Source organism: Musa acuminata, chromosome BXJ2-1 (assembly GCF_036884655.1).
Source record: "Musa acuminata AAA Group cultivar baxijiao chromosome BXJ2-1, Cavendish_Baxijiao_AAA, whole genome shotgun sequence".
NCBI lineage: Eukaryota > Viridiplantae > Streptophyta > Magnoliopsida > Zingiberales > Musaceae > Musa > Musa acuminata.
In genome coordinates this window covers 34545714-34611487 of record NC_088338.1, presented here as the reverse complement: position 1 = coordinate 34611487, position 65774 = coordinate 34545714, and the positions used below count along the sequence as shown (strand labels likewise).

At 37.8% G+C, this 65774-nt stretch overlaps 2 protein-coding genes across 3 annotated transcripts; one reads left to right on the top strand and one right to left on the bottom strand.

Moving 5' to 3' along the window:
* The first annotated feature begins 13695 nt into the window (after positions 1–13695).
* LOC135599122 (uncharacterized) lies at positions 13696–34111 on the top strand. 2 transcript variants are annotated; one of them, XM_065093875.1, is made up of 12 exons: positions 13696–14011; positions 14092–14220; positions 15753–15947; positions 16676–16726; positions 16808–16936; positions 18315–18439; positions 22517–22627; positions 29487–29595; positions 29748–29866; positions 30235–30388; positions 33490–33634; positions 33776–34111. In XM_065093875.1, the coding sequence occupies exons 1-12, from the start codon at positions 13898–13900 to the stop codon at positions 33829–33831; spliced, it is 1437 nt and encodes a 478-aa protein (XP_064949947.1). In that variant the 5' UTR covers positions 13696–13897; the 3' UTR covers positions 33832–34111. The 2 variants fall into 2 exon arrangements, with proteins under 2 accessions (XP_064949947.1, XP_064949948.1); XM_065093876.1 differs by having other exon boundaries at positions 13698–14011; positions 16679–16726.
* A 391-nt stretch (positions 34112–34502) lies between these two features.
* On the bottom strand, positions 34503–42375 carry LOC103973985 (nucleoside diphosphate kinase 2, chloroplastic). The gene is made up of 7 exons (XM_009388694.3): positions 42077–42375; positions 41873–41929; positions 41682–41768; positions 36640–36720; positions 36436–36548; positions 36285–36334; positions 34503–34783 (listed from the first exon to the last, which is right to left on the bottom strand). The coding sequence occupies exons 1-7, from the start codon at positions 42323–42325 to the stop codon at positions 34716–34718; spliced, it is 705 nt and encodes a 234-aa protein (XP_009386969.1). The 5' UTR covers positions 42326–42375; the 3' UTR covers positions 34503–34715.
* Between the last annotated feature and the right edge of the window lie 23399 nt (positions 42376–65774).

The following is a 65774-nucleotide window of genomic DNA, read 5'->3' as shown; positions in this document are numbered from 1 at the left end:
AGCCTCAATCTTTTGTTTTTAGGAAAGATAGCCTAACTTAGGGTTGAGGTTAAGAGGTACCCTTTCCCCAAATCATACCTATTTCACAAGAACACGATAGGAATGCCGCTACAAAATATTGTATTAATGGAAGTCTGACCATGACCAAACCGCTAATATTTGGACTTTGACTTTGGGCATACAATATACAAGGAAATCCGGAAATCAGAAACCCGAAATTCTTAAATCTACAGGAAATAAGGCAGGCTTTCTACCAAAAAACTCATACTGGAATCGCGATAAATGCTCTACAAGTGGATGAGGCCGCGAACAGCTGCTTATCTGAAAAACCACCAGTCTAGCCAGTAGAGGGCACGGAGAACCTATAAACTGGGACAGCCATAACAGTCCTAGCCTGAGCTATCACCCTCTGCCTTGTTCTTAATGCACTAGCCCTTCCAATGATGGCACTGGATAGAGATGAAACACAAAGTAATGACGAATGAACCGGACGTACCCGGTAACCAATTCACTGTTAAAACAGAAGAAAAGGCTCGAAAAGTGAGGCCATCGGACAGTATACCATCCCGGCGCGGACAGTGAAAGCGCCAGAAATGAAAACACAAAGGTTGAGTTTCCCTTTAGCAGTTGAAGATGCCGATAAAGAGCTCTTTTCATAGTATACCATGCGCATAGTATTCTTCCTATATCTTTAGATAAGAAAGCACTTTATTGTGCTCGTAGAAGGGGTCGAATATGGTTCTAATCCCATATTCTGTGGCTCAGCTGTCATGCCCCTATAAATAGTCTGGTGGGGCTTTGTTTCATTTCATAGTATTCCATGGAATGACAGTCTCTTTTGCACGAAGTAGAGGTTAACTTCAAAGGAGTTTTCTTTTCTTGTCTACTTTAGCTGCTTTTTCTATCCGAGCTATAAGAATCAATAGCATAGCTGTTCACACACGGAGCGGGGAGAAGATTATGTGGAAGCCCGGCGTTTCACAATTGCTAAAAAAGTGCCTTTCAATCAATGAGATACCTATAGGAGCGAGTATAAATAGTTAGCAGGCTAAGGGAATAGACCGCTTTCTTGCGAGATGCTTTGAATCACGAAAAAGCATACCAGGCCAACTACATGCTACGATGCCAGTGAAGGAAGCCGGTTCAATCGTTGAGGAGTTCCATAACTTTTAATAATCGTCTGCTGCTATTTGAATCAGCCGTATAAGGCCTAAGTGCTGCTAATGTCGATCTTGGCTTGGTCTTATGTTTACCCAGAGATCGGATAATGTAAACAGCTTTCACTACTGCGCTTCTAAAGATAATAAGAATAAATAGACCTTAGTGTCTTCCCTTCCCGAAAGCAACGAAGGAATAAGTAAGAAAGAGCAAACAGTAGCAGTAGATAAAAGAGGTAAAGAGCTATAGGATCAAAGTTACTTAAACCGTTTTAAAGTCTTACCTGATGTCTGAGAAGACGTAGTTTGAGTTTAGCTTAGCAGTAGGAGTAGGACGGAGATTCCTTCGTCACTCACCATCTCCCCGAATAGAAAGAATTATTATTGCCCTAAGCTGCTTCCTTGGTGCAGTATCTCATTCCACAAAAGTACTCTAACCTCGTGTCCACCTTTAGAGAAATAAAAGGAGTCTCCCTTACAGGACTACAAAAAGTGGAAGGATCATCGGCAGAAGATTAAACTATATCTGGATCAAAACTAAGTGATAATTGAGGTCGGGTATCCAACAACATATTTCGGTTCAGCAAGTGTAGTTGATATGAAGTGGAAGTTTCAGTGTCCTGTGCATAGGTTTTGAAGCGGAAGCAAAGCTGTTTGTTCACTTGTTTCTTCTATTCTAGTGGTTTAGTTCATTCTATGTTGTTGTGCACCATCTTCAACAAGCAATGGCTTATACCTTTAAGCTAGCTCTAATACAATAGAAAAACCACCAAAGTACTCTCGTGAGCTCGGTCGGGCAAAGGGCTGTACCATATTTACCAGTTTGTTGACGAGAATGGCTTGTGTAGTTCAGGGAAAGAACATAGTACTGGTTCTTTTGCTTGTGTCTAAAAAGCGGTAGATCCAAATCGGCCAGTTCCATTCCTTTTCTTTACCTTGCTGGTTCCCTTGCTAGCTCCACTAATCCCGTTGCATGTTTATCTGCGAGAGAGGTTCGATTGTCAGCTGCAAGTTCGATTACTGGTTTACTGGTTTCCTTGACTCGGAGCGAGGAAGATTAGAGATTTCATTCCTTGTTGACTCGGCTAAAGGATCCGAAGCATAAGCATAAGAAAGATCTGAAGCTGGAGAAAGGAAATACGCTGCCCTAGGTGGTTCTGTAGACGAGAGAGGTGATTCTTAAGTGCTAAGTAAAGAAGAAGTAAGTAATCAAACAAGGAGATAAAAGAACCAAATCTTTGTTAGCTGCCCGCGGGAAAGATGTAGCTCAAAGTCGTGGAGTTTCCTGTGTTAGGGATGAAGGAGCAAGGAAAAAACAGAATACTATGATACGAGTAAAAAGAATCCTTTCGACTCAAGAAAATTGATGTAGTATTTAAAAACAGGAGGATTAATAAGAACACTTACAAGATACCAAATGTACACTCTCTATCTACCTAGTGACAACCACCCTATAACTACTAGATTGAGGTAGTTATTAAAATCACCCTATAACTATTAGATCATGATATAGTTTCTAACTAAACGGATTGTCCCTTGTGGAGTTCCCCGAATCGAATCTATCTTTTCTCATTGAATCTAGACTACTGAGGTTTAGTCTCAACGAACCGTATAAAGAGTCTAGTATAGTATATAGAAATATGGGTAAAGCAGAAGATTTATCATCAGCAGTAAATGGAAGCCTCTTATTTGCCCTAACTTCTGAAGCGCTAAGCGTATACGAGTATGGTTTTGTTTCATCGCCCCGCTGCTACTTGTTCCCTTATCCTTTGTTCCTGTTATAGCTTACCTACACCAAAGCTTGTTTCTTGCGCAGATAGAGTATATATAAGAGAGAGGAATCTTGCCCATTATTTCTATACCTTATGGATGCTTACTTTTGCACCGATCCCGCTCATTCAACTCCCTTCCCATTCGGGCAATTCGAATTCATATGGACTCTATCTCTTCTCTTGCACCGAGTAAAACATTAATTTAATCTCTCGAGCACAGCACAGCGCAGCACCTTAACCTCTTTTTCTCCGTCCCGTGGGCATGACTAGATGGGCATTTATTAAGAAAGAGATTATCTTTTTGTTACCCTTTCTCTTTTTGTTTGAATCTTCATATAGAATTAAGGAACAACCCTTCCTTCCTCCCTGAATTCATCGAGTTGGAGGAAAGGAATACACTTGAGGCCCGTCCGTTATGCATTGCATGAAAGAACTGCAACTCACATCGGTGAGGGCTGACTGTCCTTATCCTGGTAGTACTGCTTTAGCAAAGCGAACGGTAGGTCGGATCATCCTTCTGGAGCTAACCTTGCCTTTACATAGCGGTGCCCTTTCGTTGTAGGCAAGACCCTACTTGTCCATCATCCAATCCAATAACAAATCGGGTTAAAGCCTTACTACTCAACACTAGATTGAAAACTACCATTACGTCGAATCGGAAAAGGTTTGGAATAGGGTTGAAGGCCAGTTCGGTGGTAAGATCAGAAGGGTAGATTAACGGGTTACTTCGGAGGGTGGGGAAGGAAAAGCTGGTGCTAAGCCGCCCTCACGCAATACGAGCAACTATTTTATTTAGTAAACCAGGGTCTAGGATTTTCTCTGGAAAAGGTAAGAGGTCAACTTAGAGCAAAGTAAGCGAGCTTGCGAAGCAACCGAGGCAAGAACGTGAAGCAGCTTTTCCCAGTTCTCTTGAAACAAAAGATCTTTATTCCTCAGCATCAGGCGATGTTTCAGTATCATCTGCATCCAAACCAGAATGGGACTCCTCAGAAAGAAGGAAAATGCACTTTTCCATAATAACCCGACAAGTCGAATGCATATCAGAAGAATCGAGTCCTATGCCTCTTTGCCCTACTATGAAGAACTAGGATCAGAAAAGGTTGGCTCATAATCGAAACTATGCATATCATAAGCTTCTGAGGAATAGGTTGCTTTCAGCAACAGGAAGTTATGAAGTGCGTTCGGACTAACTTTACACAAAAAAGGCAGCACTAGTTCGAAATATTAAACTAGTTTGTTTGCAACAGGAGAGTCGGCGAAGAGATCAACTGTCTTCCTTCAGCAAAAGCCTATCCAAGGTCAGGTGTGGTGTCTTCGCCCACCTTTACACATGCGATTCTTCGCTCGCAGCCTTACGAACTATCAAAAAGCTATAAATCGAACTCACTTTAGGAATTCCCAAGCGTTAGCGAAGAAAGAAGCCTACTTGAAGAAGGCTGCCAAGAGGAGTCGAGCAAGTGGTTAAGTATATGGTATACCGTGCCATTCTAGACTCGTGACGGTTGGTTAACTGGAAGATTCTTTACATCCGGCTTAAAACTGTTATTGGATCAGGGGGGTCCTACACTTCTACACGAGTCTTCATAGCAGCCTAAGGAAATCTAAGCAAAGGATCAATGCTTGAGGCTGAGGCACGTTTCTGAGGAAGGAGGGAGACATATTCTCGTATGCCTATTTTGTGGATTACGATGCAGAGAGATCGATCGCACTTCTTCTAATTCGAAGATTCTTTATTAGGAATTGGTTAACAAATCATTTCCTTTCGCTGCGGTTCGGTGGTTCATAGGTACCAGGGAAGAGAAATGGATGAATTGGAGTAAGCTGGATGGCATTCACCTACCGTAGAGTACGAGGGACTAGAAGAGAGAGACCTAGGTTTGGGAGACGAAGAGAGGGAGTGCTTTTCACTTCCAAAAGATTGATTGGCTCGGACAGAGAAGATGGATATTGGATCACTCGTTCCCTCCCTTTGGCAGCTATCGGCTTAGTAGGTGGAGCCGGGATTGCTTTTGGTCTGCGTTTTGAGTGACACAGGAAGCTTCGATCAAGGAGAGATAATTAAAGCAAGAAGAATCATGTTGGGCTGGAATAAGATATGTCAGAAGATTAGACGTCGAGCCGAAGGATCGGTCGATGTATCGGCAGAAGGCTTCGGGCCATGAGTTTGGGCATCGGGCCAAGAAGAGCAGAAATTATGCCAAAGAAATCGGAGTTATGGAGGTCAACTGATCGATTAGGCAATAGGCTGCAAGAGAGGACGATGCGCCGAATAATCGAACGAAGCGCTGATGAACCAATGACATGTCGGACAACATTTAATTTAAGCCTTGTAATAATTGTCTAGATTGAAGTAGGTTTTAAGTGTGTAGGATTAACTATGATAGTGATCAAGGCATAAAGTAAAATGAAGTCCCGGAGTCAAGAACGAGATTTCTTTAGGAGTTCGAGAGTTCGTTGGAAGTCCAAATATTTATCAGAAGTTCTGTCAGAATTGACCGAGAAGTCCATGAGCTTACCAAAGAAGCTCGTCGGAACTCTCCAAGAAGATCATCGTGAAGTCCAGGAGCTTGTAGGGAGTCCATTGGAACATTGTCGAGAGATCGTCGAAAGTTCATTAGAATATCGCCGAAAGCTCGCTAGAAGAAACATAGACTAACTGGACTTGATTTGCTTAGTATATGCCTTAAAATTTATAGTTAGCACATATTTAGGTTGGAATTGGGTCAACTCAATTAGGGGCCAATTGGGCCCAAGTTTCAACTATGTTGGGCCAAGTAAAAAGACCCAAATAGTGACCCAACAAGTGAAATCGTAGTGGCACAGTCTTCGAGATTGTGTCAGGCGATGGTACCGCCTAGACACAGTATCCAAGAGACTGTCAGGTAGTGGTACCGCTAGACTGGGCGGTGGTACCGCCCAGTGGTAGAGTGCCAAGCGATGGTGCTGCCATATTGGACGATGGTACCACCCAGTGTCAGTGTTGTAGGCAATGGTACCACCCAGCACAGGCGGTGGTACCGCCAAGACCCGGGAAACCCGGGATGAGACACTTTTAGTATCCAAATTTGAATCCACTTGAAGTTTATAAATACCCATCTTATCCTTGGTTAACACACACAAGAATTGAGAGCAAAAAGGAACAAAAACACTATTGTAACCTTGTAAGAACTCCTCTTAAGCTCTAAGTGTTAGTCTTGTTTAAGAGAGGAGTAAAGGGGGTTGTAAAGGTTCTCTTCTGAACCTGTCAAAAGGAGAATCGAGTTGTAAGAGTAGTTGATTATCACCCATTGAAAGAAGATTGGTAGTGGAAGCCGATGGCCTCGACGGAGGAGGAATCGGAAGTGGATGTAGGTCACAGCGATCGAACCACTATAAATTAGTTTATATTTCTTTTTTAGCAATTTATCTTTACTACAAGCTGCTTTACCTTATTATTGCTTTCACTACACTCCCATATGCTTTCACGTTAATATCTTTTCAAAATGGATTTAATCGAAATGAGATTTTTAAACCGATGTGATTTTTATCCGCTATACTAATTCACCCCCCTAGTGCCTACTCATTCCTAATAGTTGGTATCAGAGCTATGTCTTTCTCATTTGGTTTAACACCTAAGAGAAATGACTATTTTCGGCTTTCAAGAGGGCTTTTTTATCGTTCGTCCTCCCATGTTCAATGGGACGAACTACATTTATTGGAAAACTCAGATGGGAGTTTTCTTGTTTTCCTTGGACTTTGATTTATGGAATATTATTGAACTCGGTTTTCAAACCCCCTCTAAACCAATGAATGAATGGAATGACTATGAGAAAAAATCATTTTCTTTAAATGCGAAAGCCATGAATGCTTTATTTTACGCTTTGAATAAAAATGAGCTTAATCATATTTCTACTTGTGAAATGACTTTTGACATTTAGCACACACTCGAAATCACACACTAAGGCACTAGAAAAGTTAAAAACTCTAAAATAAATATTTTAAGGTATGATTTTGAATTATTTTGTATGGAACCAAGCGAGACTATTGGAGACATGTACACCCATTTTACGGATGTCGTCAATAGTCTAAAAGCTCTTGGTAAAAGTTTTTCAAATTTTGAACTTGTGAATAAAGTTTTACGATCACTTTCTAAAAATTGGGATTCGAAAGTAACGACAATATAAGAATAAAAGAACTTGAACCATTTTCCGATTGAAGAACTTATTGTGTCTTTGATGACCTATGAAATGATGTGCAATACACATGAAGAACTCAAGAACAACCTTCGAAAGGACAGGAAGGATTTGACACTTAGAACTCAAGATGACCACTCGAGCAAAAGCTTAAATGATGATGACTTTAAACTTCTCATAATAAAACTTAAAAAATACTTAAAACAAGAATCAAAAAGTAAAAATAAACCTAAAATGAAGAAGCTACAAAAGAAGAAAACACTCAAGGTGGCTTAGGACGAATCGAGTTCATCTGAAGATGAAGAAAATATTGAATCTCGGATTTTGATGATGAAACCAATTGATAGTGCTTATTTGATCTGCGTTTTGAGTGATGCAGGAAGCTTCGATCAGGGAGAGACAATTAAGGCAAGAAGAATCATGTTGGGCTGGAATAGAATATGTCAGAAGATTGGACGTCGAGCGGAAGGATCGGTCGATGTATCGACAAAAGGCTTCGGGCTATGGGTTTGGGCATCGGGCCAAGAAGAGCAGAAATTATGCTAAGGAAATCAGAGTTGTGGAGGTCAACTAATCGATTAGGCAATAGGCCGCAAGAGAGGACGATGCACCGAAGAATCGAACGAAGCGTCGATGAACCAATGACATGTCGGACAACATTTAATTTAAGCCTTGTAATAATTGTCTAGATTGAAGTAGCTTTTAAGTGTGCAGGATTAACTATGATAGTAAGACATAAAGTAAAATAAAGTCCTGGAGTCACGAACAAGATTTCGTTGGGAGTTTGAGAGTTCATCGGAAGTCCGGACGTTCATCGGAAGTTCTGTCGGAATTGACTAAGAAGTCTAGGAGCTTGCTAGAGAAGCTCATCGAAACTCGCCAAGAAGATCGTCGTGAAGTCTACGAGCTTGCCGGGAGTCTGCTGGAACGTTATCTAGAGATCGTCGGAAGTTTGCCGGAAGCTCGCCAAACGAAACCTAGACTTACCGGACTTATTTAGCTTAGTATATGCCTTAAATTTCATAGTTAGCACATAATTGGGTTAGAATTAGGCCAACTCAATTAGGGGCCAATTGGGCCTAAGTTTGGACTATGTTGGGCCAAGTAAAATGCCCAATAGTGACCTAACAGATGGAACCATCATGGCACAGTCTTCGAGACTATCAGGCGGTGGTACCACCAGACTGGGCGGTTGTACCGCCTAGTATTAGTGCTACAAGCGGTGGTATCGCCCAACACAAGCGGTGGTACTGCCAAGAACCGGGAAACCCGGGATGAGATACTTTTAGGCTTCAAGTTTGAATCCACTTGAAACCTATAAATACCCCTCTTATCCCTGATTAACTTACACATAACTGAGAGCAAAAAGAAAAGAAAATGCTATTGTAATCTTATGTGAACTCCTCTCAAACTTTAAGTGTTAGGCTTGTTTAAGAGAGGAATGAAGGGGGGGTTGTAAAGGTTCTCTCCTAAACCTGTCAAAAGGAGAATCGAATTGTAAGGGTAGTTAATCTTCACCCATTAAAGAAAGATCGCTAGTGGATGTCGATAGCCTCAATGAAAGAGGAATCGGCGGAGTGGATGTAGGTCACGACGACCAAACCACTATAAAACTTGGTTTGCATTTCTATTCTTGCAATTTATCTTTACTGCAAACTGTTTTACCAGCTTACTGCTTTCACTATGCTTACGAACAAGATTTGAAGTTATCTTTCCGAAATTGGTTTTATCGAATGAAGAATTTTTCAAACCGATGATTTTATCTGCTGCACTAATTCACTGCCACACCCCCCACCCTCTTAGTGCCGACTAGTTCCTAACAGAAAAACCAACAAAGGTGAGGCGGCAAACTACGCCTTAACGACTTTCGACAACGAGATAACCAAAACCCCTTTGCTTCATTTTGAAATTATTTGACGCATTTCATGAGTTATTTTTAAATTAGTTTAGAAAAATTGTATGTAAATTGGTAATAAAAAAAAATTGGGATCATGCTAGCAATTTTGAAAATGATAATGACAATTGCATGTTTTATGAAAATATAACAAAATGTTAGATATAAATCTAATGCTTGTACACCTAATAAGATTAATCTTATGTATGTTTTTAAGAAACAATAGTGTGTATCATGTTGATTTCTGGATTGCTTTTCGATTTTGATTGAAGATGCCTTATGTTCAATGAAACTATGTTTTAAGAAAAATGTTAAGAGGTTTGATATCATGCTTAATAAGTTTATAGTTTGAAATTGTGCATGTTAACTTGAAACTATGTTTTGGTATCATGCCCAAAATAATGATGCATAATGATCATGCTTAATGAGTTTATATTTCAAAATTATGTATGATGATTCTTATAATTTATGGCTTATCGATCTTTGCCATAATGAATGTTGTTTTTTCGGTTTTAAACATAATGCATGTTTTGATTTGGCATAAATAACAAAGGCATGCTTGTATGGAATAAAAATGAAATACATTTTTCTTGAAAACTTCTCAATCCCTATATTATTGAGTTTTCAAAAAGAGATTGATGAATCTATTTGTATGAATCTCTTTGACTATGAAAATGATTTTGATGATTGAAGATTTTATATGCATGAATTAAGATCTTGTTCTCCTACGATTCTTTTTTTTATTCACTAAAAAAAGGAGACTTATTCTAATAAACCATGATATGCTACTTCATCTTGATCATTTATAACTTGAGTTTTGTTATATAATATTCCCCTCTTCTTCTTTCTTATTTACGATGAGAAAGGGGAGAAAGAAAATTACTAATATTTCAAGAGATTGATAAATCTCTTCATTTCATTTTGAATCTCTTGAAAGGAATTTTGATGATTTGAATTTGAATGAGTTTATCCGAATCATGATCTTGAATTCTTAGAATTATAACTTGAGTCTTCTTTTTGAATCAAGATCGTTTCCTATCATGCTTTCTATTTACAAAAGAAGAAATTTGTCAAAAATAATATATGGTCTTTTGACATTCATGACTTAATTCTTCATCTTTGTTATTTATCCTTATCATGATTTGAAGATTGAAGTAAAGGGAAATGAATTGCACTATTGTGTTGTTATTCCCCTTTTTTTGCCACTGACAAAGGGGGAGAAAGAATTGCTAGCATGCATATTATGAAAAGAGGCAAACTTGCTAGCTTGCTCATCTTAAAAGAGAAGCAAGAAGTCCTATCTTGCAAATCTCAATAGAAGTAATGTTTGCTAAGTTACACATTTCAAGAAGATGCAAAAATTGTCTATCTTGCTTGTCTCAAAAGATGCAAAAATTTTGCCAACTTTCATATGTGAAAAACTTGCTGGCTTGTATGTTCTAAACTAGCTATCTCGCTTTCTTTTTCAAAAACTTGCTAGTTTGAGCATCGTAAAGAAAAGCAAACATGCTAACTTACACATCTAGCAAAATTTACAAACTTACAAAACTTAAAATTGTTGCTAGTTTGCATATTGTCAAATGATGTAAAATTTCACTAGCTTGTGCTTTGCAAAGGAAGCAAAAATTGCTAACTTAAACATTACAAAGGAAGTAAAAAATTACTAGCTTGCACTTCTCAAAAGAGATGAAAGAACTTACTAGCTTACATGTTCTAAAGTTATAAAAAAATTTGCTAAATTGTTAAGCTTTCTTATATATAAAACTTGATAGATACACTTCTTCTTGTTGTTGATGACAGAGGGGGAGAAGGTATGATGATGATCATACATGGTATGATGTATTTATGAATGATGATTTGGAATCATGCACGTAATGATGATTTTATATTTTGAAAATATACATGATGATTTGGTATTATGCATGCAATACTTCAACTTATGATAATAATGCATGCAATAATGAAATATTCATCATGAAATATTGCTTTGACTTGAATTCAACTTGAATTCAAGGTTCTATCAATATGACATATTGATAGAGAGAGTTAAGGTTAACTCCATCATCAATTGGTTGTCATCATAAAAAAGGGGAGATTATTAAATCTCAAATTTTGATGATGAAACCAATTGATGGTGTTCATGATTTGATCTATGTTTTAAGTGACGTAGGAAGTTTCGATCAAGGCGAGACAATTAAAAGCAAGAAGAATCATGTTGGGCCGGAGTGGAACTTGCAGAAGATTAGACATCGAGCTGGAGGACCGGTCGACATATCGGTAAAAGGCTTCGGGCCATGGGTTCGAGCATCGAGCCAAGAAGAGCAAAAATTGCACCAAGAAAATTGGAGTTATGGAGGTCAACTGGCCAATTGGACAATAGGCCGCAAGAGAGAACGATGTGCCGAAGAATCGGACAAAGTGTCGATGAACCAATGACATACCGGACAACATTTGATTCAAGCTTTGTAATAATTGTCTAGATCGAAGTAGGTTTTAAGTGTGCAGGATTAACTATGATAGCGATCAAGGCATAGAGCAAAATGAAATCCCAGATTCAAGAATGAGATTTCGTTAGGAGTTCAAGAGTTCATCAAAAGTCCGGACGTTCGTCGGAAGTTCAGTCGGAATTGACCGAGAAGTCCAGGAGCTTGCCAAAGAAGCTCATCAGAACTCACTAAGAAGATCATCGTGAAGTCCAGGAGCTTGTTGGGAGTCCGCTGGAACATTACCGAGAGATCGTCGGTGATGGGGATATAAACAGGAATAACCTTTGTATAGGAACAAATACTAGAAGACCAAAATACGCAGCGGAATAAAATGGAAACACAATCAAACAGAACACCAAGATATACGTGGAAAACCCCTTCAATGTGAAGGGTAAAAACCACGGGGCAAACTAGAGATAATCCACTATGAGAATAATGAATGTACAAATCTTAATCTCTTGCCCAAAACCCTAGCAATAACCACAAGAGAATAACTGGGATACAAGGATCACGTCACTGCCCACAATATCTAAAACCTCCCAAGTAATCACAGCAAGAGCCTACTGTAGATTTGATCTAACCTGAGATGAGAACACTGCTAGATGATTGAGAACAGTCTCTCTGCGTTGTCCTTGTCTTCTTCCCTTTCTTTCTCTTCCTTTTCTGCCTTGTTCTCCTTCTTCTCTTTGGAATCTCGTGGCTCTAAAGATATGCCTCGTTGCTGCCTTTTTATAGCCTTAATCTGTCTCTAAAACGCAGCCACCACACCCCCCTAATCTTAATTAGGGTTAGGTTAAGAGGGGGTGTGGGCTGTGGGCTGATAAAGCCCACATGGGCTGAATATGGGCCATCAGCCCAACAGTCGGAAGTTCGCCGGAAGCTCGCCGAAAGAAACCTAGACTAACCGGACTTGATTTGCTCAATGTATGCCTTAAAATTCATAGTTAGCGTATAATTGAGTTAGAATTGAGCTAACTCAATTAGGGGCTAATTAGGCCCAAGTTTGGGCTATGTTGGGCCAAGTGAAAAGGCCCAAACAGTGACCTAACAAGTAGAATCGTTGTGGCACAGTCTCCGAGACTATGTCAGGCGATGATACCGCCCAATGTTAGTGCTATAGGCAGTGGTACTGTTAGGACCCGAGAAACCCGGGATGAGACACTTTTAGGTTCCAAGTTTTAATCCACTTGAAACTTATAAATACCTCTTTCATCTCTGGTTAACATACACAAGAATTGAGAGGAAAAAGAAATAAAAATGATGTTGTAACCTTGTGAGAACTCCTCTCAAGCTCTAGGTGTTAGTTTTATTTAAGAGAGGAATGAACGGAGTTGTAAAGGTTCTCTCCTGAACCTGTCAAAAGGAGAATCGAGTTGTAAGGGTAGTTGATCTTCGCCCATTGAAGGAAGATCGGTAGCGGAAGCCAGTGGCCTTGATGGAGGAGGAATCAAAAGTAGATATAGGTCACAGCGACCAAACCACTATAAATTGGTTTATATTTCTTTTTGAGCAATTTACCTTTATTGCAAACTGCTTAACCTTCTTATTGCTTTCACTACGTTGTCATACGCTTTCAAATTAATATCTTTCCAAAACGGGTTTAATCGAAATGAGATCTTTGAGCCGACGTGATTTTTATCGGCTGCACTAATTCACCCTCCCCTCTTAGTGCCGACTCGTTCTTAACAAAATCGAGAGTGGACGTAGGTTGGGATGACCAAACCATCATAAATCAGTTTGCATCATTTTCTTATTTTCCTTCATCATTACTTATTGATTTAAACTATCGTTACTTACATTTTTAGTTAAACATATTTTCGGTACAGGTTTTATCAATTAAAATTTTTAAATCGAAACTTTATTTCAATAATATTAATTCACCCTCCTCCTCTTAATGCTTTTACGATTCTAACAAGAGCACAATATTGTCATCTCGGGAGTATAGTATTTATACCTAGAGATATTTCAGTCAACACACATATATATCAATCATATTTTTCCCTCATATATATATATATATATATGTTTTGGAGAGATATAAATATATCTTAAACATAAATTTGAGGAATAAATATGAGAACAACGTATAAGCTTGTAGCAAACGTAGTCATTTTGATAACTATCATCCACGTGAACCCTAATAAATTATCAATAAATTCTTTTAATTTTCTTTTATTTTTAGTCGCTCAAATAGATCACGCACCATCTTATGCACATCAAGTAACGCTTCCCTTCTCGTGGACATCGATCGTACCCTGGACGAGCCATTGCAAGTACCTCCAAGGATTAACGCAGGTCTGTTGCCCCCACGCGATGAATTCCCATCTAATCTGCTACATCTCTCTCCTCTACCTCTCGTTCCCGATTCCGATTCGTTACCTAGAAACCCCCGTCCTCGCTCGAAGCGCCATTTGAAATGCCTACCCTCGGGCTTCGAGAGTTCCGGGAGAAGTTCGCCGCCCAGCTTGCCCCCTGCCACCGCTCGCTCCAGTTCTGGGTTCGAGCCGTCGACGTGTACACGACCTACAAGGTCTCCCCTTTCTCGCTCTTCCTGTCCCATAGTCTCGATCTTAATGGGCTTCTTGGATTTGCTGTTTTGGGTGTGACCAGGTGTGCCAGTTCCGAGCGGGTCTCGTCAAGGATGCGGAGAAGCGGGAGGCGATGTGGGAGAGGCAGCACGAGATCGCGGCCGTTAAGATGTACTCCCTCTGCTCTGAGCTTGGTGGGCTCTTCCTAAAGGTACCGGATTGGTCTTCTTCGTGCTTGCGGATGTCTTTTTAAATGGATGGTCTCTCTGTTGTGGGCGAAATGAGGCTTTCTTGAAAATGATCTCATTAGGAGCAATGAATTGCTTGATTTCCCAGAATGATGTCTTTGAGTTGATACTCTCAACGTTATTTCCTTAGCAAGAAGAATTTTTTAGTTCACAACCTGTGTTCTTTCTTTCCTAGCGTTTATAATGATCTAAAAATTCATTTCAAACACTCTTCTGGCTACCTCGCATATAATCATTACCTACCTCTGTATACTTTAATATGAAAAACATGCATTATCAAATAAATTTCTTCCAAGCTTTTATCTATCCTTCACTTTTCTGCGGCATTAATGAGAGTTTCCCTCTTTAATGTGCTGTGATGCCTGGGGATTGGTTGACACATACTATGCCTTATGTTGAGGATATCAAACCTTTATTAAAATGGATTTTTCATATTCATAATCTGGAACAGCTGAAAACAAGTAGTTATCCATGAAGAGTCTTCCCCTAGAAGCAAAAATATTTTTATAACATATGACATCATATGCACCTTAAACATTGGTTTGATTGTGGTGTATCCCATAGCCACAGGTTAGGGTCCCAATTTCTCTTCAGACAAATTTTTGAAGGAGCTGGATAGCTTAGCTAGTAAAGAAACGGTGCAAGGTCTTGAGATTCAATCCCGCCCTGCCTTTACGGCTTACCATTTGTCAAAGAAAAAAGGAAACATATGACACGATAAGGATATGGGGATACATAAAAACTTGAAAAATAAGATGTATATATATATATATATATATATATATATATATATATATATATATATATATATATATATATATATCTATCTATCTATCTATCTATGTGTTGGAAAAGCTAGATGTTGACTAGCTATTTTTAGCCACACGTGATGAAAAAGTCTTTTGCTTTTGGTAATATAGTATGTCACAAACTCAGAAGATAGCAAGAACCCATTGGTAATATGCTCATTTTATTAATTTCATTCATCTTTTCTGCTTAACACAAATAACATGTAATAATCTATTGAATCATTCTGCCTATATAATCAAAGAATCAGTATCCAAGTAAAACAAAGTTTCATCAAGAAAATTTGCCTAAGCATCATAAAACCTAAAATATCATATGATTTTTTTAATGATTATAAAAAATTCAGATGGTTCCTCAAAGAATCAAACATGTGCTCTAGAAGTATCATACAAGCATCATAGATCGTACCTACGCATATCTTATATAGTTATTCCATGCTTCATTATTCTTCCCCAGTCAAATAATTTGGAACCCTGAATGAAGAGTCCTTGCATTATAGTTGCTATTTCTTTATTCTTATAGGCTTTGAGATATTCTACCTCTATCACTCAAACTACATAAACTCTTCCCGCACATTATCCTCTCATGATTTTTCTGGAAAGAAAATCCTGTATGCTTCTTAGTTCTTTCTGCTAAACTAAATCGTTTTGGACAAATTTGATTCTTAGTGGTATCAGGATTTTATCAGGCTGCACAGATTCTTGGAAAACCTGATTTAGCTCCAGCAGCATGGGTAAAACGACTGGTCACTTTATGTGATAAGGCTCCTGCTACCCCAATTTCAGTAATCCAGAAAATATTGGAGGAGGAGTTGGGACAAAATTTCAGTGATATTTTTGAGCAATTTGATGCTGAACCTCTTGGATCTGCTTCAATTGCACAGGTTCTGTTCAGAGTTCAAATATATGTGCATGTTCAATAATGATGATCAAATGCATTTACTAAGCGCTGAACTCATGCCTGTATTTTTTCATCGAAGTCTTAATTATTTGACTTTATATTGTTTTAAGTAGTTAATGGGTTGGTTTTCTTTTTTTTTTTTTATATCACAAAACAATTTCTTTTTAAAAGATACATTAAACATAAAGAATATCTCTTATCAAGCATAAGACCAAACGTCCATCAAGAATAGCTCTTATAAAGTTTACTAATTAGATGTTAAGGACTAGTGCATCAAGTGTTAATATATCTGCCTTTTTATGTAGTTTCTGTTTAATAGGGTAGGAGTAACACTGATTACTGGAACTTCATCAGGGCTTTCCTTTATTTGTGCAAGAATATGTTTCTATGTTTTGGAAGCATCCAAATGATAAAATGTAATATACCATCGGCGATGCTAACATTTTGTTGTCAAAACCCACAAGTTAATAAAGTTATATTATGTTAGTATAGTAAAATCTTCATAAGCAAAGAAATTAGTAAAGTTCTAGTTTAGTCCATCGTAAATGTTGTCCAAGGTCGATCTTAGTTAATCATTGGTACTCACTAGCTTGTTGCCGGACTACATTCAAATTTTGTCTCCTTTCAGTGGTTTCGTTACAAGCCCCTTTTTCTGAATACAATCTCACCACTCATTCTGAAACCTTGTTTATCTTTCTTGATGAATTCTAGCAGGTTCATCGAGCAAAACTCAGAGGTCTAAAGACTGATGTCGCAATCAAGGTTAGAAACATTATACTTAGTACATGTGCTGTTTAATATTTTTGATTTACCATAATTATTAATTTCAGTGAAAATCTCTAGGTTCAACATCCTGGGGTTCAACATTTGATGATGATAGATATTCACAACTTGCAAGCATTTGCCTTGTTTTTACAAAAGACAGATATCAATTTTGATTTGTTCTCACTCACCAAAGAAGTTGAGAAACAGGTATTTCTATATGCTATAGTGTATTTTCTGTTTTCTTTTTAATTCGTCATACCTATTTTTAAAAATATACTTCATGGTTACATAGTAGATGAAAAGTTGCAATAAGAAACCTTTGTTTTATTTTTTTATAAATGATAAAAATACTGCATATAAATGAGATTGTAAAAGAGAATGTTTAGGAAAAAGATGAAAAGAAACAAGAGGTAGAATATCATAATTATGATTTAGAGAAAAGAGACTTAGCCACCAACAGCACCATTTTGTAGTTAGGGTTACAGGACCATGGGTGGCCATCAGATTTAGGATTGGATTAGCCATATCAGCTCAAATAAATCATGGAATCTCTTTTTTAGCTGACAGGAATACTGCTAAGATCTTGTAGGCAATTGGACTAATCGAATTTGGTTATACCTCTATAATCTTATGTGCTATCTTCTGTCTAGCAAGTTGTATGTTAAATTTTTAATCATATGGGTATCTCAGACTAACCTCTGTTATATAATAGCTACAGGATCTATTTGGAATGTTCATAATCATAGGTTTGTCCTTTGGTCCTTCACTGGAGTTAAATTTTATATTTTAGCTTTGAGATTCCAAGGTTCTTGAGGACTTACCATGCTTGAACTTTTCAATAACAACTATAAATTCATCATGTAGGTTCTACTATCAGACCATATTTTGGATGATAACTTTTACAAGCCAATATATTTTACTTAAGAAGTTGCCACTAGCTGAAGTTTATGGTTTACAACCATAAACTCCTCAATTGGGTTCCACCTAAGACTTCATAGCATGGGAGTATACTTCTCTATTTTGGTGACAGTTTCCCATGCATTGGGTATGTTAAGTCTTTTGGTGATGTAAAATTTCCAGGCTTTTTCTTCTTTTTATTAAAAAAATTATGCTTCTAATATATTGTTTCTTATTTGGCTGTGCTGTCTGCTTATTTCATGTTAACAGGTCAAGGTTAAGTATTCATATTAATCATACATAACATATACTAGAATGGTCACAATTGGATCAGACAGTAAACAGAATGATTTGTCAGAAAGTATTTCAAGTCAATGGCATTATTAAAGCATCTTAGGACTTTTATTATCACCATTCATTTTGGTAGTCTGATTGCCTACAATGGTGTAGACTTCTATCGAATATCTTTTATATGACATTTACACAATTAATATCTAATCATATTTTAAGTTTACACATGACAGTGTTGATCATTTTATAATTCACCTTATATTTCCTATGTTGATATGTTGTAATATCTTCTTATCCTTAATTCTGGTTTAGAAGATTCATTCTAGAACTGATCATGTTCAATTCGCTTGCGGTTATTTACTTCTAACTATTTTTTTCCTTTCGCCTGCTTCTAAAGGTTGCTTATGAATTTGATTTCCTGAGAGAAGCTGCAGCCATGGAAAAAATTAATAAGTTTTTTCATGATAACAACAAGAAGGTTCCTGTTTTGGTACCACGTGTCATTCCAGGCATGGTGACCAGGTAAAATTATAGAATAGAGAAAATTTATAGTTAGTCTTTATCATGACATTTGATAAAAAAGTCTAGGATATATGTATACAACTTTATTTACTTTATATTTCATGTGCGGAATCTTGTCCATCATTGAGACTAGGGAGAAAAAACTTTGGCATCTTAAGCATTTATGAACTTACTTCGCAGATTAAAAAGCCTCTGTGATGCTGGATCTTCTTTTGAACAATGGTTTACTCATGATTATTAGATGTTGCTTGCTGAATTTCTTAGCAACACTACTGACTGCTGTATATACAAATACTAGCTAAGAAGCAAGTTTTGAGTTGTTTCATTTGACATATTGTTCCAGTATCATATAGGTTGGCTGCTAGCATTGAAAAAAAATATATATATTTGTTTCATTTGACCCAGACAGCAAATTACTGAACAATCTCTTTATACATAATTTAGAGATGATGTCATGTCAGCTGCTCACATGTCTAAATTCCTGTACACTAGTTTCTGGTGGCAAATGTTCTCAAACATGCTGAACAGCTGATTAACTCTATTGCATATTTAAAGTATGGAGATTCCATATTTGACACACAGACTATAATTATCATTCTTATTTTCTCTTCCTATCATAGGGTAAACATAAGTACAAGCTGTTAAATGCAGAAAAAGATGTCAGCTTGTCTCCAAAGCAAGGTTCGCCGTACCACGGCATACCGCTCGATACGGGCAGTATGTAACGGTCCAACAGGGGACCGCTACGGGGTGGTACATTGGTATGCCCTCATATATCATGTGTCGGTATGCTCGATATGGCATGGTATATATCGTACTGGTAGCTGGTCAATACATCGGTATGAATTAGTAATGCGAACCATGCTCCAAAGGACCTTATTGTCTAAGAGCAAGAAACAAGAAATTGGTAGAAGAATAAGAATGAAAAGCCAGATAACCTAGGATATCTTTTGGTCAATACTAATCAGTGATTTCAATAGGCGCTCAGGCGCTCGCCTAGGCGCTCGGGCAAGGCGAGGCGAGGCCCGAGCGCCTCGCTTCATGTCCAGGCGCCTCACTTCAAAGAGGCGCCGCCTAGGCGCTCGCCCGAGCCCAGGCGTTGGGCGCTTCGGGCGAGCGCCTAGGTTAAACCAGGCGACCGAACCAGATTTTTAAGTCTGGTTGGTCTCCGGTGCCTTTGTTGGTTCAATCGAACCAACTAAATCACCGATATCATGCTCTCTTTCGTGATTTCCCCGACTTCCCCAACCCTAACACTCGCGATTTTACCGTCGAGATTTCTTCTCCGCTATCGTTGCTCTCTGCTGCCGCTGCAACTGTTGCTGCTCGCCGCTACTGTCGCTACTCACCGCTGCCACAATCGCTGCTCGCCGACTGCTCGTCGTTGCCACAATCGCTGCTCGTCGCTGCTGTCGTCGCTCGCCACTGTTGTTGCCGCTCACAACTCCCGCTCCTGCTGTCGCCGCCGCTCCCGCTCCCGCTCCAGCTATGGCTGTCGCTTGCTACCGTTGTCGTTGCCTCAGCAGCCTCGGTCTTCTCACACTCTTCTCACTATACTGTCGACAGTATATTAACAATATACTGCTAATTGTATACTAATAATAGTATTTTTATTTATTAGATTACTAATATATTATTGTTATTTTAATACTATTAATTAATTAATTATTTAATAATATTTTTTATTTAAAAATAAAAATATACTATTATGATTTATTTATATATTGTGATTTTGTACCTAATTTTCTTAATTTAATAGCATATTTTTATTTAAATAATTATATTTATTAATTATATTATATATTTTTATATTTTAGCGCCTCGCTTCGCTCGGGCGAGCGCTTGGGCGAGCGCCTAGCGCCTCGGGCGTTTTTGGACCTTAGCACCTTTTGACGCCTAGCGCTTTTGAAATCACTGATACTAATGTTCACCAAACAAGTTCATGAGAAAGTAATTGCTTATATCAAGAATGATGTTACTGTAATATTGATAAGATAGCTAACCTTTGGGATAATTTTTTGACTTGGCTCTAGCTATTACAAAAAGTAAAACCAGCTAAGCTATGCTAATTTATTGAAACCCCTAATGTACAATTGTCAGACCTCAAGTTGATTATATCATTCATAAAAATGTATCTAGGAAAAAATGTGACAAAATTTGGAGACTGAAGGAGCTTACAGAGTTTATTCTAGCTCTTCCATTACCAGCTGTTGAGTTGGTATATGACATGATGCTCCATTCTGTTTGATGCCTCAATTTGCTATTGCAGGTCAACTATTGGACTATAATTAAATACTTAATAATGTTTCTAATATTTGACGGACAAAATAGGCAGTATGGAGTGCAATTTTGTGTCTAGAAACAGAAGTTGTCTGCTCTTACATTATGCAGCCTTGTTTATTCAGAAAGATCTATGCTATTTTATGTCAAGTAGATCAATTTGTTGTAAGTTTCTTATTACAGTGATTTAAAAAGCGCTAGGCGCCAAGGTCCACAAACGCCCGAGGCGCTAGGCGCTCGCCCGAGCGAAGCGAGGCGCTAAATTATAAAAATATATAATATAATTATAAAAATATATAATATAATTATAAAAATATATAATATAATTATTTAAAATTATCTAAATTATAAAAATATATAATATAATTATAACAATAATTTCAAATAAATAAAAATTAACAACATTAAAATCAAAATAATATATTATTAATCTATTAATAGAAAATTAATCATTTCAAAATTCAAATAAACTTAATATTAAGAGTATACTGAGCCTGATGGAGAAATGAGGAAGCAGCGGCGAGCGGCGGCGACAGCAGCGGCGAGCGGCGGCAGCGGGAAAGGTAAAGGGAGCGGAAGGCGCGAGCAGCCGGAGGCCTCGAGGGAGGCGTGTGCAGCAGGAAGGCTCGCGGGAGGGCTCGCAGGAGGCGAGAGGGCTCGCGGGAGGCGTGAGCAGCGGGAGGGCTCGCGGGAGGCGTGAGCAGCAGGAGGGCTCGAGGGAGGCGCGAGCAGCGGGAAGGCTCGCGGGAGGGCTCGCAGGAGATGCGAGCAGCGAGAGGGCTCGTGGGAGGGCTCGCAGGAGGCGCGAGCAGCGAGAGGGCTCGCGGGAGGCGCGAGCAGCGACAGCGGCGAGCAGCGGCATCGAGCGACGAGATCGCGATCGGGATCGGGATCGGGATCGGGATCGGGATCGAGAGCGGCAGCGGCAGCAGGTTAGTGTTGGGTTAGGGTTAGGGTTAGGGTTGGGGTTATATCGATTTAGTTGGTTCGATTGAACCAACTAACAACCGAACCAGGACCGAACCAGACCTAAAATTCTGGTTCGGTTGCCTTGGTTTACCCAGGCGCTCGCCCGAAGCGCCCAGCGCCTGGGCTCGGGCGAGCGCCCAAGCGGCGCCTGTTTGAAGCGCGTCGCCTGGGACATTAGCGAGGCGCTCGGGCCTCGCCTCGCCTCGCCCGAGCGCCTAGGCGAGCGCCCGAGCGCCTTTTGCAATCACTGCCTTATTATCAGTATGATTATGCAAAATAAGGTCCAAATAAACACTAGCAAAGAAACTAACACCATATCATCTCCTTTATCTCTTTTACCATTTCTTATTTTCTCTTTGTGAACATTCAGTTTCTCCAGATCTGCATAACAATTGCAGTACGGGTAAATGTTAATACATCAGGATTATCCTGGCATCCCCATAAATCCCTACATGTGTCTCTCGTGCTTTCTTGTTCACTATTTTTATGGTCATGAGACATTAAATACGTATAGTACGAAACCGTTTGCCTTATGAAAACATTTGATTCAGTTGTTGCAACCTTATCAAGTTTTGAGAATCCATTCCTTGTGGCTAAATCATGTCAGTTGGTCATAGTTCCTGCCATATGCTTGCCGTATGCTGTGCCTAAGGATGCAGATATATGGCATATTGTTTTCTTGCTGTACAAGATATTAAGAGCCAAAAGTCATATTGTAAATTTGTTTCTCATGCTTACATTTGTTGTTGTCAAATATTAAAAGCATTATTTCCACAATTTCTTGCTCTTGAAAGAATATAGTATCTTAACATTTTTCCAATTGATTAGGAAGGTCTTTGCAATGGAATTTATTGATGGTATTCCGATAATGAATCTTGGTGATGAAATGGCAAAAAGGGGCATTGATCCTGGTGGTAAATTTGCGGCACTTGCAAAGCAGTAAGCTCCTGTATCATCCGAGTTTGTTGTGTTTATACATATATATGTGTATATATAAACATATAGAAACAAATGCTTAATATATGTACATATATATAAGCATAATCACATTCACATATACACACAAATGTATACACATTCGCATATGCATAGACACATATGAACACATCCATATATACATATGCATGTGTATGCATATACATAGCTGAATAATAAATGCTGTTCCATACCAATTGTTGCTTATACTGTTATATGATAGCTATATCTGATTAAACTTGTATGTATCTGTTTTAACCTTGAGTGAGTCAAGATTCCTTTTTGATAACAAAGCAGCTGATTTATCATATGTAGATATTTTGTTACATCCCAATCCTAGGGCAAGAACATATATTTTATGTCCAGAAAGACATCTTACAAATATACAAATAACACAACCATAATCTGAAACAGAAAACACTTAACAAGTCATTAAACTTACAGACCAAACAAATTCTATGCATAGAATGAAAACATTGCTAGTCCACTATATAGTTAACCAAGGTTCTAAATACCAAAGTTGGACTGAAAAGAGAAAAAAAAACTAAAATCCAGATAATTTTGATCAATGGGGTAGATAATAACAACCATTGTGTCAAATACAAGTCTGTCTAACCATATTGTTTGGTACTGGTAGGTATTTAATTCTTTAATTCCTTTAGCTGATACTGGGTAATATATGCACACTGATATCATACCCCTTGTAGATTATGAACCAATATTTGTCTGAGAGTTAAAACCTTGCTAAAAGAATTAACTAAGGTTCTAAACATGTCTAACCATTGAAGAATCCAAAAAAGAAAAAAGGGTAAAAAAAGAATTTCTAGCCATTTATACCTCTAGAGAATTCTCTAAATTGAAGTTCACAAAAACTTGCATCCTGAATATCTTGCAAAAAGGATTGGGCTCACTATTTATAAACAGTTAAAGGGTAATATAATGAGGATAAAACTAATTAGTGATTGTACCATGGAATGATGTTTTGTTTGGATCGGTACAAAATGGGTGGTGCATCGGTTTGAGTGTTAATCGAGATGTAGATGATCCTTGTTTCGAGTAGCCTTGTCTGACCCATTAAAAAAAAAGGTTTACCCATCAATTAGGGCTCGCAAACGCAAGTCGAGGCCTCTTCTATGAACACAAGAAGTGTGGAATGCCATCCACTGCGGCCTACCTTCGTCACCCACTATGTGCTGTTGACTGCAGGTATGCTTCCTCTTCTCTTCGTCTCCTCCTCTTCCTCCTGCTCCATCGCTTCCTCTTCCTCTACCTCCACCGCCTCCTCTTCTTTCTTCACCTTCTTCCTTTTTCCTCCTCCTCCATAGCTATCTTTCTTTCTAGACATTTGTTCCTTCCTCTTTAGTGATTTAAAAAGCGCTAGGTGCCAAAAGGCGCCAAGGTTCCAAAATGCCCAAGGCGCTCAGGCACTCGCTCGAGCGAAGCAACGCACTTTAAAATATTAAAATATTAAAATATATAATATTATTAAACTAATAAATAAAGATTATTTTGTATAGTTAATAAGGCCATTTAGTCCCACATTGGTTGAGGAGTATGGGAACCAAGGGCTCATAAGTCCGCCAAGTCTCCCTTACCCTCAAAGGCGCCTTTTGGAGCTCACATGCTTCGAAAGGACAAAACTGTACGGGTACACCCATCGCCTAAAGCGGATAATTCCTCGTGAACTTACGGGCCGCACCAATGGCCGACCGACCAAATTGTCCCTTATTAGATTGGTGCTAGAAGGAGGGTCTGAGGCCTACACCTCGGCCGAGAAAACTCGCTCCCGAGCCATGCACCTTGGCTATAAGCCCTTGGCTCCCCTATGGGAGGGAGCACTGATAAGGCCATTTGGTCTCACATTGGTTGAGTAGTATGAGAACCAAGGGCTCATAAGTCCGCTAGGTCTCCATTACCCTCAGAGGCGTCTTTTGGAGCTCACATGCTCCAAAAGGACAAAACCGTGTGGGTACGTCCATCGCCCAAAGCGGACAATTCCTCGCAAGCCTACGGGCCGCACCAATGGCTGACCGACCAAATTGTCCCTTATCAGATTGGCGCTAGAAGGAGGACCCGAGGCCTGCACCTCGGTCGAGCAAACTCGCTCCCGAACCGTGCACCTTGGCTATGAGCCCTTAGCTCCTCTACGGGAAGGAGCACTGATAAGGCCATTTAGTCCCACATTGGTTGAGGAGTATGAGAACCAAGGGCTCATAAGTCCGCCAGGTCTCCCTTACCCTCAGAGGCGCCTTTCGGAGCTCACATGCTCCGAAAAGACAAAACCGTGCAGGTACGCCGATCGCCCAAAGTGGACAATTCTTCGTGAGCCTACAGGCCGCACCAATGGTCGATCGACCAAATTGTCCCTTATCAAATTGGGAACCAAGGGCTCATAAGTCCGTCAGGTCTCCCTTACTCTTAGAGGCGTCTTTTGGAGCTCACATGCTCCGAAAAGGACAAAACCGTGCGAGTACGCCCATTGCCCAAAGCAGACAATTCCTCACGAGCCTACGGGCCGCACCAATGGTCAGCCAACCAAATTGTCCCTTATCAGATTGGCACTAGAAGGAGGGCTCAAGGCCTGCACCTCGGTCGAGCAAACTCGCTTCCGAGCCGTGCTCCTTGGCTATGAGCCCTTAGCTCCCCTATGGGAGGGAGCACTAATAAGGCCATTTAGTCTCACATTGGTTGAGGGGTATGGGAACTGATAATCTTTCTTTTATTATTGTGTGGCATAATTTTCATCTTGGATAGTGAGCTTTGAAAAAATACAGTATCTTTGATTGTATGCCTTAAGCATCTACTATCTTTTACTCTAGCTTTTGTTTACAGACATATGTACAAGAAAGATTGTTGGTTTAGGTATCTATTTAACTTTTGGTCTTTCATGTTTAGCATTATCTTTGCTTCCTTTTAGGTTTAAATTATTTATGGTTCTTTTTTTATACCCAAATTAATTTATAATGGTCATTCTTACTAAGGGAGCATGTGTAAGCATGATGGTCAAATTTTTTACAAAAATTACATTTAATTTTAGATTTATGGTCATGCAATGTGAGTCCTTTGACAAATTTGGTTGGCTTAGCTTACGATGAATGTTACTATTTGTAGTGCTAATATCTTAGAAAATACATAACCTTCTTTAGCAAGAATAATATCAAGAAACTTATTTTTTACTTTAAATTTTTCTAAGATATGTCATAAAAGCATGTTTTCCTTTTTTAGTGATTCTATTACATCATCACTATCAAGTGAAGTCTTTCAAGTAATTTTATAGTTTTTTATTTATTCTTTTTTTGTATTTTTCAAACATACAAGATGGTGACATACATTTCTTCTGAGCATTTTTCAATGTATCAAACTCATTAGTGTTCATTTCCAATGAATTATATTTTTGACCAATCTTTTTAAGTCCATCATGTAATTCATAGAATGTTTTAATTCTTATGTGATAAAGATGTTTCAAGAGAGTTAAATATCTCATTGTTGAAAGTCATATGGGCATAATTTGCCACTACTTCAGTGGCTTGCTCTTTCATCTTCGATTCACTTAATTCATCCTATGTTACTTTAAAACTTTCTTTTTTTAGGGATGATGACCTTCAATTGTGGACACTCATTCTTGGAGTATCCTTGCTTCTTACACTTGTAGCATATGATTACATATTTCTTAGGCTCGATTTTAGTCTTGTAATCCTTTCTTGTTTGATTTATCTTGTTTTCTTCATAAACTTCTTGAATCTTTTTGTGAGAAGTATGATGTCTTTATCATCATCACTCGAGCTTTTACTTGAGTCACCTTATTTGGATTTTAGATAATCTTCTTTGGTCTTACGATCCTTTCTTGTTTGATTTGTCTTGTTTTCTTTATAAACTTCTTGAATCTTTTTGTGAGAAGTGTGATGTCTTTATCGTCATCATTCGAGCTTTTACTTGAGTCACCTTTTTTGGATTTTAGATAATCTTCTTTGGATTTAGGGTAATGTCCATTTTCTTGGTAGGTTTTCTTTTTCATCATGAACTTTCAAGTTATTTCATATTTCATGAGATATCATATGAGTTCTTTAAGAGGAACATTATTCAAATCTTTACTTTCTAGGATCGTTGTTACCTTTGGATCTTAACTCTTAGGAAAAGACATTAAAATCTTACTCACCAATTCATGGTTTATATAGCTTTTGCTAAGTGCTTTCAATTTATTGATAATAATTGTAAAACAGGTGTACATGTCACTAATAGATTCACTTGGATTCATTTTAAATTATTTATAATTATGAATTAAAAGATTAATCTTAGATTCTTTTACTTTATTTATTCTTTCATTTTTGATTTAAAGTGTCAAATATAAATATCACAAGTAGAAACTCGATTAAATCTATTTTTTTCTAAACATAAAATAAAACATTTATAGTTTTAGCATTTAAAGAAAATATTTATTTTCCAAAGTCATTTCATTCATCCATTGGTTTAGTGATTTTTTAAAATCAAGTTTGAAAACATTTAATAAATCATAATCCATTTAAGTAAGAAAATCCTTATTTTAGTTTTTCAATATGTAATTCGTCTCGTAAACATAGGTGGTTATATGATGGAGTCACATCTTAATTGTTTGAGAATGTCATTGTTTCTTTCTTGGGTGTTAATCTTCAATTGTTAGGATCTTAATGACACTAAAAGGGGTGAATTAGCACTTATATAAATTTAAAATTGTCTTCGAATTTCAATCGAGAAAACATGTATCAAAAACAAAATTAGCCTAGTATTTAAGCACAAGTGAGAAATATACATGATAACAATTTAAGTATGCAATCATGGAGGCACAAGTAAGAGATAGAATGACACACTGATTTATAGTGGAATGGTCTTCACGACCTATGTCCACACCCAGTTTTTTAATCCTCAAGGTTATCAGCTTCCACGAACAATATTCTTTTCAAAGGATGAATATTAGCTATGTTTTACAACCTTCTTGTTTTTTAGGCTTTAGGAGAGAACCACACTCAATTCTGTTACAAAGAACTCTCACCTCCCACCACTTAGAATCATAACTCAACTCAAGAAGGTGGAGGAGACTGAAACAAGACTCAAAGAGAGAGCTTCAACACTTGCAAACTCAAGGAATAAATGCTCTATCAGTCAACCTGAGTATTTATAGCTCCTAAAAGCCCTAAAAAGTGGAACCAAAAAGTTTAAATTCTCGTGATTTCAGGGTATGGTCGGTACTAACAATGACTTTGAGCGGTACTACCATCACAACTTTTGGCATGCCACAAAAGTCAACACTGGATGGTACCACCATTGTAGGTAGGACTACCACCATAATATTTAACAAAGCACCAACAATTCTTGTCAGTTGACTCAAGCAGTACTATCTCTTGTGTTGGTGGTACTATCACTCTTGGGCAGTGTACGGTTGTGTGTTTGACCTAGTAAGGGCTCAAGTCCAACCAAACTTCAAGCTCAATGCTTGCTTCAATGGATGGGCTCCAAACCAACCGAATTACCAGCCTTATTTGTCCTAATCATTAATGGCTTATCTGACACATTGTTGAAGCTTCTGGCATGTTGTCGCAACTTTCAACATATTTTTACAACTTCTAGTATGTCATCAAATCTTTCGGCACATTATTGAAACTTCCGGCACATCATCTTATCCTCCGACATAATGTTCAATTTCTGACACCTCTGGCATGATGTCCAATTTTCGTCACATCGATCAATCATCAGGCTCAACGTTTCATTCCTTGCCTCGATGATCTTTTGGCATGATGATCGATTCTCTGATTGGACATTCCATCTTTCAATGGGCTGAATCCTTAGTCGAAGTATTTCTTACTTGTCTCAATAATGCATTAGTTCATCAAATTCATCAATTAATTTCATAATCAAAGTGATTTCATCACCAAAGGATTCAACAACCTCGCCGTTATCAGCCAATCATCAAAGGATTCAACAAGGTTCTCAATTTTGATGCGTACCGCCTGGTATGGGCAGTACGTACCGGTCCGAGAGGATATCAGTATGCGAACCGCCCTCTACTGAGTGGTGCTAGTGTTTTGACCGGTACTGAGGTGTACTGACTAGTACTGAGGCGTACCGATTGATACTACTCCGGATTTTGACTGTTACTGAGGCAGTGTGGTAGGTAGAGGTATTTTTAAGGTTTTAGGATGTACCGTCGGTACGCTAAGGTATACCGATGGTACATCCCGATACGTATCGTACCGAGCTCTACGGACCGGTATTCAAAACCTTGGGATTCAACACCCTTGTTGTTATCAGCCCAACTGTCACCTTTATTCTCTCTTTCCTCCTATGCGTCTTCTTTCTCCGCTTGTCCTATGAATCCATAATTATTAGATTCTTATCAAAATTAAATCCCACTGGTCCTCAAATTATGGATTCAAACATAGCCTCAAGTCAATTTTATATGATTTTTGGATAATTTGTTAAATTTCTTCATTTAGTCAATTATTTTCAGTGCAAAAACAACTATGTTTGGTATATAGGTACATGATTGATGACAATGCTTCTTGTGGAGTTCGAAATTCGAAAGCTGAGTATTTTATATATGTTTTGGTGAAAAAACAAAATCTTTGATGGTTTCTATGCTGCATAAATACCTTGCTGCATGGTTTAAATTTAAACTACATGGATTATGTTAATCTCCTTCAAATTGGCTGATTGCATTTGTCTTGCTGAAGTTTTCTTTTTGTCATTAAATAAAACATTTAAAAAAAATTCAGTATTTAAAGTGTAGATAACAGATGCTTTTGGTAAGGAAGATATCTTAGTTCCTAGTGAAATTTTTGTGTTAATGCAGGAAAATCTTGAAAAGTTTGACACTTGCATATGGTCAAATGATATTAAAGAATGGCTTTTTTCACGCAGATCCACATCCAGGAAACATACTTATCTGCAAGGGCTCAGAGGCAATTTGTTTATGATTTTGTATCTAACAGTTCTAAATTTCTTTCTTGTTCGCACTTGCAGTTGTGATTCATAACAAGGAAAATTTCCTTGCAAATATCTAAATTTCGAGGTTCGTTAAACTTATATATTCTTTTTTTCCTTTTTGTGTCAGGTTGCCTTACTTGATTACGGCCAAGTGAAAGATCTTCCGGACAGTTTGAGGCTTGGATATGCAAAACTTGTGCTTGCTATGGCTGATAGTGACCCTCTAATGGCTAAACTGAGTGTCGAGTATATAATTTCTCACCTTTTAGTTGGATAGTATTACGCTATTCTAGGAAGGACCAACATGAATTTCTTTTTCTCTTCTTTTTTCTGCTGATAATAACTGATGGTCTAATCCCCACCTAAAAATTTACCTGGGTGAGGTCCTTGGGCCACCTTCACAAAGATGTACACCAAAGCCTCTTTAATTAAGAGGAAAACCAAGCAGTAGGTTAGGTTGGTGAAGGATCAATATATGTTATAAAGCGAGTTCTTATCTCTGTTCTAGTCAGAATATTGACCTATCAAGTTTTATAGACATGAAATGATATTATCTGGTTTTTCTTCAACTTTGGCATATAATTTTTATCTTAACAAATGACAAAATTATGTAGGGAGCTTGGTATCAAAACCTTGAGCACACATGCAGATGGTGACCAGGAACTGTTGACGCTAGCACGAAAAATGTTTGACACTAAATTCCCTCCTGGAGTAACTATGATTTCACCATTTTCAGAAGACTCTTCTTTGAACAAAATCACTGTCCAGGTACACTATCCTTAGTAGTAGTATACGTGATGATCTTTCAGGCTTCATAATTTCCATGTTAAGTGCTTAATCTATTATTATCTCCTGTTGTGGATATAACATGATAATTAATTTTGTATTTATTCAGTAAACATCATTACTCATAAATGAATATTAGGGTTTCAAAAATTGGTCAGATCAATATGTACAGAAGGTTATTTACTGTCCAACCACATACTGTTACTGGACCAGATAGCTCGGTGTTGGTCACTTCTCATATTTTTTTGCCTTTTCAGTGATACTGGATGATACAAGATAGTATAACACCCAGCATACAAGTATTTTCCCGGTCTAACAAAGTGTTGAAACTGATTTCAGACTGAAGTTTTAAACCTGATGCAGATATAACACCATATTATTGATGTTTCATGATCCAAGAAGGTACAGGTCCTTGACATCATGTTACCAACTGTGTCAGTCATATGTTTGCATGTTTCAAACAATACTGCCTAGGCTTCACATGTGCGACTTAATAGAAAAAGCTTAGAACATGTGAGACTTCACATTCGAATGGAATATCCACACTAGGTGTATACAAATGCTTAGAATATGACTATAATGTCCGCATGTGGCAAAGCATGGACCTAGTATTAGTTCAGCTGTCAGCTTAATAAAATAATCATGGCTTGGAACTCATCTGCAATATACAAAATAACATATGGAGATTCTACCTGGAAAACTCTTATGATATGTTATCCAGAAAATTATTGATGGTAGATCATGGTCATAGATGCAACATCATGGACATCTATGCATGCATGGTTTATGGAACTATAGGTAACACTTAATAATTTGATTTTCAAATGTAATTGACAGGATATCAGATAGCTGAATATGATCGAGGGATTTCTGCTTTAAGCGCTAAGTATAATGGCTCTTTTTTATAGAGTATTTCCAGTTAAAGCTCTCTCTCTCTCTCTCTCTCTCTCACAGATATATATATATATATATATATATATATATATATATATATATATATATATATATATATATATATTTATATAGTAATTGATGTCAAATGCTATTAAAATATCTGCCAGTAGCATACCATTAGGGTGCAGCTTGGTATTGGTTGTCTTACCTTCTGGGAAGTTCAGAACAGTAAGCCTAGAAGGCTGCAACCGTCAGACTTCCTATCGGTCCATGCTGACTGGTTCAATTGAGATCTATAGGTATATATTGATATAGTACGTGTGCCATAACATATAAAGAATGTTAAGTTGTTAATAAAGAACTTTGTTAATAAAGGCCAGCATATCTTTAGAGCCTATGAACTTATAAGTTGAAATATTACCTGCAGTTGATGCCAAGTAGGAGAGTATAGATAAGGCATTATTTTCAATAAAATGTGAGTTCGATATAACTTGACTATGTTTTTGAACATTTTGTTGCTTACATCTTGTTTAGTTTGTGGACAATTAGGAATCTATGCACATTGTGGTCATCAAAGAACCGTTATTTGTTATTCACTCAGGATTGAAGTAATTTGTAGTTAGACCTACTTGGTTTTGTTATTGAGCATTTGGCAACTCCTTTAGTGTCCAGTATAAGCTATAATGCATTTTAGAACCCTTTTTTACTGAGGATAACACTGAATAAGTCAACTTGATTGCATCAATTTTGTGTGATCATTGTTATATTTTTGTTTTAGGAATTATATTATTCCATTATGGTTTTTGAGAGGGACAGAACTAGGATTTGCATTCAGGGGACAGTGCTTAGTGGATACTAATTGAGAAGTATTTGCATGACTATTTTTAATTCAAAAATATTACATTGTGTTATATAATGGTACTTTGAAATTTGTGTAATTTAACTGTAGTTAGTATAAATGCATGTAATAAATCATATTGATAATTTGATATAATAACAAAGACAAATTGGTAGAATAGAATTAGAGCAAAGATTGAGTAAAGTTATCCATGTGTAAAATTTAAAAATTATGAAGTTTAAAACCTTTAAAAAATTGCAAGATACATGCATCCTCAGAGTAGTGTAAACTTCTGTATGCTAAATTAATCAAATGGTCCTTAAAGGCTTAAACAATAAGCAAACTTGAAGCTCATCCCTAACTTCAACTTCTTTCAATTTAGAAAGCAAACTTGTTGGTACCATCATTTCTCATTTATAATTATTGATAGAATGTTTTGTTAGAGTCAGCATGATGAAATACTTGCATGCATTAAAATGATAACATGGTAGTTTAATTGTCAAATCAAGTGACAAATGAGCACACTAAATTGTGAGCCTATCCTTAGTTTTTACTACAAGCATTTTTTCCATGCTGACTATTACAACAACTCAGCATCTTGTTAGGGACAATTTATGTTAGATGATGTTAAGACAATTGTAACTGATTTAAAAAATACTTAAAATTTTATTGATAGTATAAGCATGAAAATGATAATTTAGCCATAAAATAATACAGTATCTGATATGACAAACAATTTAATCTATAAAGAACGGCTAGCAATATATCATAGATAAAAACTAGAGGGAAAATAACATCTAAAATGTAAAATCACAAGTCAGACAAAAGGGTAAAATATTAAAAATTAGAAAAAAATGCATACCAGCATCTTAGTTTGGATAAAAAGTCTAAAGTGCATTGTAACATAAATATTTGCTAAATCCCATATTATGAAATGCTTATAACCACAAGATGACCGATGGAATGACATACAGTCATATTAAATTACATTATTTTAGTAAATTTGTCAAAATATATGCAATTGAGGATGCTATGGTGTTCATCTTTTCCACTAAAACATTTGGCATGCTCACAAGTGCCAACTTATGCCTTTATAAGCTTTTTTCTTGTTAAAGAAGTTACAAGCAAACCGGCTGGGCTGTAGGTTTAGATTGCTTGGCATTCTTTGACAGCAGTGGCCTTCCTTGTTTTTCTGAGGGATCTCTAATACGGGGCCCACTTTGACTGGAAGTGTCTAGGAGGTTGTCTTTTTTGCCAGATAGAGGATGTTAGCTTTCTGTGCTGCCTGAAATTTCTTGTTCCAAGTTGTCTTTTTATGACACTACTAATACGACCTGTCTATCTGCAATAGAGGTTCCCGGAGGAACTATTTTCTGTTCTCCGGACAATGCAGCTGTTGAGAGGACTTAGTGTGGGGATGAGAATCTACTGCTCGTGCGCTGAACAGTGGAGGCCAATTGCGGAAGAAGTTCTTTACAAAGCTGGAAGGCTCAAAGGTGATTTTATGAAGAACTAACACATACTCTTCTAAACTTCCCTACCTAAAACGAAGCTTGTAGTCTTTGTTTGTATTGAATTTGACTCGAAGAGATTCTTCCAATTACTGGTTTAATAGGGTGGTCTTTGTAAAATTGCAGCCGAGGATCTGAAAGCAAATAAACATGGCTTTTTTAGAAGAATATTGCGAAAATAGGACTTCATTAGCTATGCATTCCGAAATGGATGTTCTTATCGAAGGCACTACCAAGGCTGTTTACATCCTCTGCTAAAGCTTCAAATGGACATCGCACTTGGTTGAACACATTTGAGGGTGATGTTAAATTGATGTTTCTTTGTACAAATTTATTATGATTATTGATACCCATTAAAACACATTATTGTGGAATAGTTGTAAGCTTTCTGAAATCTTTCACAGGGAAAAACTGTTGGTTCTTTGACAAAGTATCAATTTTGTCGTGGCATAATTTTTCTAAGGGATCAGATTTTTCCTTCAAGTATCACTTCAGATCAGACCCCACTTGGGAGAAACAACTTGCCCCAAAGGATGAAAGGATAACGGATGTACAAAACATTCCAACTCAAGACTTGTTGGAATTGAACCCGAAGACACACAGCCAAAGTATTTGATCAAGTGACCATATGTTAGTTAAACCTTGATATTAACCGTGGCATCATCAAACAATATCATAAAATCACATTTTCTGAAGCATTAATCCCACATGAGATGAGATGTACTGATGCCAATTGCTTGCAAGAATCGATATGACCAACAACTTAAGTAATACAAGGCTTCCTCGGAGAGACTAACCAACCAGATGTAGATTAGATCATAAATGTTGCAGAAAAGGTGATCGCAAACCAATATAGACGAAAGGCCAACGCTTGCATTACATGGAAATTTAAAAAAATGTCAAAATGTTTTCATGCTGCGACCACAAATCACATCTCTCAACCAATAAAATGATAGGTTAAGGCACCAATGGCACATGCCGCAATTAACAGAATAACGAGAACTCGGAAATCATGGCAGCAAAGTAAGCCGCCAATCATAAGAATTTTTGAAATAATGGCGGAAATTTACTCCCTCAGCCAAGGTGCTTGAGCTGGTACCCAGTGACATAATTCACCTTCTTTAAACCATAGATCTGTAGAGCACGTGATACAAGAATTAGATGCAATCATCAATGTGAACGACATAACCATAATTTTGCTATCCAGATGCATCAGCAATTGCGGTGTTTAAACTCACTCTATTACTGTTGGTGTGGATATCAACTAAAATCAAGGAGTCAAAATGCAGGCCCATTTATTAGTCTTGATTAACAAAACCAACTAGTTATTGAATCATTCTATCCAGTATCCAAGTTTTCATCACTTGTCATCAAATTGCTCAGCTATATGCATCTTGTTGTATTCTCATCTCAAAAGATGATACACTCTTTTCAAGGATTCATGGAATCTTGTGCTAAGTAATCCAAATTGTTCAATTGCAACTATATCCTTTTTTTTATTGTGGCAATTTGCATGTTGCTACATTTCCAAACTCCATAACACAACAAAAAGTTGCTACTCATAATCCACCGGGCCCTATGCAAGTACCAAGCAATTAACAAAACAGTCCAAAAAACTGCCACGATGTGTGTGCAATAATTTGATTTAAGTCTAGACTCAATATCGATACAATGCAAGTTATGAAACAAATTAGCAGAGTTAATGAAGTTAATGGACACTCTACAAGTTGAGTCAAATAACCAAGATACCCAGGTCAATGTCAGAATCAAGGTTTTGGACCAGTAAGATACCGGTACAGTTGGGTGTATCATGTGTTGATATTCTATTGTGCTAATTGATATGGCTGGGCATAGCATGTGTCAGTATGCTTCCATGCTTAGAAGCTAAAGATGGAAGAGGTGGCAATGCGTATCAATAGGAGGTGATGGCTGCGATGGTGATGACATGGTGGAGAGAAGGCACCAATGTAGCGATGATTAGAACGCGGCAGCATCAATGAGGAGGATGTGGAGTAAGGAAAGAGAGAACGTCGGGGAGATGTGAGATGGAGAAAAAGAGAGAAAAAAAGATATGAATGACAGCTGTTGCAGCTGTCCAAAATAAAAAAAAAAGGTTAACAGTACTGGATGATAGACCTACTGTCCAGGACCCTTTTGTACTGCATTCTTTACCACCCAATAGGCTCGGTACAGTGATCTTACTGGATGGTACAGTTTATCCCAGACCGAACTGAATGAAATCGTCCAGCCTTTTTGCCAGTCTCTTGTGGAACCAGTTGTTAACCATACTAGATGGTGTGATTGGGATTTGAAAGCTTGGCCAAGATACTAAATCAAGAAGATGTTCTTGATTAAAGTAAAACTTTGGTTAATTATCCAAAAAAATTAGTCAGAGATTTTGTTTAGACTGGAAAAAAATGTTTCCGCCACCAGATTGTTATCTAGATGTTCCAGAGTGAGAAATGTTTTTAAAGTTACATAAAATGATTTCTGTGTCTAAGTGATAAAGTCCACTCTGCCTATCCAGCCCAAATCCAGAGGCCAGAAAATAGAAACTAAATAGTTTTTCCTACAAAAGGAGAAATTCTGTTTCCATGTAAAATTTATATGGCTAACAAGGTGTTGCATAACTTACCAATTTCACGATGGCCATTCTCAGGGCTATCACTTCCATGCACAACATTTCTGCCAAAGGAATCAAATAATCCTAGTAGTGATGCAAAAGACAACGTAACAAATTGCAAATAAATCTGAAACTTTCAGAGGTTAGAAATCAAGTGGCCAACCTTCCTGTTTGAACTGCCAGGTCACCTCGTATGGTTCCTGGTTCAGCTTGAAGAGGATTTGTTGCTCCTATAAGTTTACGAGATGATGCAACAACACCAACACCCTCCCATGCCTAAAGAAAAGAAAAGAAGAAATTTATTAAGAACTGAAAACAATTATCTACCTGTTGAAAATTATATAGTCCGTAATGTTAGAAAGCATACCATACAAACAACTGGGCCTGAAGTGATATAATCAATCAGCTTAGGATAGAAAGATTTGTCTTTAAGATCCTTATAATGCTCCTGTTCATTAAAATAACATAAAAAATGACATAAGTTATTAAGGAACAAGATCATTCTCCTCTGGTTGCTCCAAATGCTAGTAATGCATTTGGCTGTTTGCACAGACATACAGACTCATATATATAAGTGGTTATATATGCATTCATATTTCCACAGTGAAAGGGAGAAAAATAGAGAGAGAGAGAGAGAGAGAGAGAGAGAGAGAGAGAGAGAGAGAGAGTGCAGGAAATAAGCATCCTATTCCAAATGGACAAAGATTTAGTTAAAAAAAAATTACTAGAACGCATGTTATCCTCGGATCTTTTATCTAAGGTTAACTAAATGATTTCCAGATTTCTAACTTAAACACAATTTTATCATCTATGTCTAAGGAAAAAAACATGGGAAAATCTCTAGCCATTCTAAGATCTTTAACAATGAAACCCTACAAGAATACATGCAGCCAATGGGTTTCTTGGTCAGGTGTAAAGGGTTAGCCCTTTTCACGTGCCTTCTCTTAGATCAATCTTAAATGTATTTCATAAGGTAAAAACATGATATCATAATATACATATCATGATATGCAAAGAGGATATCAACTGAACGTGGATAGGATATTAACAAGGAGAACGAATAGGACACTGGACACAAGACCATGGACGGCTCGGAATACCGATACTGGCTATGTCATGGACTCAACGACGGTGGCTCCATACGAGTAACATACTCAAAGCGCACATAGGGAAGAGATAATGCTCATCATCTTCTGCCCTCTCTCCTGCCGTATTGTCGCCTGGGAGATCTAACCACCAAAAGTATTCCCATCAAATTATTCTTTTGAATATGAATGATCATCAAAAGATTCTGCACCTCTCTCTCAAACCATTGAAAGGTCAAGAAAATCTTAAAGCATTATATGAAAATTGAGATATGACCACCATAAGTATTCCCATCGAATTTTTCTTTCGAATATGAATGATTATCTAAAAAGTGTTTTTGTCAAATTGGATCAAATATAAATCATGCATTGCTAATTGACCATGTTCATTGATCTATTGAGTTTTATTGATTTGATAATATATTGGTTTAGTAAGTCCTCAAAGGGGAAAGGACTATCCGTGAAAGGCACTGTGGTCACATCATGGTATAGAGTCGTCATTGGGCTGTCTGACATGCCAGATAATATGCATCGATTCATTGTGATACTTTTGACACTTTTTTGACATATAACGATTTATTCATCTTGCATGATCATATTTTCTTAGTATCTATTAATGTATTTTGATGTTACCTTGCATATGCATATTTTAGGCTTGTGCTCTCCATGTGGTTTTGCTCCATATGGCAGGAGGTACAAGCCCATAATGGATTGAATAGTACTTATTGGATTGAATCCCTACACTATTCACTATGCATGATTCACTAGCATGAATTGAGCGTTAGTATGAAAATGATATAATAAATAATGATATAACTTCTGAGTACTGTTCTTGTTCTTGGCTCTTGTCATAGAAAGGCTAGTATAGTATTATGGTAAAATCATTCCCTTCGAGATCTAATGGGCTGCTAGACATGATAGCTAGATAATTCCTCCACTAACCATTGGGAGGAACATGTCCTAACACGATGGATGAGGGGCACCACTCCATCAATGTTATGGGAGTGTAATATGAGTTCTCTCCATCAGCTGTTGGGAGATAAAGAACTCATCCCATTAGAGTCATGCTCTATCAACTATTTGAGAGTGCACTATCAAGTGTTCGACTACATCGGGATATTGTTGATGATGATGTGAATGCATAATTGGATTTTGTATATTATATTGTATTAACGCAAGCGACAATCATGAGACATATTATATGGTTTTTCTACATCAGTTGTTCTGGAAGAAGTAACCATCAGACGTCTCATTTGTATGTCAATGCTTGATGAGATGCATATGTATGACTGATTGTATTTATGAATAATATTACATACATGCATACTGCATACATTCTTATCATCTGCACACTATCCTTGATAATTCATTTGCACAGCTGATTCTACATATGATATTTAACCAATATGTTGTTATTAGCTTTTCCATACTTTGTTTGTTTCCCTATCAAACATTCCTGCTTATCCAAAACCACCTTCATGAATTCTGGTGGAGTGTAGACTGTTAGCATGGTAATAGTTTCAACTTGACAAAAGATCTGAAGTGACTATTGGAGGTGTTCAAGATGATGTGAGAGCTATGCTGATTATTTGTTACAATAAATGTGATGAATATTTGTGAAATTATATTGAATAAAAAATGTATAGCTCTTTATAATTAGATTCTTGAATAGAAGTTTCATGGTGTGATTTTCTCGATGTACGAGTTAATTTGTATAATTGCATGACAATTGACATCATTTCCCAATATTCTTGGCTCTAACACTAGGGAGCCGACTTAGTTTGTGATATTAGAACTGACTTTGTATTGGGGTATGGTATGAATTGCCACGGTTCGATACGTAACTCACACTCTGAGAAAATCGCAGGTACATGAATCTTTGTTAAAAAATCCAAGTGTTGTACCTCTTTTTCAACATAATTTTACAAATATTCATCACATTTGTCATAATCATCTACTTAACTCTTACATTATCTCAGATGCCCCTCTAATGATCTCTCTAGTTGCTTTGCTAACTTGAAACTATCATTATGTTAACATTCTATGTCATAATTTGTTAAAATAGTTTTGTGTGAGAACAAATGCCCCAGAAGGAAAAGAGGTCAAGAAAAAGCTAATAACAACTTGTTGGTCAAATATCATATGTAGAATCAATTATTTGTACCATATGATTGTTATCATGCTATCATACCTATATTTAACAATACATTAGTTTCTTAGACTTTAGTTACTTTGTATTACAAGTTACTAAACAAGAATGCATAAGTTCACCATACTTGAATACAATTTTTTATTCAACCATAGCATACTTTACCTACTTGTTTTTGTGTTTTTATCTCATTTTTAGAATATGTTGCTTTCAACATATGCATTCTATTTAATGTATTTTTTGGTATTTTGGTGAGTGGAATAGGTGATGTAGTGCCTTTAATTAATTAGTATTTAGTGTGAACCATAAATGCCTTATGAAAGCTCCTTTTTTCTAATATACCTTCATGCTAAAAGGAGGTGTGACAACACAAGCTAACTATAGTTTCTTAGGTTTTGTATAATACCTTTAGGGCATGCGAATCCATGCCAGCACCTTATTGACACAATCGAGATGGTTGACACAGGAGTGCTTTGCTTCAGCCAATATAGTATAAATGCTTTCTAGAGCACTTAGTTAATCAAATAAGTCATAAGTTCATCAGTTATTTTATTTTGATTAAAAAAGCTTCTGCTTCTAAATATCTCTTTATTTGCATGCCTATGGAAAGGAACAATCCACAAATCATAATCACAAATAACTTTTATTTTTATTTTTCTATTTTGCATTCTTTTTTGGAGAAAAAAGAACAGCTACCTATCAACTACAGGAAAAAACATGTAACTTTAATTATTTCACATTTGTGAGCATCCCAACACCTTATAAAACCCTGTTTCGCTAATTTATACAATGCTGAAAATTCCTTTTTGGGACTAATTCAATGATCACTATACAAAGGGTTGCACTTACAGATATCCATATTAGTCCTTTCCAGGGAGATAATTTACATACTGTGATAATTCTTTGATGATTTGACCAGATGATCAATGGTTCATTATCATTAATTCAGTGTCGAATGCAACAAGATGAAATCATCTAGAATTTGTCACATCAACATTCATTTGGACATTCAACATCACACAAAGCCATATGGACGATGAAAAAATTAAGATCACATCAGTCACCAAACCAAAACACATGCCCTGCAAGACCATGACTGAGCAAGATGATGGCCTGAATGGCATCCACTGACTCCTATCTAAAGAGAATAGTGAAGAGCTACTTGGTCCTTAGTAAAAACAACAGTAGGAATTAATTTCTATTTTTTATTTCGGGAAAGAGATTATCCTTAATTTCCTAGATATTCTAACTACTCTTCTGAATACTTATTGAGTGCAGCTGTTTTCTAAAAGCCCCAACATTGTTACAGCATATTGTTTACCAATTAAAAATCACATATTTGAGAGTTCAAGAGTCCACCTTCCGTAGGATTTTGTGGAGCTAAGAAGATTAGTAGTAATTTCTTTCCTTATATCTCTTGTTCTTTTTCAATGACAAATGCTACTCCTCATCTAGGTTCCCAGTAAGGAACATTTCAGCAAGTGGATTTACTATCACAATTTGCTTAATCATTATCACCCTCTTAGCTATGCTATCAAATCGTAAGACTCTTTGTATTAGCACGCAATACAGGATGTATTTGTGCCAAGCTGTGCACATTTCTTCAATTCTCTTACTAATTTTGAGTAATAAAAGAGTGATGGTTTTATGTGCATAAACATTTTGCAGATTAGCTCTGATCAATATGATAACATGTGTCACTAGTGAGGTTAATGCCATAAGATCAAAGTATAACAGTAAGATATACAATCATACTAGCAACATAAAATGGTGAAAATGTGCAAAATCTTGAAAAGAAAAACATAAACAAATAGCAAATATTATGATAACATATTTGATAAATTATTTATTGGAATAGCTTAAGAAAATAGTTCAAAGTAAGTTGTTGCTTATCTAGTATTTACAAACATACTGATTGGATTTATGAAGTAATTAGTGGCTTAGGTTAAGAAAAAATGTCTAGATTACTTCCACAGAAAATAACATAATTTAAAAATGTCTAGATTATAGTCAGTAATCTGACATAATTTTAAAAAAATAACATTCTATCCTTATTGAACAAATAATATCATAGTTCACCCTGTGCATGGTAATTTTTTCCAACAGTAACATGAAATAGAAAAATAAACCAGACAAATGCAAATCATGAAGCTGAAAGCAAGCCAGAAAGCGAACCTCAGCTAACTCTTTTGGACACTGGAAAAGCTTCAAACCTTTGAGCAAAAATCCCTTCTTCTCAAAGCGGGAAATGATTTCCCCAACCTTTGCCATTTACCAAAACAACCATGAACCAAACAAGAAATAGAACATATCAAGCAGAAAGGAAGCATAAAGTATGGAGAAGGAAAAGCATAAAAAAGTCTTACCAGCCCACGTTGTACACCATCGGGCTTTATCATGATGTAAGTCTCCTCAACCCCTTCCTGCACCCAAAAAAGGAGAAAAGAGCAGTCGAAAGGCATGCTTTATGTCCCTTCCTGACTTCGAACACGAAATCAAGAACGACTACGCTTGAAAGACAAGATTTTGATTACTCCTGGATGGGCATGAGAGGGAAGGAGAGCTCAAACCATGGCAGCGACAAGGTGTGGCAGGAATATGCGAGTTTTGGTCCTCCGAGCGCGAACTGTGCCTGCGTGACGGCAAGAGGAGGAAAGGGCGAGGAAGGGAGAGGGTTGGAAGGCGGCAAGATGGCGATATGATCGGAAAGAGAGGCTGTGGGCTCGGCCATGGGCGGCAGCGGCTCCATTCTTCCCCCGGGATAGAGGGGTTTCGGATAGAACGCAGGGGCATATTGCAAGCACACCAACAGCATCCATCCGCTCAGTCACTCTCGCTCTCTCTCGCTCCCACCACTACGGTTAGTTCGGACTCGCATATATTGGGTTGTCATGGGCTTCCATGGGCTTTTAATGGTTGGAGTAATTTAGCATTATTACTTCCGTAATATATATATATATATATATATATATATAATTTTATGTAATGATTACAGAAATTTTCACTCTCATCCGAGTCTGCAAAAGCTCAATAGGTAGAGTTACTTGCAAAATTTCTATTTCCTTCTCTATAGATATATGAATAATTTTAAATTTATAAAATATTAAGTGATAAGAAATATATTGTTACAAATTGTGACACACACAATAAATCATCTAAGTCGACTTCTCTAAAAAAAAAAAATTTAAATTTCTATATTAATTAATTAAAGTGGATTGTAGTGACACGATAATACTTGATTAGATTTTAGAATAATTCACTCGATAAATAAAGACTAATGAGATATCAAGTCTTACGAAACTTTCAGAAAAACTCCATCCATGAAATCAGGTTTTTAACACATCATTGTTGTGATCGTGATGAATCTTTTATGATTCAATGAACTGAATCAGTATTGATATAGTGTTGGCGACAAGAACATGGCATTTGTTTGGGTCGGGATGCATTAATCTGATAATTGCACAATAAACTTGGAATACATTTTGCAGGCTCAAGAAATGATACTTCATAAATATATTGTGTGAGCACATGCATCTCTCTAGTTTTGCCTTTGTTTTTATTCACCAAAATTGCATCAAGATATCTCACACCTCATTTCTTTAGCCTATTTTGATTGTATTGTTGAAATGTTAATTGCAGATGTATGTTAATTGATCTTCTTTCTTCAAATCAAATCCTGTATACATTGAATTATATATATATATATATATATATATATATATATATATATATATATATATATATATATATATATATATATATATATATATATATATATATAAGTCTAATAACACAGGTTTTTAGAAAAGTCTCCTGCAATCAACAAACTAATAACATAGGTTAGGCATTAGGTGTGAAAATCATTGTAGAAATGAAATTTGAAAGATTGATAATTATATTTACCAAAAATACTTTTGGAAAAGAGATAAAGTTTAAAATCGATACAAAAACTCACCACCCTTAAAAGGATAATTAAACAAGGATGCATGACTTAAAAAAAAAACTCACCACTCAAAAAAATATCTAAGAAATATAGAGACAAAACTCACGACTTTTTTATTTAGGCGAAACCTATCATTTTATAATATATATATATATATATATATATATATATAAAATTAGATTCTAAGTGGTTTCTAACTCTAGAACATCAAAATAATGCATAAAATAACTCTTCATGCATAGGAAGCTATGAAATTTATTATTTTGTAACTAATAACTAAACCCTTTAATATATTCCTTGATCATGAAAAAAAAATGAATTAAATGTCCCTTTGAATCTGCCCACCAGTTGAAAAGTTAAGAGTTTGAACTTATTTTTATTTATATAAGCACTCCTTAATTTGGGCAATTCAATCCAGTTTGACCATTTGCAAGTTTAGAAAATAGGCTTACAACTCATTTGGCTTATAGGCTATAGTAAGAAATTAGGCACTCCTATGTCAAACTTCATTGGTTGAAAAAGATATGTCCTTAAGCCCTTATTTGTTCCATCAACATGAGAAGGACTTAAATTAGCCACATTGAATGTTGGGAACACTCTATAATTTTCAGGAAGCTCGATCTTATAAGCATTCTTGTCAATTCTCTTAAGTATCTTGAATGAACTATCAACTTTTAGTTTCAATTTTCTAAATTTACCTACTAAAAACTTCTCATTTCTTAGATAAATCCAAACCAAATCACTCTCATTAAACTCTACATGCTTTTTGAGTTTGTTAGCCGTTGACATGTATCACTCATTTTTGCTTCTCAATGGTTGCTTGAATACTCTCACGTAACTTCTTTATCTGTTTAACTCTCTCATCAACATTTTCACTAAATTGTTTAGTTAAAAGTTGAATAAAGAACTAAGTCTAAAGGACAAGTAGGATTAGCACCGTAAATAACCTCAATAAGACACTTATCAATGCTATGATACATGGAACGATTGTAGGCAATTGTTTTTCAACGGGGCCTTGGAAGTGTGGGGAAGGTTTTCGTTGCTTCTGGATGTAACGCCCAAGGTGCCCTCTATGAATGAGCTCCTCAATTTGATTCTTTAGGTCATGACACTCCTTAGTATCGTGGTCGTAGTCGCAGTGGAATTTGCAATACTTGGAGCGATCTCTGAGCTTACATGGAGTCTTCGATGAGTTGGGCGCCCTTAAAAGCCCCTTCTCTTTGATTTGTAGGAAGATCTCCATTCTGGACGAGCCCAGGGGGCGAGGAGGTGGCCTCGGTAGTGGCAGTTCGGACCGATCGAGCTTCCTTCTTAGTGGACCCAAGGGCTGCCCTTGGGATTGCTCTGTATGAGGTCTCTTATGTTCTTTGCGTTTCCCTGCAACTAGGGCCTCAACGATAACGTACTGGTTTGCATGTTGGAGCATCTCAGGAATGATTGTCATTCGTCGTTCGACCAACGACTAGAAGAACCTGGTGTTAGGAACGAGTCGACACTAAACGGGGGGGGTGAATTAGTATAGTAGATAAAATCACGTCGGTTCGAAAATCTTTTGTTTAATTAAAATCAATCTCGGAAAGATGTTAACTTAAAACACGTTCATAAGAGTGTGCAGCTAAAGTAATGAGAAAGTATGGCAATTTATAATTAAAGTAAATAGCAAAATAGAAATGCAAACCGAGTTTATAGTGGTTTAGTCATCGTGACCTACATCCACTCCCGATTCCTCCTCCATTGAAGCCACTAGCATCTACTATCGGTCTTCCTTCAATAGGCGAAGACCAACCACCTTTTTACAACTTTATTATCCTTTTGCAAGCTCAGGAGAGAATCTTTACACCCACACTTACTCCTCTCTTAAACTATACTAACACTTAGAGCTTTTGAGAGGAGTTCTCACAAGATTACGTCGACCGATGGCCCAAAGCCTTCTATCGATACGTCGACCGATCCTTCAGCTCGACGTCCAATCTTCTGACATGTTTTTCTCCAGCCCAACATGATTCTTCATGCTTTAATTGTCTCTTCCAGATTGAAGCTTACTACGTCACTCAAAACACAGATCAAATCATAAACATTATCAATTGGTTTCATCATCAAAATCCGAGATTCAACAATCTCCCCCTTTTTGATGATGACAATCAATTGATGACGAAGTTAACCTTAACTCCCCCTATCAATATGGCATATGTGAGATGTAACTTGAATTCAAATTGAATTCAAGTTAAAGCAAATTTAATCATTAATAATTATAACATGTCATCATAAAATCATGCATAATCAAATCATTCAATACATCTTTCCATGCGTGATTGTCATTGTAACTTCTCCCCCTTTGTCATCAACAAAAAGGAGAAGTGCAACTAGCAAGTTTTTATATATAATTTTAAATCATTTAATAAAAAACATAATCTCAAGTTTTATCATCATGCAAGTTAGCATGTTTTAGAGATGTGCAGAGTTTAACATGTTTGCTTTTCTTTGCAATGTTTAAGCTAGCAAGTTTTGGAAAAAGAATACAAGATAGCATTTTTGCCTCTTGTTGAAGTGTGTAAGCTAGCAATTCTTGCTTTCTTTGGTAATGTGCAAGTTGAAAGTTTTGCTTCTTGAGATAGGCAAAATAGCAATTCTTGGTGATGTTCAAGATAGCAAGTTCTACATCATGCATACTAGTGAATTTTACAACATTTGAAAGTTGGCAAAGTTTTGCATCTTTTGAGATTAGCAAGCATTTTGCTTCTCTTTCTGATGTGCAAACTAGCAACTTTTCTCCCCCTTTGTCATTGTCAAAAAGAAGGGAAGAATATAATTTTATAATTCTTTTCCTTTTACATAAATTTCTAAATCATGACAAAGATAAAGTATTATTCTTAATTGCAATATGGTATCAGAAAATGATAATTATTGACTTTCACATCATTTCATAAAAAATCATAGTATTGCATGTATCATTCCAAATCATAAGTATTTCAAATCATGATGGTATCTAAATGTCAAATTATATTACATCCTACTATGCATGATCATAACTTCTCATTTGTATGTATCAACATAATATTATGAGTATTTCATGCATAATTTCATATTATTATATGAAGAATATCAAGAAAAATTAGTTGGGTGATGAGATAAACACTTCATGAATGCAAGAAATTATACATAAAAATCATATCATGAAAGATAAAATATCAAAGATCACGAAGGATTAAGCCATGAATACTAAATGATATGATTTATCTTGACAAATCTCCCTTTTAGTAAATAATAAAAAAGAAATATGGAAGTTCAAAAACAAGATCTTGATTCATAGAAAAATTTCAAGTATCAATATCGAGAATTCAAGATCATGATATCGATAAAGATATTCCTATAGCAAAAGGTGTCATGAGAGAACACATAAAGGATCTCGATTCATGTATAATATCTCTCAATTCAATATGAATCATAAATATTATAGTTTTGAAAAATTATGATTCATTTGGATAGTAATAGTAAAACGAAACATCGAGGATAAAAGATCTCAATTCATATAGGGTAAATCTTAAGTTATAAATGTCGAGAAATCAAGATAAACATCATGGTTAGATGAAACTCATCCAAATTCAAATCAACAAATCATCAAAATTACTTTTAAGAGATTCAAAATGACATAAATACTTTATCAATCTCTTAGTGAAAAATCGATAAGATAAAAAAAATTTTCAAGAAAAATAATTTTCTCTTTTTAGTTGTTTCAATTCATGTGATTTATTTCATAGAAGCATGTCCTTTTCATTTATGCCAAATAAAAATATGCATCAACGTTTAAAACCGAAAAAGAACTTTAAATACAGTAAAGATCGATAATCCATAAATCACAAAAATCATCATACATAATTTCGAAAGATAAACTCATTAAGCATGATATCAAACCTCTTAGCATTTTCATTAAAACATCAAGCATGATTTCATTGAACGTAAGGCATCTTCAATCAAAATCGAAAAGTAATACGGAACTCAACATGATACACATTATTGCTTCTTAAACATAAGATTAATCTTACTAGGTGTACAAGTTGTTGAATCTCGGATTTTGATGATATAATCAATTGGTAGGTTAATTGATCTAATTCATATTATTGAGTTAAGTGTGCAGGATTAACTACGATAACTAGAAAACATAAAGCAAGGATACCGGAGTCGAGTTCGATGGACGTTTAAGAGACCGAAGAATCATCGGAGATGCTGCCGGAACCAACCGAGAAGAAATCAGGAACGTGTCAGAATTTTCGGAAGTTCGCCGAAGAAATCGTCGGAGGTTCGCGGAGATCACCGAGAAGGCTCGGCTACTCGTTAAAGTCATCACAAGATTGGGAGCTTGCTGGAAGTCCGTCGAAAGAAGTTCTTCGGAAAGCTCGCCGGAACAAGATTCGACGTTCGCGGTTGAAAACATGCTTATGATGTTTTTAAGTTATGTAGTTCACTTGTAATTGGGATTAGGATTAAGAGATAATCCTATATCCGGGTTAGGGGCCAATTGGGCCCAAAATTAGATTTGGTTTGGGCTAAATTTAAAGCCCAACCAGTAAACCGAAGGGTCTGGCGATGGAACCTCTAGACTGGGTGGTTGCATCGTCCAGCACCCGAGAACTGGGCGGTGACACCGCCTGGGCTAGGCGGTTGCACCGCCCAGCACCCGAGCGCTGGGCTGTGGCATCGCTTGGCTGGGCGGTGGCACCGCCAGCATCGGGAACATAAGAGAATTCAAATTTTTTGGAGCCCAAATTTGAATCCTCTTGAGGCCTATAAATACCCCTCAAGTCTCAGCTGAGAATACAACTTTTTGAGCAGCAATTGATTGAGAGAAAGGTCTTAGAAAAGTCTTAGCAAGTCTTGTTTTCAATTTGCTAGTGTTCACCTCCTTCCTTCTCGAAAATTTGTAAGAGAGTGAACCGCTTGTAAAGAGTTGTAAGAGGGGTATTTACCCTTCCCTTTCAAGAGATTTGCTAGTGGAAGGTGGGAGCCTCATCGAAGAGGGGCCTCGCAAGTGGATGTAGGTCATTTGACCGAACCACTCTAAAATTGGAGTAATCTCTGGTTTGCGTTTACTTATCGCAATTTATCTTACTGCAAACTTTCTTACGTACTTTATAATCTTGCTGCACTTCTTTACGAACACGCATCTAAGTTAAACTTTTCAAGTTCAGTTTTTTTTTTATCGTGCCAACGATTTCAAAAACCAACGTTTTAATCCGCTGCACTAATTCACCCCCCCCCCCCCCCCCCTCTTAGTGCTCTTGATCCTAACACAAATATTATTTTGTTATATTTTCATAAAGCATGCAATTGTCATGATTATTTTTTCAAAATAGCTAGAAAAAGAAGCATGGTATAATTTTTAAGTGAAGTTCATCATTTTGTCTTCATCGGTTTGCTTTTCGTCATCGGATGAGCTCGATTCATCCCAAGGTGCTTCTTTCTTCTTACTTTCATAGCAAGTAGTTGCATTCTTTATAAGTTTATTTTTATTCTTTAATTCTTGTTTCATGAAATTTCTAAATTTTATAGTGAGAAGTTCAAAGTCATCATCATCATCACTTAAGTTATCACTCAAGTGGTTTTCTAGTGTTTGAAGTGTCAAATCCATTCTTTGGAAGGTTGTTCTCATGTTCGTTTTGTTCATCATATTCATCGTGTGCATTGTGCGCTATTTCATATGTCATCATCCCAAGGTACTTCTTTCTTCTTGCGTTCATAGCAAGTAGTTGCGTTCTTTTTAAGTTTATTTTTATTCTTTAATTCTTGTTTCATGAAATTTCTAAATTTTATAGTGAGAAGTTCAAAGTCATCATCATCATTACTTGAGTTATCAATCAAGTGGTTTTCTAGTGTTCGAAGTGTCAAATCCATTCTTTGGAAGGTTGTTCTTATGTTCGTTTTGTTCATCATATTCATCGTGTACATTGTGCGCCATTTCATATGTCATCATCCCAAGGTACTTCTTTCTTCTTGCGTTCATAGCAAGTAGTTGCATTCTTTTTAAGTTTATTTTTATTCTTTAATTCTTGTTTCATGAAATTTCTAAATTTTATAGTGAGAAGTTCAAAGTCATCATCATCATCACTTGAGTTATCACTTAAGTGGTATTCTAGTGTTCGAAGTGTCAAATCCATTCTTTGGAAGGTTGTTCTCATGTTCGTTTTGTTCATCATATTCATCGTGTGCATTGTGCGTCATTTCATATGTCATCAATGAACCAAAAATTTCTTCAAGTGAAAAATTATTGAGATCTTTTGCCTCTTGTATTACAGTTATTTTCAGATCTCAACTCTTTCGAAGGGATCTTAATATCTCGTTAACAAGTTCAAAATTTAAAAAATATTTGCCAAGAGCTTTTAAACTATTGATGACATCCGTAAAGCGGGTGTACATGTCAATAATAGTTTCACTCAACTTCATTCAAAACAACTCAAAATCATGCATCAAAAGATTAATATTTGAATCTTTTACTCTACTAGTGCCTTCATATGTGGTTTCAAGAATGTGCCAAATATCGAAAGCCATTTCGCAAATAGAAACTCGATTAAATTTATTTTTGCTCAAAGCACAAAATAGAGCGTTCATAGCTCTAGCATTCAAAGAAAAAGCTTTCTTCTCCAAATCATTCCATTCATTCATTGGAGTAGAAGACTTTTAAAAATTATTTTCAATAATATTTCATAAATTTAAATCTAAAAAAAGCAAGAAAACTCTTATTCGAGTTTTCCAATATGTGTAGTCTGTCCCATTGAACATGGGAGGACGAACGAGAGAAAAACCCTCTTGAAAGCCAAAAAGAGCCATTTCTGTTAGGTGTTAAACTAAATGAGAAATAACCTAGTTCTGATAACAACTGTTAGGAATGAGTCGGCACTAAGAGGGGAGGATGAATTAGTACAATGGATAAAATCACGTCGATTCAAAAATCTTTCATTTAATTAAAACTAATCTCGGAAAGATGTTAACTTGAAACACATTCGTAAGAGTGTGCAGCTAAAGTAATGAGGAAGCATGGCAGTTTATGATTAAAGTAAAGAGCAAAACAGAAATACAAACCGAGTTTATAGTGGTTCGGTCGTCGTGACCTACATCCACTCTCGATTCCTCCTCCGTGGAGGCCATTGGCATCCACTATCGGTCTTCCTTCAATAGGTAAAGACCAACCACCTTTTTACAACTCTATTCTCCTTTTGCAGGCTTAAGAAAGAACATTTACACCCCCACTTACTCTTCTCTTAAACTATACTAACACTTAGAGCTTTTTAGATGAGTACTCACAAGATTGTAATAGTGTTTTTCTACTTTTTGCTCTCAATTCTTGTGTGTATTAACCAGGGATGAGAGTGATATTTATAAGCCTCAAGTGGATTCAAACTTAGAGCCTAAAAGAGTCTTATCCCTGGTTTCCCGAGTCCTAATGATACCACTACCTGTGCTAGGCGGTACCACCACCTGCAGTACTAACATTGGGAGGTACCACCATCCAGTCTGGCAATACCACCGCCTGACATAATCTCAGAGATTGTGCCACGACGGTGCCACCTATTGGGTCACTGTTTGGGCCTTATACTTGGCCCAACATAACCCAACCTTAGCCCAATTGACCCTTAATTAAGCTGGCCCAATTCCAACCCAATTATGTGCTAACTATAAATTTAAAGACATTTAGTAAGCTAAATAAGTCCGTAAGTCTAGGTTTCTTTTGGCGAGCTTCCGGCGATCTTCCAACGAACTTCCGACGATCTCTCGGCAATGTTCCAATGGACTCCTGGTAAGCTCTTGGACTTCACAACAATCTTCTTGGTGAGTTCCAAAGAGCTTCTTTGGCAAGCTCTTAGACTTCTCGGTCAATTTCGGCAAAACTTCTAATGAACGTCCGAATTTTCGATGAACTCTCAAACTCCCAACGAAATCTTGTTCTTGACTTCAGGACTTCATTTTGCTTTATGCCTTGATCGCTATTATAGTTAATCCTGCACACTTAAAACCCACTTCGATCTAGACAATTATTACAAAGTTTGAATCAAGTGTTGTTTGGCATGTCATTGGTTTATCGACGCTTTATCTGATTATTTAGTGAATCGTCCTCTCTTGCGGCCTATTGCCCAATCGGTCAATTGACCTCCGCAACTCCGATTTCCTTAGTGCAATTTCTGCTCTTCTTGGCCTAATGCCCGAACTTATGGCCTGAAGTATTCTGTCGATACGTCGACCGATCCTTTGGCTTGACGTCCAATCTTCTGATATATTTTTCTCCCGCCCAACATGATTCTTCCTGCTTTAGTTGTCTCTCCCTGATCAAAACTTCCTACGTCACTCAAAACGCAGATCAAATCATAAACACTATTAATTGGTTTCATCATCAAAATCCGAGATTCAACACCTGGATGGATGCAGTCCCATCAAGAATGCTTGCATGATCAGAGAGGTGTGGGCATCTAGGACTCCTCGGATTTCAACGGTGAAACAAGCAACTAAGTGAGAGAGGGGTTCATCATCCTTTTGACTCAAGCCAAGTAGCATGGCCACAGATGGTTTCGGCTATGCACTGGCCAGGAAATTGAGCTCAAATTCCCTTGCAAGTTGATCAAAAGATGATATGGCGGTTGATCTGAGTCGGGTGTACCACATCCGAGCCGAACCTCGGAGTGTAGTTGGGAATGCTCGGCACATTAGAGCATCGGACGTGCCATACAGGGCAATATGAGCCTAGAAAGCGGTGATGTGTTCGGTGGGGTCGGAGCCAAGCGGCAACATGTTCGGCGGGGTCGGAGCTGTCGTCGTAAGCTTTGAGTGTGGGGAGGCGGAAGCTCAACGAGATCGGTTTGTCTTGAATTTCTTGCACAAAGGGAGATCCTACCACAAAGGGTTTCTTGAGCTCTTCTTTGTACTTATGGAACTCCTTCTAGACCTCGTCTAGATGTTGATTGACCGAGAATAGCTGAGCTCGGAGGGAGTCCATTGAGTCAGATGATAGGGTGTTGGGCTCAGGGAGGCTCGAGGTGGTGCGTTGGGGACCCAGGGTACTATGCTTTGGGGTAGACCTTGGGTTTCCCGATCACCCCTCGTGCGATGGATCGACGCCCACTGCTTGGGGTTATTGAGGAGCCGGGGATGGTGCTCTTGGTTCAGGAGCAGGGGTCGGCGGGTCCCGTGGTGGTAGTGGCGATTAGGATGACGTCGACTACTCGGCATACTAGGGGACGAGGGGAATGATGGCCTACATCATTCCTACTAAGGTTTGGACTTGGTGCATGAGTCTGAGGAATGCCTCGGTTGAGATGGGAGGCCATCCCATGGTGGTCCCGGGGGGCATCAGCCTAGGATTTTTAAACAATCGCCAATAGTAGCTCGGAGTTACGGTGGTGGCGTTCCCCTCCAAGCTCGAGGGAAGTGGAGGCTGCCCTCCGAATTTGAAGGTTGGGTGAACCAGGAGTGGCTCTTCTCCGGAATGCTCTCCAAAGTTGCTCGGTTGGGCGCATTCTTGCGACATCGGGCCCTCCTTCAAGCGCCAAAATATTTGTACACCATTACGCCATGGCCGAGGAGTCAGCACGGCTCAGCTCGATCCCAGATATCCAAGGTTGATCACATGAGAACTTTGGTGGCCGAGGCGGACTTCAGGTCGGGTTGATCTGCTAGCCTCACTACCCGCTTCTCTGTCACTAGCCCTTGCACTCAAGACGAGGTCGGGAGGGGGATTTCCTGACTCGACCCCTCCGAAGTTTAAGTTAGAATGGCGTGGAATGATATAGAGTTGAGTGTCCCCCCTTGGCATCAGCCAAGCGGTGGGCTCTTATACTTGTACATGGGAGTCGGTCATGTTGTGCGGGACGGCATCGAGCTATGTCGTCCCGAGTTTTTCGGGGCAGCTTCATACCCGACGATGTCGTCCTAAGTTTTTTGGGGTAGCTTCATACCCGACGGCATCGTCCCAAGTTTTTTTAGGCGGCTTTATCCCCGACGATGCCATCCCAAGTTTTTTGAGGCGGCTTGGTACTCGACGATGTCGTCCTAAGTTTTTTGGGGCAGCTTCATAACCGACAACTGTTGAATCTCGGATTTTGATGATGAAACCAATTGATAGTATTTATGATTTGATCTACATTTTGAGTGACACAAGAAGCTTCAATCAGGGAGAGACAATTAAAGAAGGAAGAATCATGTTGGGTCGAAGAGAAACATGTCAGAAGATTGGATGTCGAGCCGAATGATTGGTCGACGTATCGGCAGAAGGCTTCGGGTCATGGATTCGAGTATCGGGCTAAGAAGAGTAGAAATTGTGCCAAGGAAATAAGAGTTACAGAGGTCAACTGGCCGACCGGGTAATAGGCCGTAAAAGAGGACAATGCGCTGAAGAATCAGACGAAGCGTCGATGAACCAATGATATGCCGGACAACATTTAATTTAGCTTTGTAATAATTGCCTAGATTGAAGTAGGTTTTAAGTGTGCAGGATTAACTACAATAGCGATCAAGGCATAAAGCAAAATGAAGTCCTGGAGTCAAGAATGAGATTTCGTTGGGAGTTCGAGAGTTCATCGGAAGTCCGGACGTTTATCGAAAGTTCTACCAGAATTGACCGAGAAGTCCAAGAGCTTGCCAAAGAAGCTTATCGAAACTCGCCTAGAAGATCATCGTGAAGTCTAGGAGCTTGCCAAGAGTCCGCTGGAACGTTGCCAAGAGATCATAGGAAGTTCGTCGAAAGATCGTTGGAAGCTCGCTAGAAGAAACCTAGACTTACCGGACTTATTTAGCTTAGTGTATACCTTAAAATTCGTAGTTAACACATAATTAGGTTGGAATTAGGCCAATTCAATTAGGGGCTAATTGGGCCCAAGTTTGGGCTATGTTGGGCCAAGTGAAAGTCCCAAATAGTGACCCGACAGGTGGAACCATCGTGGCACATTCTCCGAGATTGTGTTAGGCGGTGGTATCACCCAGACATAGTCTCTGAGAGACTATCCAGCGGTGGTACCACTAGACTGGGTGGTAGTATCGCCTAGTGGCAGGGTGTCAGGCGGTGGTACCACCTAGTGTCAGTGTTGCAGGCGGTGGTACCGCCTAGCACAGGCGGTGGTATCGCCAAGACCCGGGAAACCCGGGATGATATACTTTTAGGCTCCAAGTTTGAATTCACTTGAAGCCTATAAATACCCCTCTCATCCCTGGTTAACATGTTGAATCTCGGATTTTGATGATGAAATCAATTGATGGGTTAATTGATCTAATTCATATTATTGAGTTAAGTGTGTAGGATTAACTACGATAGCCTGAAAACATAAAGCAAGTCTACTGGAGGAGTTCAATTCATCATAATTTTTATTTTTCTTCTTGCGTTCAAAGCAAGTAGTTCCATTCTTTTTGCTTTTTAATTTTTGTTTCATTTGTAGTTTAAGTTCACCATCACTTGAGCTTATGCTCGAGTGGTCTTCATGTGTTCTATGTCCCAAATCCTTCCTGTCCTTTGGAAGGTTGTTCTCAAGTTCCCTTTTTATCATATTGTTTATTTCGTAGGTCATTAAAGACCCAATTAGTTCTTCGAATGGAAATGTTTTAAGATCCTCTTGAATGGCCGTAACTTTTGGATCCCAACTCTTTGGAAGGGATCTTAAAATTTTAGTTACTAGTTCAAAGTTAGAAAAACCTTTACCAAGAGCTTTGAGTCCATTGATGACATCCGTGAAACGAGTGTACATGTCTCTAATGGACTCACTTGGTTTCATTCAGAAAAGTTCATAAGAGTGCACAAGAATGTTGATTTTGGATTCTTTCACTCGGCTAGTGCCTTCATGAGTGACCTCAAGAGTTCTCCAAATATCAAAAGCCGAATCACAAATTGAAATGTGATTAAATTCATTTTTGTCCAATGCACAAAACAATGCATTCATAGCCTTTGCGTTCAAAGCAAAAACCTTCTTCTCTGATTCATCACATTCGCTCATCGGAAGAGAAGATTTTTGAAATCCATTTTCGACAATGTGCCATAAATTTAAATCCAAAGAAAGTAAGAAAACTCTCATTCGAGTTTTCTAAAAAGTGTAGTCTGTCCTATTGAAAAAGGGAGGACGAATGAGAGAGTAACCCTCTTGAAAGCCGAAAAGAGTCATTTCTATTTGGGTGTTAAACCAAAGTAGAAAACCATGGCTCTGATACCAATTGATAGGATCGGAGCGGCACTAAGAGGGGGGGGTGAATTAGTGCAGCGGATTAAAACTTATAAGTTTGAAAACGATTTCGTAAATGCGAGGAGATTTCGATTCGACAATGAATGACTTGATAAGAGTAGCTTGAGTAAAGTGAGAAGATAAAAACCGAAAGCTTGCTGTTGTGTAAATAATGATTTCAGAAAGGTAAATACTCACACATTCAATGAACACACCAATTTAAAGTGGTTCGGTCAAATGACCTACATCCACTTGTGAAGCCTTCTTCGATGAGGCTCCCAACTTCCACTAGCAAATCACTTTGAAGGGGAAGGACAAATACCCCTCTTACAACCTTTTACAAGTGGTTCACACTCTTACAGATTTTCAAAAAGAAAGAGTGAGGTGAACACTTAAGCTATTGAAAACAAGACTTGCTAAAGACTTTACTAAGGCTTTATCTCAATCTCTAACTTCTCAAAAGGTTGTAATCTCTACTGAGAATTGAGGGGTATTTATAGGCCCCAAGAGAATTCAAATTTGGGCTCCAAATTTGAATTACTTTTGGGTTTTTTTATGTTGGTGGTGCCACCGCCTGTCAATTTTCACATTGACAGTGAACTGGCGGTGCCATCGCCGGAACTCTCGGGTTCTGGGCGATGTCACCGCCTGATCTCTCGGGTGTTGGGCGGTGCTACCACCTAGTCCGGCGGTACCACCGCCTGGACTCTCGGGTGCTGAGCGGTGCCACCGCCCAGTCCGACGGTGAGACCGCTTGGATTATTTCAACTTACTGGTTGGGCTCCGAACTTGGCCCAAACCAGTCCAAATTTGAACCCAATTGGCCCTTAACCGGGTTATAGGATTAACCCCTTAATCCTAACCCTAATTACATACAAACTATGAAATTAAGACATAGTCCTAAGCAAATTTTTAACCGGCAACGTCGAGTTTCCTTCCGGCGAGCTTTCCGATGATCTTCTGGCGGACTTCCAATACACCCTCAGATTTCTTCCGGCGGACTCCCAACAGGCTCCCGATCTTGTGGCGAGTTCAGTGAGTAGCCAAGCCTTCTCGGTGATCTCTGCGAACCTCCAACGATCTCTTCGGTGGACTTCCGAAAACTACGACAAGTCCCCGATTTCTTTTCGGTTGGTTCTAGCAGCATCTCCGACGAATCTTCTAACTCTTGAACACCCATCGAACTTAACTCCGGTAGACTTGCTTTATGTCTTCAAGCTATCGTAGTTAATCCTACACACTTAAAACAAAACTTCGATCGAGACAATTAATCCTAAGCAATTAATCAAGTTGTCCGGCATGTCATTGGTCCTTCGACGTTTCGTCCGATTCTTCGACGCATCGTCCTCTCTTGTGGCCTATGTTAGGATCGAGAGCACTAAGAGGGGGGGGGGGGGGGGTGAATTAGTGCAGCGGAAAACTTTCTACGATTAAAATCGAAAGCTGCGTTTGAATGATAAAGACAACTCTATATGAAAGTTGTACAAAGCAAGGTTGCAGTCAATCTATGCAGGCAGTTTGCAACTATGAAGAAAACCAGAATATCGGCGCAAACTGAAATCCGATGTTCGTACGAAGAAACAGATTTACGTCTAAGTGCCGATTCGTAAATCACTTGTTTAGATAAAAAGCAGTTTAAGCAGAAGTATAAAGACAGTGTGCTGCTATTGTACAGCTCAAAAAGTAATCTGCAAAAAGCAGATTTACGTCTAAACGCAGATTTGCGTCTGAACTTTGAAACTCGTTTGTAAACTCGCAGAAGGTAGTATGCAGTTCAAATCAAGACGTAAACATAAACTGAAATCTGATGATTGTACGAGGAAAGCCGATTTACGTCTAAATGCAGTTTTACGTCTAAATGCAGATTTTCGTCTAAACCTTGAAACTCGTTCGTAAAATTGCAGAAGACAGTTTGCAGTTATAAATAGAATCAAAACGAAAATGTAAACTGCAATGTAAAGATCGTACGAAAACACCGATTTACGTCTGAATGCAGATTCAAAAAGATCAGAACTTAGAAACTTGTTCGTAAAAGCGCAGAGAGCAGTAGCTATGTAGGAGGTTTGCAGTAATGATAAAGTGCTCAAAATAAAAGCAAACCAGAGATTTAGAGTGGTTCGGTCAGTCTTGACCTACTCCACTTTTGGCTTCCTCCACCGACGAGGTCACCGACGTCAACTAGAGGCCTTCCTTCAATAGGCGAAAGCCAACTGCCCTTTTACAGTTTCACTCATTTTGACGGGCTCAAGAGACAACCCTTACAGAACCTTTCTCTCCTCTCTTTACAACTCAAGACTTGAAGAACAGAAAGAGGAGAACTTTTGGACTTTACACAAATTTGAGCTCTTAGACTCACAGAAAAGATCAAGAATTCGGTGTAGGTCTGTATCTTTTCAGTGCTGAATGGGTGGGGTATTTATAGGCCCCAACCCAGTTCAAATTTGGAGCTCAAAACGATCAAATCCCGGAATTCCGGGATCAGGCGGTTGCACCTCCTGACTTGAGAGGTTGCACCGCCTGGCAGAGCTCGAAGAATGAGCCTCTGGGCGGTGCCACCTCTATTAGGGGCGGTTGCACCTCTCTGCCAGAGCTCGAAGACCGAGCTCAGGCGGTTGCACCGCCTGACTGGAGAGGTTGCACCGCCTGGCAGAGCTCGAAACTTGAGCTCTGGCGGTGCCACCTCCTGACAGAGGAGGTTGCACCGCCCAGTCTCGCTCGGAGAATGAGCCCTGGGCGGTTGCACCTCTTGGCTGGGGCGGTTGCACCGCCCAGTCTCGCTGGGAGACATAGCCTGGGCGGTGCTACCTCCCTGCCTGGGCTGTTGCACCTCCCACAGCAACCTGGGTCCGAATGGGCTGAACCATTCGACCCAATTTGAGTTCTTCAGGGGCCCAATTGCCCTAGGATTAAGCTAATGGGATCACCTCCCATTTCTAACTTAATCAAAGTGCTAACTACGATTGTTTCCTAAGACATATTCTGCAGCTTGCTTCGGTGCGTCACTCGCTTTTTCCGGCGAGTTTCCGGCGAACTTCCATCGATCATCCGATGAACCCTCGGTGATGCTCCTGCGGACTTCCGGCAAACTCCTGGACTGCGACGATCCACTTGGCAAGTTCCGACGAGCTCCTTTGGCAAGCTTCTGGACTTCTCGGATTTGTTCCCGTAGAACCTCCGACGACTGTCCGAACTTCCGTCGAGCTCTCGAACTCCCAACGTGATCATTGTCATGACTCCGGCGCAACTCCTGCTGCATGTCTTACTTTCATCGTAGTTAATCATGCACACTTATCTCAACACATACATTAGACAACAAATGACAATTGACTTCATCGTCTAAATCCGAGATTCAACAATCTCCCCCTTTTTGATGATGACAATCAATTGATAATGGAGTTAACTTTAACTCCATATGTCATACTTCTTGAATTTAAAAACTTTATAAATTCAAGAGACATATTCCCATCATGATTCCTATCATAATGTATCTCTTTGAAGATGATGTCAAGGCTTGACATACATTTTCAAATATAACAAGTTTGAATGATGGTTATTGTAGCAATTCATCATATTGTAAGATATCGACAAGTAAAGCTGTGAAGCAAGATTTTGATATCTTTACATGATGTACACATTTCAAATATTTTAGCAAGTATAGCATTGCATCACATGGTAAGATATCAGTTCGTACGATGCAAATTTTTGTTTGATATCTTGATACAGGGCATATGGCAATCATATATTTCTTGGTGATGCAAGTATGGCCTAATCATAGCATCAGTGATAGCAACCATATTATTATTAGTGATAGCAGGTATGGCCTAATCATAGCATCAGTGATAGCAACCATATCAATTCATATTTTTCTCCCCCTTTGTCATCAACAAAAAGCATGGTAGCATTATCAAAAAGCATGGTAGATGTGATTCCAGCAGGTTATCAAGCACATAAAGGAAGGCATGACACATATAATGCTTTGAATATCTCTTTTCCTTGTTATGTTATAGCTTGTTGCTTGAAGGAGGAAACTCATTTTTCAAAAAGTTTTCATAAGAGTGTACAGGAAAATCCTATTTTTAGCATTCAAACCAAAAATAAGATGAACTTCTTACATGCATTCGGACATGAGTAAGCTACTGATTTTCAAAAACATTTGTCATATAATTTCCAACATGTTATTTGATCAAGTGATACCAAGGCATGTAATAGTAATCAAGTGATTTGATCATTCAATAAAGTCCGAAAAATAATCTTAACTAGTTGAAGTATTCGGACACATCAACATTCCTAATTCTCTTCTTATGAAATCAAATTGTTCTTCACTTAGAGGTTTTATAAATATATCAGCTAGTTGATGTTTCATATCAATGAATTCTATGATTACATCATGATTCGTAACATGATCTCGTATAAAGTGATGTCTGATATCAATATGTTTTGTTCTTGAGTGTTGTATAGGGTTTTTAGTTAGGCATATTGCACTTGTGTTATCACATTTAATGGGAATATTTTTAAGATGAACTTTATAATCTTCTAAGGTATTTTTCATCCAAACAACTTGTGCACAGCATGCACTTGCTGCAATATATTCAGCTTCGGTTGTTGATAGTGCAACCGAGTTTTGTTTCTTAGATGACCAGGAAACAAGGGCATGTCCTAAGAATTGACATGTTCCTGATGTGCTTTTTCTATCTTGTCTACAGCCAGCGAAGTCCGCATCAGCATAAGCAATTAACTCAAGAATTTCTGATTTTGGGTACCATAATCCTAGATTTGTGGTACCATTAAGATATCTGAGTATTCTTTTAACTGCTTTGAGATGAGATATCTTAGGGTTTGATTGAAATCTAGCACAAAGTCCTACACTGAACATTATGTCTGATCTAGTTGCAGTGAGGTAAAGTAAATTTCCTATCATACCCCTATAGGTTTTTTGATCGAAGCTTTCTCCACTTTCATCAATTTCTAACTTAGTGGAGGTACTCATAGGAGTGTTAATAGCTTTTGAGTTATTCATATTAAACTTCTTTAGTAAACTCATAGCATATTTAGTTTGACTAATAAAGATGCCATTGCTTAGTTGTTTGATTTGTAGACCTAAGAAGAATGTTAACTCTCCCATTAGACTCATTTCGAATTCAAGACTCATAGTTTTAGCAAAGGATTCACAAAGAGATTCATTCGTAGAACCAAAGATAATATCATCAACATAAATTTGAATAATGAGAAAATTATTTTCAAAGTTCTTGATGAATAATGTAGTATCAACCTTGCCTTTTATGAAATTATTTTCAATAAGAAAAGAACTAAGTCTCTCATACCAAGCCCTTGGAGCTTGTTTTAAACCATAGAGAGCTTTAGTTAATCTAAACACATGATTAGGGAGACTATTATTTTCAAATCTAGGAGGTTGTTCAACATAGACTTCTTCGGAAATAAAGCCATTAAGAAAAGCGCTTTTAACATCCATTTGAAACAACTTAAAATTATTACTACTAGCGTAGGCAAGGAGCATCCTTATGGCTTCTAATCGAGCCACAGGAGCGAAGGTTTCTTCGTAATCGATACTTTCTTCTTGGTTGAAACCTTTGGCCACTAATCTAGCCTTGTTTCTAACCACGATACCATTTTCATCTTGCTTGTTTCTAAAGACCCATTTAGTACCAATAACTAAATGGTCATTTGGCCTAGGAACAAGCGTCCACACCTCATTTCTCTCAAATTGATTCAATTCATCTTGCATTGCGATAATCCATGAATCACCTTTCATGGCTTCATCAACACATTTGGGTTCAATTTGGGAGAGAAAGGCGGCGTTGGCACAAAAATTTTTAAAAGAAGATCGTGTTTGAACCCCTTTTGATGTGTCTCCTAAGATTAGCTCCTTAGGATGAGCATCTACATACTTCCAATCCTTGGGTAAGGAAATCTGGGAAGTGGATGCATCCAAGTTGCTAGTTGGAGATGGGGTTTTGTTTAAATTCAAAGAATCAAAATTAACATCATCGTCAAGATCATTTTTCCTAATTTCGGAAATCTCATTGAAAACAACATGGATGGATTCTTCAATAATTAAAGTTCTTTTATTGAAAATACGAAAAGCTTTAGAAACCGAAGAATAACCAAGAAAGATTCCTTCATCAGATTTAGCATCGAATTTTCCTAAGTTATCCTTTTCATTTAAGATAAAATATTTACATCCAAAGACTTTAAAATATGAGACATTGGGTTTTTTGTTATTCCATAACTCATAAGGAGTTTTGGTGAGTAAGGGTCTTACTAGAACTCTATTCAAAATATAGCATGCAGTGTTTACGGCTTCGGCCCAAAAATATTTGGGTAGGCTATATTCATTCAACATGGTTCTTGCCATTTCTTGTAAATTTTGATTTTTTCTTTCTACTACCCCATTTTGTTGGGGATTTCTTGGAGTAGAGAAATTATGGTTGTATCCATTGAGTTCACAAAATTCTTAGAAATCATGGTTTTGAAATTCTCCACCATGATCACTTCTAATTGACGAAATCATAGAACCCTTCTCATTTTGAACAAGTTTACAAAACTTGGTAAAATATCTAAAGCATTCATTTTTCTGTTTTAAGAAGTAGGTCCATGTATATCTGCTATGGTCATCAACAATGACAAAGGCGTATTTGCTACCTCCTAGACTCGATGTAGAGATTGGTCCGAACAAGTCCATATGGATCAATTGTAAGGGCCTAGAGGTGCTTATTTGATTCTTAGCTTTGAAACTACCCTTGATTTGTTTACCTAATTGGCAAGCATCACATACATTATCCTTGATGAACTTGATATGAGGAATTCCTCTTACAAGTTCTCTAGATGATATTTGAGTGATTAGTTTCATGCTAGCATGACCTAATCTTCTATGCCATAGCCAAGCATCCTCATTCATAACCGCAAAACACATTTCATCACATAAATCATTGATGTCAATAGTGTATATGTTATTTTGTTTTAATGCAATCATAGACATGTTCTTATGTGGTTTTTCAATGATGCAAGCATTAGATTCGAATTTGACAGTATATCCTTTATCACATAATTGACTAATACTCAAGAGGTTATGTTTTAAACTATCAACTAACAAAACATCTTCAATAAAGAAGTTGGATTTGTTACCTATGGTTCCTTTGCCAATGATTTTACCCTTGTTGTTGTCTCCGAAGGTGACATAGCCTTCGTCTATGTTAGTGAGCTTAGAGAATTGAGATGGATCTCCGGTCATATGCCTTGAGCATCCACTATCAAGGTACCATCTCTTGCTCCTAGCTTGCGATGGTGTGGGTTTCTACAAGAAAGGATGATTTTTAGGTACCCATTTGCTTTTGGGTGCCTCAAAGATAGATCTACATTGTTTATCATGTTGCATAGAGTTTATCATGGTTCCTTTAGGAACCCAAATCAATTTGTTTGGACTAATTTTCTTGAATGGATAATAATGCGTCTTATGTCCAATTTTGCAACAAAAGTTATATTTTGCTTGGTGTTGAACATGTAAGATGGGGCCTTTTATAAAGGTGGTTGGATTTAGGTGAGGACTTCTCACAAATCCAATTCCACTTCTTTTTGGAACGTGACCCTTGTTTGCAAGGATCATGTTCAATGACTTGCTACCAACCTCGAATTTCTTCAAGGTGTCCTTAAGTAGCAGGTTTTCCTTTTGGAGAGTTTCTAGATCATGACATTTGATACATGAATTTAAACTATCATGATATTCAATTTTTAACTTATCAAAATCACAAGTAAGACTATCATGCTCCTTTTTCAGCAATTTGTATTTTCTATTGATAATCTTGCATTCATCAAATAAGTCATGGAAGGCATTTAATAGTTCATCGAAAGATAAATCAGCATCTAATAAATTCGTTACCTCCTCTCCGATGGCCATTAAGGCGTAATGAGCAACTTGCTCGGTGTTGGACTCCTCTTCTTCAGACGCGCTCGAATCATCCCATGTTGCTTTGAGCGCCTTCTTTTTTGTTGTTCTCTTTTTGGCTTGGGGACAATCACTCTTGTAGTGTCCCGGCTTTTTGCACTCATAGCAAATAACTTGGTCTTTCTTGGGTTCAAGTTTACTTTGTGTCATTCTTAAACTTGTTTCTTTTAATGAATTTTTTAAATTTTCTTGTTAGAAGTGCCAAGTCATCATCACAGTCCTCATCACTTGAGTTTTCTTTCAAGTGATCTTCCAAAGTTCTAAGTGCCATATCCTTCATGTTCTTTGGAAGGATGTCTTCTTGCTCTTCATGAGCTTTGCAAGTCATCTCGTAGGTCATTAATGACCCAATTAGTTCTTCAAGAGGGAAGTTGTTTAGATCTTTTGCCTCTTGAATAGCAGTGACTTTAGGATCCCAACTCTTAGGAAGGGATCTTAGAATCTTATTTACGAGCTCAAAATCCGAAAAACTTTTTCCGAGTCCTTTTAGACCGTTGACAACATCCATGAAACGGGTAAACATGTCGCCAATAGTCTCACTCGGTTTCATCCGAAAAAGTTCGAAAGAGTGTAACAAGAGATTGATTTTTGACTCTTTCACTCTACTTGTGCCTTCAGGAGTCACTTCGAGTGTGTGCCAAATATCAAACGCAGCTTCACAAATCGAAACACGATTAAACTCGTTTTTATCAAGTGCGCAAAATAAGGCATTCATAGCCTTTGCATTAAGAGCGAAAGCCTTCTTCTCCGAATCGTTCCAATCGATCATTGGAAGAGAAGACTTTGAAAAACCATTCTCGACAAGATTCTAGAGTTCAACGTCCATAGAAATAAGAAAGATCCTCATTCGGGTCTTCCAATAGGTGTAGTCCGTCCGATTAAACATGGGTGGACGTGTAATGGAATGGCCCTCTTGGTTTCCGGCGTAAGCCATCTCTCTTGGGTTTTAATCCGTTTGAGAATTAATCGGGCTCTAATACCAATTGTTAGGATCGAGAGCACTAAGAGGGGGGGGGGGGTGAATTAGTGCAGCGGAAAACTTTCTACGATTAAAATCGAAAGCTGCATTTGAACGATAAAGACAACTCTATATGAAAGTTGATACAAAGCAAGGTTGCAGTCAATCTATGCAGGCAGTTTGCAGCTATGAAGAAAACCAGAATATCGGCGTAAACTGAAATCCGACGTTCGTACGAAGAAACAAATTTACGTCTAAGTGCCGATTCGTAAATCACTTGTTTAGATAAAAAGCAGTTTAAGCAGAAGTATAAAGACAGTGTGCTGCTATTGTACAACTCAAAAAGTAATCTGCAAAAAGCAGATTTACGTCTAAACGCAGATTTACGTCTAAACGCAGATTTACGTCTGAACTTTGAAACTCGTTTGTAAACTCGCAGAAGGCAGTATGCAATTCAAATCAAGACGTAAACGTAAACTGAAATCTGATGATTGTACGAGGAAAGCCGATTTACGTCTAAATGTAGTTTTACGTCTAAATACATATTTTCGTCTAAACCTTGAAACTCGTTCATAAAATTGCAGAAGACAGTTTGCAGTTATAAATAGAATCAAAACGTAAATGTAAACTGCAATGTAAAGATCGTACGAAAACACCGATTTACGTCTGAATGCAGATTCGAAAAGATCAGAACTTAGAAACTTGTTCGTAAAAGCGCAGAGAGCAGTAGCTATGTAGGAGGTTTGCAGTAATGATAAAGTGCTCAAAATAAAAGCAAACCAGAGATTTAGAGTGGTTCGGTCAGTCTTGACCTACTCCACTTTTGGCTTCCTCCACCGACGAGGTCACCGACGTCAACTAGAGGCCTTCCTTCAATAGGCGAAAGCCAACTGCCCTTTTATAGTTTCACTCCTTTTGACGGGCTCAGGAGACAACCCTTACAGAACCTTTCTCTCCTCTCTTTACAACTCAAGACTTGAAGAACAGAAAGAGGAGAACTTTTGGACTTTACACAAATTTGAGCTCTTAGACTCACAGAAAAGATCAAGAATTCGGTGTAGGTCTGTATCTTTTCAGTGCTGAATGGGTGGGGTATTTATAGGCCCCAACCCAGTTCAAATTTGGAGCTCAAAACGATCAAATCCCGGAATTCCGGGATCAGGCGGTTGCACCTCCTGACTGGAGAGGTTGCACCGCCTGGCAGAGCTCGAAGACTGAGCCT

Excerpts from the sequence above, each read along its gene's own strand:
- LOC135599122 (XM_065093875.1), top strand. The coding sequence starts at position 13,898 with ATGCCTACCCTCGGGCTTCGAGAGTTCCGGGAGAAGTTCGCCGCCCAG. Across the intron at positions 15,948-16,675 it reads GATCTGCTTCAATTGCACAG|CAGGTTCATCGAGCAAAACT; the intron begins GTTCTGTTCAGA and ends GATGAATTCTAG. Across the intron at positions 33,635-33,775 it reads CAAAGCTGGAAGGCTCAAAG|CCGAGGATCTGAAAGCAAAT; the intron begins GTGATTTTATGA and ends GTAAAATTGCAG.
- LOC103973985 (XM_009388694.3), bottom strand. The coding sequence starts at position 42,325 with ATGGATGCTGTTGGTGTGCTTGCAATATGCCCCTGCGTTCTATCCGAA. Across the intron at positions 36,721-41,681 it reads GTCCAAAAGAGTTAGCTGAG|GAGCATTATAAGGATCTTAA; the intron begins GTTCGCTTTCTG and ends TTTAATGAACAG. Across the intron at positions 34,784-36,284 it reads GAATGGCCATCGTGAAATTG|ATCTATGGTTTAAAGAAGGT; the intron begins GTAAGTTATGCA and ends CGTGCTCTACAG.